General features: G+C 41.6%; 2 protein-coding genes across 4 annotated transcripts; one reads left to right on the top strand and one right to left on the bottom strand.

Annotated features, from left to right (window-relative positions):
* Nucleotides 1–15,425: 15,425 nt before the first annotated feature.
* LOC144499803 (NHL repeat-containing protein 3-like) lies at nucleotides 15,426–36,157 on the bottom strand. Its single transcript, XM_078222305.1, has 7 exons — nucleotides 35,817–36,157; nucleotides 26,167–26,319; nucleotides 25,244–25,394; nucleotides 23,415–23,615; nucleotides 21,663–21,754; nucleotides 19,655–19,767; nucleotides 15,426–17,804 (listed from the first exon to the last, which is right to left on the bottom strand). Exons 1-7 carry the CDS (start codon nucleotides 35,934–35,936, stop codon nucleotides 17,570–17,572), a joined length of 1,065 nt encoding a protein of 354 aa, XP_078078431.1. The 5' UTR covers nucleotides 35,937–36,157; the 3' UTR covers nucleotides 15,426–17,569.
* A 34-nt stretch (nucleotides 36,158–36,191) lies between these two features.
* Nucleotides 36,192–71,858, top strand: proser1 (proline and serine rich 1). 3 transcript variants are annotated; one of them, XM_078222301.1, is made up of 13 exons: nucleotides 36,192–36,927; nucleotides 39,342–39,407; nucleotides 39,698–39,766; nucleotides 39,942–40,036; nucleotides 40,391–40,484; nucleotides 42,688–42,798; nucleotides 42,900–42,956; nucleotides 43,820–43,903; nucleotides 47,377–47,455; nucleotides 50,471–50,554; nucleotides 52,302–52,740; nucleotides 54,864–56,091; nucleotides 65,222–71,858. In XM_078222301.1, exons 1-13 carry the CDS (start codon nucleotides 36,883–36,885, stop codon nucleotides 65,348–65,350), a joined length of 2,580 nt encoding a protein of 859 aa, XP_078078427.1. In that variant the 5' UTR covers nucleotides 36,192–36,882; the 3' UTR covers nucleotides 65,351–71,858. The 3 variants fall into 3 exon arrangements, with proteins under 3 accessions (XP_078078427.1, XP_078078428.1, XP_078078429.1); XM_078222302.1 differs by lacking the exon at nucleotides 42,900–42,956; XM_078222303.1 differs by lacking the exons at nucleotides 36,192–36,927; nucleotides 39,342–39,407; nucleotides 39,698–39,766; nucleotides 39,942–40,036; nucleotides 40,391–40,484 and having other exon boundaries at nucleotides 42,683–42,798; nucleotides 42,881–42,956.
* The last annotated feature ends 231 nt before the right edge of the window (nucleotides 71,859–72,089 follow it).

The following is a 72,089-nucleotide window of genomic DNA, read 5'->3' as shown; positions in this document are numbered from 1 at the left end:
CGCTGTGAAATTTTTTTTTTAATCTGCTGATTTGTTGCATGTTCTGTCAAAATTAATCCCGCTTCACATTATTCATCAGCACTAAGCATCTCCTGCCCTGATGCCTACAAGGAAGTGCTGTTATAGTTCAACCATCAATTCACTAATCAACATTTACCACGTGAGTTCGAAGCAAGGACGGCTCAATTATTAAACTATATTGATTCACTATAATTGAAGGATTGTGTGTTAATCTTTGTTCTCTAATAGAGCCTGTGCAAAAAAGACAAAACTAAACATATAGGTGGTTAAGGTTAAAAGAGAGGAAACAGAATTAATTAATAGAGTTTCCCCCTTTTATTATTTCCAGGAGAAATGTACTACGTTTCTGTCAATGCCTTTGTTAATTCCTGGAATTGATTCTGCTTCTGGTGGTCACCATGATAATGGACTTTGGAAGATCAATTAGGAAAGTAGGAGAGTAAAGCATTACAAAAGCTGCTTTCACACAGTCTGAATGACTGAATCAGGAGCACACTTTTTTGTATTTATCACTTAGATATTAAGCACAGACTGGAGGATACGGAAGAAATTGGGTAAGAATAACTGCACATCTCTAAGAGATTCTGCCTGTTTTTCCCTCCAATTAAATGAATGGATGGAAAATTAAAAGTCTTATAAGTTCATAGGTTCATAAGATATAGGAGCAGAATTAGGCCATTCAGAAAATCGCGTCTGCTCCACCATTCGATCATGGCTGATATGCTCCTCATTCCCATTTTCCTGCCTTCTCCCCATAACCCTTCAACCCATTACCAATCAAAAATCTGTCTAACTCCTCCTTAAATTTACTCACTGTCCCAGCATCCACCGCACTTTGGGATAGCGAATTCCACAGATTCACAACCCTTTGGGAGAAGTAGTTTCTCCTCAACTCTGTTTTAAATTTGCTACCCCTTATCCTAAGACTATGACCTCTCGTCCTTGAATGCCCTACAAGAGGAAGCATCCGTTCCAGGTCTACTTTATCCATACCTTTTATCATCTTGTATACCTCAATTTAATCTCCCTTCATTCTTCTAAATTCCAGAGAGTATAGGCCTAAACTGTTCAATCTCTCTTCATACAACAAGCCCCTCATCTCTGGAATCAATCTAGTGAATCTTCTGTAACAGTTATGCCACCTTCCCACTCAATTTTCCTCTGCTCCCCACCCAAGCAGTAAAGATAAAGATTCTTCTATTTTTTTCCCTAGGCAAAGGTCTCTAAAAGAATAATTAGTACAACTTCCTGCAGCACGTTGCTTAGGTTTGGCATTCTAGTCGACGGATCAGAAGGATAATACGGGGGATTTTAATTCTGACTTCATGTTACAAGCTTAGTCAGCTCCTATATTTTATTTTTTAAGAATAAAGAAATCCGATGGCGTATCTGTTGATAACCGTGCATTTGATATCACCAAATGAAGAGTACATTAAATGATCAGACATGTTAATATTGTGAAAGAGGACTGATGACGTCTTATGTGATGCTGTACTAAGGCATGCAATTGTTCAATCTCCCTGAAGCAAGGGACAGAATGTACTGTCAATATTTAAAGTTTATTTATTAGTCACAAGTAGGGTTACATTATCACTGCAATTAAGTTACTGTGAAAATCCCCTAGTCACCACACTCTGGCGCCTGTTTGGGTACACTGAGGGAGAATTTAGCATGGCCAATGCACCTAACCAGCACATCTTTCGGACTGTGGGAAGAAACCGGAGCACCCAGAGGAAACCCACGCAGACACAGGGAGAACGTGCAAACTCCACACAGACAGTGAGTCTCACTAGGATGTTATTAGCATGAGCTACATAAAGGTGATTATGAATTAGGAAGTCCATTCAGCTCATCTTAATTACTGTTCAGAATGACCCTAAAGTTGCCTTTTGTGTCATCCAATTAAATGATTCCAGGCTGTTCATCCTGACTACTCTTTCCTGGAACCCATTCCAAATGTTGGCATCAGTCCTAAATTGATAACAAGGAGAATTTATGACTCCTTGTTTTATTCGCAAAATTAACTTCAAGTAATTAATCCAGATTTATGTTTAGAATCAAATTTACCAACTTCCTTTTGGGGAGGGCACGGTGTCACAGTGGTTAGCACTGTTGCCTCACAGCGCCAGGGACCCGGGTTTGATTCTGGCCTTGGGTGACTATCTGTGCGGAGTTTGCACTTTTCTCCCCGTGTCTGCGTGGGTTTCCTTTGGGTGCTCCAATTTCCTCTCACACGCCAAAGATGTGCAGGTTAGGTGAATTGGCCACGCTAAATTATTGAGTCATAGAGTCATAGAGGTTTACAGCACGGAAACAGGCCCTTTGGCCCAACTTATCCATGCTGCCTTTTTTTTAAACCCCTAAGCTAATCCCAATTGCCCGCATTTGGCCCATATCCCTCTGTACCCATGTAACTATCTAAATGCTTTTTAAAAGACAAAATTGTTCCCGCCTCTACTACTACCTCTGGCAGCTTGTTCCAGACACTCACCACTCTCTGTGTGAAAAAATTGCCCCTCTGGACACTTTTGTATCTCTCCCCTCTCACCTTAAACCTATGCCCTCTAGTTTTAGACTCCCCTGCCTTTGGGAAAAGATATTGACTATCTAGCTGATCTATGCCCCTCATTATTTTATAAACCTCTATAAGATCACCCCTCAGCCTCCAGAGAAAAAAGTCCCAGTCTATCCAGCCTCTCCTTATAACTCAAACAATCAAGTCCCGGTAGCATACTAGTAAATCTTTTCTGCACTCTTTCTAGTTTAATAATATCCTTTCTATAATAGGGTGACCAGAACTGTACACAGTACTCTCAAGTACTCCCAAGTGTGGCCTTACCAATGTCTTGTACAACTTCAACAAGACGTCCCAACTCCTGTATTCAATGTTCTGACCAATGAAACCAAACGTGCTGAATGCCCTCTTCACCACTCTGTCCATCTGTGACTCGACTTTCAAGGTGCTATGAACATGTACCCCTAGATCTCTTTGTTCTGTAACTCTCCCCAATGCCCTACCATTAATTGAGTAAGTCCTGCCCTGGTTCAATCTACCAAAATGCACCACCTCGCATTTATTGCCTCTTAGTGTCCCAAAATATGTAGGTTAGGGGCATTAGTGGAGTAAATGTATGGGGTTATGGTGATAGGGCCTGGGTAAGATGCTCTGTCGGAGAGTCACTGTCGACTCGATGGGCCGAATGGCCTCCTTCTGCACTGTAGGAATTCTGTGGCTCTGTGATAAGTTTATCTCTCTGCTGCTTCCTTTCAAGCTTGATAGCTCATAGGCTGGATTTTATGGTCTTCTGCTGAGCGTTTTACTGTAAAATATGTCGGCTGCAATGTTCACCACCTTCCCACCCTGTTCCCCATAGTACAGGGAATGTGTAAGATGCTCACTTGGTTGTTGGGCTTCTTGAGTTTCTTAGCTGTCTGACTAATGGCAATTAAGAGGCCAAACCACTTCCACTTCCACTGTCATAAATCAGCTTCTTTGAAAAGGTGGGAAGGTAGGGGGCTCATTAATTGAAAAGTACCTGTTCACATTGGGCTGTTCACATTGGGCTGTTCGCATCACCCCATGGTTCTATGATACTCTATCTCTCCAAATAACTCTGGAAGTGTTAGACTTCTTCCCTCAATGCCTAAAGCCCATGAGTTGTGTTTTGGACATCTCAATGCAAAAGTCCCTTGTGTTGGAAGGTAGCTGCATTTTTACATGTGCAGCTGCCTCCGTGACCATGGATGTGCAAACTACAACCATCCCCATTCCCCCCCCACCCACTTAAAATGGTGAATACTAGGTTTGAGGGCAGGATGTCAGAAATCGGGTCTCCGACGTTTTTGTTAAGACATGGAGCCCTTCAAGCTTTGTGAAAGTTTTGACCAGAATGCCTTCTCCCAAATGCATTCTTGTGTCATTCCTGTCAACTCACAATGGGAAAATATATGACCCCTTCAGGGAGAAAAACGAGTCAAAGTGAAATCTGCCTATTACATCCATCTAAAACATTCACTCCCTCCACCACTGACACTCAGTGGCAGCAGGCATGCCATGCACAAGATACACTGTAGTAACTGGCTGAGTCTCCTGTGACATGATCTCTACCATCTAGAAGGACAAGGGCAACATCGGGTTCAACTTCCACTTCAAGCCACACACTATTTTAACTTGGAAACATATCACTGTCCCTTCACTGTCACTGAGTCAAAACTCTCTTCCTAACAGCATTGTGGGTGTACTTACACTGCATGGACTGCAACAGTTCAAGAAGACAGCTCACCACCACTTTCTCAAGGGCAATTAGGGATGGAGAACAATTGTTGGCATTGACAGCAATGCCCACATCCCGCAAAAGAATAAATAATTATAGAATCCCTACAGTGCAGAAGAAGGCTATTTGGCCCATTGAGCTTGCACCAACAACAATCCCACCCAGGCCCTATGCCCATAACCCCATGTATTTACCCTGCTAATCCCCCTGACACTAAGGGGCAATTTAGCATGGTGAATCAACCTAACCCGCACATCTTTGGAGTGTGGGGGGAAACCGGAGCACCCGGAGGAAACCCACGCAGACACGGGGAGAATGGGCAAACTCCGCACAGACCGTGACCCGAGATCGGAATTGAACCCGGGTCTCTGGCACTGTGAGGCAGCAGTGCTAACCACTGTGCCACCATGCCACCATTTTGTGATATATTGTTTATGGACTAACAAAACGGGTGAAAACATTAGGTGGTGGAGGTAACTAAGCTTCAATTAACATAACAGAATAAGTGACCTTATAGTTGATTATTCCATACGATAATGACAGATTGACTGTGAAATGAGTCAGGTATACTCGCAATAGATGACAATAGATCAGGGCTGGAATTCTCCAACCTCGCACACAAGCTGGGATCATCCAGCTCAGCTGCTGTGAATGGCGATTTGGCTAAGCGCCAAATTCCCCATTCTTGCTAGCAGCGGTGGCAAGTGTTTTGATTTGATTTGGTTTATTATTGCCACATGTATTTGTATACAGTGAAAAATATTGTTTCTTGTGCACTATACAGACAAAGCATACCACTCACTGGGGAGGAGAGGGTGCAGAATGTAGTGTTACAGTCATAGCTAGGGTGTAGAGAAAGATCAACTTAATATACGGTAGGTCCATTCAAAAGTCTGATGGCAGCAGGGAAGAAGCTGTTCTTGAATCGGATGGTATGTGACCTCAGATTTATGTATCTTTTTTCTGACGGAAGAAGGTGGAAAAGAGTATGTCTGGGGTCCGGGGGGTCCTTGAAAAAACTGGCTGCTTTTCTGAGGCAGCGGAAAATGTAGACAGAGTCAATGGATGGGAGACTGGTTTGCGTGATGGACTGGGCTTCGTTCACAAGTCTTTGTAGTTTCTTGCGATTGTGGTCAAAGCAGGGAGCCATATCAAGCTGTGATACATCCGGAAAGGATGCTTTCTATGGTACATAGAACAGGTTGTTGCTGATAGGACAGGTTGTTGGTGATCTGGACACCTAGAAACTTGAAGCTCTTGACCATTTCCACTTCATCCCCGTTGATGTGGACAGGGGCATATCCTCCACAGAATGCTTCCTGAAGTTGATGGCTGCCTCCTTCGTCTTACTGGCATTGAGTGAGAGATTGTTGTCATTGCACCAATTCACAAGAGACCGGAGAATTCCAGCCCACATGTTAGATGTGTATATAAAAAGATATTTACGATACCTATGCCATCATAGTTACTTTAGCTTGGTTTGATTTAAATATTTCTTGTCAAGACTGTCAGGTCAAAACCAATAAATTGATTACTTATTCAATCTTAATGAATTCCAAAGTAAGTTATGAAAGTCATTCAATAATGAATATTTTACACACGCATGTAAATTTGCTTTACTGCATACAATTCAGGATAGTAAAAGTCATAATCATGATGGATCACTATTCATTACTCTGTATGCTACATGTTGGTGATGTATGTTTATTGATGGCTGTTCTGACTCCATTTAATATATTTTATAATAAATATATGCATTTGGTTGATTTCTTTATATTCCAGTAACACCAATGTTATTTGTGCATAACATGGCCTACTGATATGTAGGAAATGAATTTTGATCATGCAACTAGATACTTAAACAATAATGCATTTATTTGTCTGTACAATTGGGCTTTGTGCCTTCGATGCAAGTAGTATTTCAGTCGGAGGCTGATGATGATTGGCTCAAATTTCTAATCATCACCATTATGCTCTAATAAAATTCCCATTCATAAAAAATGGACAGATACATAGTCCAAAGAAAACCCACAGTGTTTGCCACAACTGGAGCGGAATTTTCCCAAAACAATTCTAAGTGTTGAATTCACGTGAAAAGTGGAGTAAGTCACGCTGTTTTTTTCAGTGGGAGTTGGGAGAAGAATCTCCCACTCTCTGTGCACTGCAGAGGGCACTAGCGTGAATATCATTATAAGCCAGGGGCTGAAATCAGAACACTGAGCGGGCCACTGCACACGCACTGATATGGCAGTGGCCTGTTCAGCCCCAGACTGACAGCCTCTCGATTGCTGGCCAGCTCGACCGTGGCTAGCCCCTGCGACGCCCACAACACTGGCTCTCCGCGCCCCCACCCCCATGGCCTGATCGCTGGCCCCCGCCGACCATTCCCGGGCCCAGCCCCGACTCCCCACTTCCAGCCCACCCTGATCTCTAGCCCCCCCACCAATTTCACCCCCCGACAATTACCTGATCGCAGTCCCGACCCACCCCTCCTCTTCAATGCCAAACCTCCCAGTAGGCTGACCAAGGTGCCCCCTGGGCATTGACACTTTGCCCCTTGGGCAGTGCTGGGGGCACAGGCTGGCACTGCCAGGGTGCCAATGCCCAGGGGGCACCCCCCCGCCGCACGGCCCTCTGGGGAACCCTGATTACCCCCCCTCACTCGAGTGAGGTCGGGCTGCTAGCTCCTTGAAAGTGGGGAGCTACTGTAAACCCCGATGGAGTTAACCTCTTGGGGTGGTGCGGGGGGGTGCGAGCAGGCCTGGAGATTTCAGTTCCTGTCCCGCTAATCCCATTCAAATTGCATTAAAATGACCATGTTAATTGTCTTTGTGCCTCCCCGCTGATTTCGGAGCAGATACCGTGCAAAGGGACCTGGGGGTCCTTGTGCATGAGACGCAAAAGCCCAGTCTGCAGGTACAACAGGTGATCAAGAAGGCAAATGGGATGTTGGCCTATATCGCGAGGGGGATAGAATATAAAAGCAGGGATGTCTTGATGCACCTGTACAGGGCATTGGTGAGGCCGCAGCTGGAATACTGTGTGCAGTATTGGTCCCCTTATATGAGGAAGGATATATTGGCATTGGAGGGAGTGCAGAGAAGGTTCACCAGGTTGATACCGGAGATGAGGGGTTTGGATTATGAGGAGAGGCTGAGGAGATTGGGTTTGTACTCGTTGGAGTTTAGAAGGATGAGGGGGGATCTTATGGAGACTTATAAGATAATGCGGGGGCTGGATAGGGTGGAGGCGGAGAGATTCTTTCCACTTAGTAAGGAAGTTAAAACTAGAGGACACAGCCTCAAAATAAAGGGGGGTCGGTTTAAGACAGAGTTGAGGAGGAACTTCTTCTCCCAGAGGGTGGTGAATCTCTGGAATTCTCTGCCCACTGAGGTGGTGGAGGCTACCTCGCTGAATATGTTTAAGGCGCGGATGGATGGATTCCTGATCGGTAAGGGTATTAAGGGTTATGGGGATCAGGCGGGTAAGTGGTACTGATCCACGTCAGATCAGCCATGATCCTATTGAATGGCGGGGCAGGCTCGAGGGGCTAGATGGCCTACTCCTGCTCCTATTTCTTATGTTCTTATGTTCTTATGGAAATTCAGTGCTGGGAGATGCTAGCAAAGTGCAAACGCGCGTGCGAACCCCACAAATCAGCCGACGCAAGAATCTCCCAGCCCACTGTGCTAAAAAATTAGCGCAGCCGGATGGGAGAATCGCGGCACAACAACTTGTATTATTTCTCTGCTCCACCATTACAGCCCTCGGTTTACACTTTTCTCCCTTTGGACAGGTCCTGTTATTGATCTGGGTCTCTGGTCACACATCACATTTCATCCGAAGAGTCTTGCCCTGTGCAAACTGGCTGTTGGATTTGCCCACAAAAATAAGTGACGACTATTATTTGGCTACTAATTCAAACTCTTTGCAAGCATTCCAGTTTAATGTGACAAACAAGGACAGGAGTTAACTCTTAATTCTCTTAACAAACTTCCTTTATTTAGCACTTTAGGTACCACACTCTAACACACAACAGTTGCAACACTTTAACTCTTTACTGATCTTTAACTATTAACTGAACATTAGCTCCTTAACTGAACATTATCTCTAATACTTTAACAGAAAATAGATACTACCCTGTTTAGAACGGAATGGCCAGGTCCGCACTCGATGTAGAATCTGTTCTTGTGATCCTTCTCAGCAGATCTTTCTTCATGTCACGCTTCTTGCGACGATTGAGTTCTAGAGTTATCGCTAAAAACAAAGGACTGAAACAATTCTTTTATCCACAACTTGTTTCAACTGTCCAGAAGGTTCTCTGCCACACAGCCAATGGTGTAACCAGAAACCAATCACATTGCTCAAACAGCCAATGGAATTACTTGCAAGATTCCATGATGCTTTATTTAGATAACATGTAGCTCACATTGCCTTAACCCATTTATGGGTTCACCCAGTGCCATCGAGTCTAGCTCCAGCTAAACAACCCCCCAATTTTCATCAACACAGGAAGTTTCAGATCACAGTTCCCAGATCAGGTCATGGCTGACAGTAACTCTGCAGCCTGCATCTGTTTTTAATTACACCTTGACCAAAATTCCCAGCATGCTTAACTCTCAGTTACACCTTGCTTTTTAAAGCCAATATTGCCATTATTGTTGTTAAATCATTGTTGGAGTCGTTCTTTCTCCGTCTACACTACGCTTCAAAACTAATTCGCTGGCGGCAACTTTCTGTGGGATGCGCAGTAAACAAATGCAGATCTTCCTTCCTTTTGTGCTATTTTTGCATCACGTGCAATTAGGTGGAGACAGGCTACCTGCCAACGTAAAGCTGCTCCCCATGCTGGGAGGAAGAGCAACTTTGCAGGAACATGACAAAATCCACTCTCCACTGATAGTAACATTTTGATGTCTTCCTTCCGTTGTGTAGTACTTGTTCTAATTTCAGCTCTTTGTGTGTGAGCTCCTCTCAGTCGGTGATGCTCTTACCTTGAAGGCAGCAGATTCCAGGTTGAAGTCCCGGAACCTGAGCACAAAGAGTGAGGCTGACACCTCAGTACAGTACTGAGGGAGTGCTACACTGTTGGAGGTGCCATCTTTCAGATGACATGTTAAACTGACCTCTTCAGTGGATATAATGCATCCCACGGTACTATTTTGATGAAGAGCAGGGGGAGTTATCCCCATTGTCCTTATTCCCAGGTGGCAGTGCTGGAGCAAGCCCAATGGGAGTCTCATGTGTGGGAACCTATTTATTTGTGGTGGTTGTTGTGGGGGGTTGGGAGGGGGAGTGGATGTGGGAGCAGTGGGGAATCCAGTGATTACTGTATTGTGGGGAGAAGGGGTCCAATGCCGGCGATGACTGTTTGGGGACCGGTTTTCAGTCAGATCCTGACACTTTGCCATTTTTTGGTAAGGTTCCACCCTTTGTTTTCTTTCTTTCTCTGCTGGGGTTTGGATTTACCCTCCACTTCTGGATCCAGTCCAGTCTTCTTAAACTCCCAAAAACTCTCAAACCCAGGTTTCCTCAACCAGCTTTACGTTGGCAGGTAGCCTGTCTCCACCTAATCCCCTTTGCTCACATTTGACAATTACCAGTTTTGGCCACCATCTTAAATAAAGAACGATCAGTCAGGCATAAAGATACACAGAAAGGAAAATGCCAGAACTATATGCGGGCAGAAAGAATGGCAGACAAACTGAAAGAAATAGTGGAGAAACAGAAAGAAAAAGATTTGGAAATTAATCGGAAAACAGTTACAGCAATAGGAACAACTTTTAAGCTATGAGTAACCATATACAGTCAATTCACATCTCAGTCATGTCTCAGTTGCTATCGCTTTAATCTCTAAGAGAGAAGGTTGTAGATTCAATTCCCACTCCAGGAATTTAGCACAAAGGGTTGGGTTTTACCTTGGGCCTCGGGACTCTGACATTGGAACTAAATGGGGGTCCCAAGCCCACACTTGCTGGAAGCAAGTCTAGCTTAGCAGTCTTCTCAGAGGCCACCTTGATGCACCATCAATTTACGAGGACTCCAGCGAGTGAGTGAAAATAACAGGTGTTTAATCGCAAAGAACTGGAACACACCCTTGTAGCTAGCCTGGCCCAGACTGAGGCAGGGGGGAGGAACCGTCACCTTTATATCTCGTTCAGGTGGAAAGGGAGGAGTCTCGGGTCAGGTGCAGCAGGCGTGTGTCCAGGCATACAACATGTAATTACAGTGGGTCACCACACACCTTCTATTTGGTCCCCTCCAGGCTTGCTGTCCTATTATGAACCAAAGGCGGTCTTGATTCTACTGGTTCAGTCAGAGGATTGGAAGGTCTGAAGCCTCAGCAGTCTCACTGGGAGCGAGGCATGTCAGAGACTGTGAAATGGAGGTGCCTTCAGAGGGATCAATACAAATGAGGAATCCAAAGGTAGGAGGGCATTAGGATCTTTGGAACGGAGGGGAGTCCCTCTGGGTGAATCATTCAGGCCATAGCTGTGACCTTTCTTTCCCCTGACCCCTTCTTTGGGACATGGAGCATCTGCCTCTGATGACCTCACCACCCCCCTGTCCCCTTCCACAGGATGAGCTGCCCGCTTCTACAAGATCTCAAACAGAGATGATTTTGCCGTTATTTTTCTGCTGGCAGAGTGACGTCCCCACCTCCCCACTGTGAGTGGAGGCTGCCAGCTCCTTGAACATTTTCAATGCTGAGATCGATAGTTTTTTAAATCAGTAAGAGAATTAAGGGTCATGGAGAGAAGGCAGGAAAATGGACATAGCGAATGTTAGATCAGCCATGATCTTATTAAATGGCGGAGCAGGTTCAAAGGTCTGAATGGCCTATTCCTGTTCCTATTTACAAAAAACAAAGAAATTCACAGCACAGGAACAGGCCCTTCGGCCCTCCACACCTGCACCGACCATGTTGCCCGACTGAATAAAACCCCCTACCCTTCCGGGGACCATATCCCTCTATTCCCAACCTATTCACGTATTAGTCAAGATGCCCTTAAAAGTCACTTTCTTTTGGTCTTTTCAAGCACAATTAGAGATGGGCAATAAATATAGGCCCAACCAGTGTTGCCCACATCCTTTGAATTAATAAAAAAGAATTCTGACATTATACATTAATTTATGGACAAGTTTAGTTAGTATTTAGATCGTAACTCTTGGTGAAGAATTCCATGTAACTTTGTTTGCAATAGAACATTGATTGGAAGCATTTTAGCGCTCTCTGGTGGATGAGCTTGGAAATTATTTCCCTTGGAAAAGCAGCCAGCATAATCAAGGACCCCACGCACCCAGGACATTCTCTCTTCCACCTTCTTCCGTCGAGAAAAAGATACAAAAGTCTGAGAACATGTACCAGCCGACTCAAAAACAGCTTCTTCCCTGCTGCCATCAGACTTTTGATTGGACCGATCATATAATAAGCTGATCCTTTTCTTCACCCTATCTATAACGGCAACACCACATTCTGCACTCTTTCCTTTCCTTCTCCCCTATGTACTCGATGAACGGAATGTTTTGTCTGTATAGTGCGCAAGAAACAATACTTTTCACTGTATCCCAATACGTGTGACAAAAATAAATTAAATCAAATCAAATCAAAAAACTATGTACAACTTACACAGAGATATTGAGCTTGAAAGGCTTACTAGGGAAACACTGAAGTAAACTTTGGTTATCACCTGATTTTTCAATAGAGTCATTTTGATCCAAATAATACACAATTTATTAATCAGCATTTACATTTTATTACCGATCCAGAGTATTCTTTGCAATTTGAAGTGTTGTGAACTACAAGATTAAAATCAACCTTTCCATTAATTTGCAGATGTCTGAGATATTAACGTTCTGATTCAGGAAATATCCAGCATTCAGGCGAGTGTTCAGAACGGGAGAATGCAAACCTCGAGGCATACAAAACTAAATGAGAAGCTAAAAGCACAGATTGGACTGGCTGAGCAATGTAGGCCAGATTGTCAGGGTACGAGCATCATAAATAATCATGGGTTTGGATTCCCTTAACATGTTGAAGTAGTTTTTAAATTTAAAAACAAAATAAAAGCAAATCACGAGAAAACTTAAATAAAAACAGAAAATCCTTGGTAAACCAAACAGGTCTGGCAGCATCTATGGAGAGAGAGAGACAATATTAACATTTCGAGTCTGTATCAGTCAGAAGGATTATACCATGGGCGGCATGGTGGTAAGCACTGCTGCCTCACAGTGCCAGGGACCCGGGTTCAATTCTGGTCTCCGGTCACTGTCTGTGAGGACTTTGCACGTTCTCCCCGTGTCTGCGTTGGTTTCCTCCAGGTGCTCCGATTTCCTCCCACAGTCCAAAGATGTGCGGGTTAGGTTGATTGGCTATGCTAAATTGACCCTGGTGTCAGGGGGATTAGCGGGGTAAATGTGTGCTGTTACGGGAATAGGGCTTGGGTGGGATTGTGGTCTGTGCAGACCCCTTGGGCTAAATGGCCTCCTTCTGGGATTCTATGATTCTATGAAGGTGGAGCAATGTAGAAGGTCACAGGTAGGAGGAAGCTGAGGAGGGATTGATAAAAATATCATGGACACAAAACAAAGGTCCTTCTTTCCAGTTCCATTTCATCCTTCATCTCACCCGACGCCCCAACAAGTAAGAAGCTTTTTAATCTTCCTTTCAAGTGTTAAGGAATGCAATCTCCGCAATTTATAGATACTACCACCCATCTGGAATCCTTCAACACCTTTCCACCCCTCTGATCCCATTCCTTCTTCTAATCCCAGCCCTTGCCATGCATTCACCATACCCTCTGACCTTCCCCTCTCTGATGTTGAACATTCAATGATCAAAGGGGATCTGATCGAGGTATATAAAATACCTAAAGGGATTGTTTGGGTAAATGTAGACCAAATGTTTCCACTAGTGGGACAATCTGGAACAAGAGGTCACAGGTATAAGTTGAGAGGCAGTAGATTTAAAACTGAGATGAGGAGGAACTACTTCTTGCACAGGGTGGTGAATTGGTTGCACTCGCTGCCTCATAGTGCAGTGGAGCCTGAATTGTTGAATGATTTCAAGGAAATAGATATGTTTCTGAAAAAAAAAACTGGTTAAAGGGATATGGGCAACAGGTAGGAAGGTGGAGACCAGGAAGAGATCAGCCATGATCTGATTGAATGGTGGAGCAGGCTCCAAGGGCTGAACTGCCTACTTCTGCTGCAAATTCCTACGTTCTATGCTTAAAAAAGTCTCAACTTCATCCTCTTACATCTACAACTCAATGAATTTTGGGCTCAGCACAATGCTGAACTCTTCTTTCATTGTCTTTGTCTCTGAGTTTCCTTCTTTGGGCAGAAGTCCTCTCCCCATTCAATGGACCCTTTCACCTATTTCCAGTCTTCTCCCTCTATCGTGATCCCTCCCTCTGACCTCCTACCTGCTCTTGACCTTTTTATTGAGAACTGTCTCATGACCTGGATTGAGCTAATTTCTCTGTTCCCCTCACCCAGTCCGACCTGTCTCCTTCCGAATTTGCTGTACTCTGTTCTGTCAAGTTCAACCCTGGCCTTGTTATCAAACCTGCCGACAAGGGTGGTGCTGTTGTTGTCTGGTATACTGACATCTACCTCACAGAGGCTCAGCGCCAACAGATGCTGCCAGACCTGCTGAATTTATCCAACATTTTCTGTAGTTGCCCAGGCAAAACAATGGCATTGTAGATTGGTCAACATGACAGAATCCTCCAGATTTCATCTCCATTGTAATCACCGAGGATGAAAATCAGGATGTCTCCACGTGATCAATTCAGCTGCCAGTTTTACTCTCAGCCGGGACACTGGAAATCTACTGGGGGTTATGACAGTCGCCAACAATTCCTGATTTTACTTCTTGGAATTGGTGCATTGATAATGGCAATCAACATTTTAGATTCATCTGACAGGATCCCTTCTGTTCTGTCTTAATTCAGATACGATTCTCCCCAATAGGAAAGCCACTGTCTTCTCCAATTAGACCATCGTTAAAATTGCATTGGATTGTAAAATGATCCCGATTGCCAAAGGTTTCCAAGCCTCCTATCTGCTTTGTGTGGGAAACCCAAACACATGTAAAATCTGAGATGGGTTGGATCTGTGTAGGTAGGATCTGTGTAGGTAGCAACATGCTCACTTGAACTATTTCCACCACACAACAGGGTTAAAAACAGACCTGGTAGTTTATATAATTGAACAATATTTATTTGCTTTACTGGTTCCAAAGCATTACTTTTTGCCCACATGATCTGTTATTTAAGAACTTTATCAACTGTGTAAATTTACCTTGCTATTTTAAATGTAACACAATTAAGAACATGTACTTGGATTTGCACATTTCCCTTTGCAGACAACTGCAAACTGTTTCACCATTAATGAATTAGTTACAAAGTGGAGTTATTGTTATATTGCAGGCAAGCACGTTCAACAAAGACCTACTAACTGAAGATTGTATTTTTTATATTAATTCATAGGATGCAGGTAATATAGGCAAGACTAAGTTATTCTCCCTCTTTAATTGCCCCTTGAGAAGATGGTGATAAGCTACCTTCTTGAACCAGAGAAGTCCATGGAGGGTGGGTACACCCACAGTGCTTCTGGAGAGGGCGTTCTAGGATTTTGGCCCAGCAGCAGTGAATTAATAGCAATATATTTCCAAGCCAAGATGTTCCGTGACTAGGAGGGCAACTTGCAGCTGATGATGTTCCCATGTGTCTGCTACCATTGTCCTAGACAGTAGAGTTCCTGGGTTTGGAGGCTGCTGCCAAAGAAGCCTTGGTGAGTTGCGGCAAGAAATCTTGCAGATGGTACACAATGTTGGTAGTGTGTGCACTGATGAAAGGAATGAATGTTTCAATTTGCAGATGGGATACTGAGTAAGCAGGCTCCTGATTGACGTCAAGCTTCTTGAATGTTGCTAGAACTGCACTCATCCAGTCAGGTGGAGAATATTTCATCACACTCCAGACTTGTGCCAGGTAGGTACTCAGGAGTCAGGAGGTGAGTTACACATTACAGAATTCCCTGCCTTGGACCTGCTCCTAGCCATAGTGTTTATATGGCTGGTCCAGTTAAATTTCCGATCAAAATTTTGAGAATTCAGCAATTGCAATTATCATTGATTTGATTTATTATTGTCACATGTATTAACATACAGTGAAAAGTATTGTTTCTTGCGCGCTATACAGACAAAAGATACCGTTCATAGAGAAGGAAACGAGAGAGTGCTGAATGTAGCGTTACAGTCATAGCTAGGGTGTAGAGAAAGATCAACTTAATGCAAGGTAAATCCGTTCAAAAATCTGACAGCAGCAGGGAAGAAGCTGTTCTTGAGTCGGTTGGTACGTGACCTCGGACTTTTGTATCTTTTTCCCGACGGAAGAAGGTGGAAAAGAGAATGTCCAGGGTACGTGGGGTCCTGGCTGCTTTGCCAAGGCAGCAGGAAGTGTAGACAGAGTCAATGGATGGGAGGCTGGTTTGCGTGATGGATTGGGCTACATTCATATTTTGTAGTTCCTTGCAGTCTTGGGCAGAGCAGGAGCCATATCAAGCTGTGATACAACCAGAAAGAATGCTTTCTATGGTTCATCTGTAAAAGTTGGTGAGAGTCATTGAATGCCAAGGGGAGACGGCTAGATTCTCTCTTGTTGTAGCTTGTCATTGTTTGGCATTTGTGTGGCACAGATGTTAGTTGCCTCTTATAGCCCAAGGCTGGATGTGGCCTAGTCTTACTGCTAATAAACACCTAATAATACTGGATGTGGCCTAGCATGGACTGCTTCGTTATTGGAGCAGTTGCAAATGGAACTGAACACTTTGTTCGTCAGTGAACATCTCCACTTCTGACCATATGATGAAGAGAAGGTCATTGGTAAAGCAGCTGAAGACGGTTGGGCCCGGGACACAAATGCCGTCCAATTGTGGAATCACATTGAATGTTGGACACCGTGTTTTGCATACAGACTAGTTGGATATGGTCTGTACTTTGCCCACTGCAAACAACAGAAGGGACATGCTGATTGATACAGTTCGCCAGTCTTTGAGATGAATGGATTGCATACCTAGCATCACACTGACACCACATACTCATGTGCATGATAAGCAGAACATCTTTTTGACATCATTCCACTGCGAGAGGCTGGGAAGATTGAAACTCGGAAATTCGCCAGCATGAATCGTGCTTTGCGGAGCTTGAGTGCATGCTGTCATTTCCCAGACGGAGAGTGCAGGCTCAAATTCACCCCTACAAGTGCAAAATGTGAAAAAAGACTAAAGGTAATACCAAGGAGAAGAGAGAAAAGAGGAAAGCACAATAAATCAATTCAAGTATCAAAAGCACTTGTCCATTTGCAATAATGCTCAGAATTCCAAATAGTTACCAAACATTTATTATTTTCTGGTGTTTATTACATTTCACTCACTTTAAGAGAAATTTTAGCATTGTAAATAGTATTTGGAAAGGTTGAACAAATCCACGATACTTTGGGGTAAATCTTTGGGTCCTGCCCATCAAGGGAATTATCATGGGGGTACAGGAAATTTGGTGAATGATTTAAAGCTCCATTGACCTTGGGTGGGAATTTTCAGTCTTGGGGCGATGAGTCTGGAAAATCCCTCCTTTTGATTTATTTTTCTCTTTGTTAATGTTTAAGCTTCCTTGGTGTCACTTCATCAACTCCTTTCTGCGAGCATTGCTCCATGAGAAGTGACCAGTTCCAGTTCATCACTCAGGTGGTTATCATCCATGTGTGAGTCTTCCTAATGAGTATTAATTGATTATTTGATTGAAGGGGTTATTCACAGCCAAAACCGTTCCTTTTCTCAATCAAAATCTATGCATTTGCTTCCAGCAAGGGTCACTGGATAGCATTCAGGAATAGAACCCAATATTATTTGCACCCCCTCCTCCCCCCCAAATCTGGGACCCCAAGGTCGGGTGATACAATTTTTTTCCTCCCCCTAATCTCGCCCATGCTGAGATGAACAAACTCAGTACAAACTGGAATAAAACGTGGAATCTTCCTGGTTCAGTTTTCCGCCTAGGAATTTAAAATGTCTGACTTTACATTGGACTGGAGTCATGCCATTGCCAATGCAAATGCAGCACTGTTTGAGACAGCCTTTTAGAGGGCACCTTAAATTAGTATGTTGAATGTTCAAATCAGGACATAACACCTGCATTATACTGCCACCCTTATGTTAATGCACATTTAAGTCACTTTGCATCATTGTGAAAGTGGCAGTCTACAAAATTATTTCCTGTGATTCGGTATGAATTTCTGTGCTTGTCGTGCACCGATTTCTGCCACATAAATGGCACCAGTTTTGCGGTTAACATCCACTAAGTGCGGTTTCACATCATCAGCCAACTGAATTGTATCCACTATCTGGCAAGTTCCAATATTGCCTATTGGTGGGACAGATAAAAGAACGATTCTGTTGCTGTTCAGCTGGGCCACAACGAAGTACTTGTTGTCGTATGTAAGCCTATTAAAAAAAAATTTTAAAACACAATTTTTTGGTAAGATTGCTGCATGCAATATGGAAAATGAAAATTACCCAATATTATTGCATACGATGCCCTAAACACTTAAGGGCCATTGGTCCAGGCCAGGTAAGAGCCTCCAAATTCTACTGGCTCCAATCATAGTAGTTGTACCAGAATTGCACCTGGCTGGAAAAGCGGATAGCGAAGAGCATTGTCGGCCAATACAGCAGGATATAGATAGGCTGGAAAATTGGGCGGAGAGGTGGCAGATGGAGTTTAATCCGGATAAATGCGAAGTGATGCATTTTGGAAGAAATAATGTAGGGAGGAGTTATACAATAGATGGCAGAGTCATCAAGAGTATAGAAACACAGAGGGACCTAGGTGTGCAAGTCCACAAATCCTTGAAGGTGGCAACACAGGTGGAGAAGGTGGTGAAGAAGGCATATGGTATGCTTGCCTTTATAGGACGGGGTATAGAGTATAAAAGCTGGAGTCTGATGATGCAGCTGTATAGAACGCTGGTTAGGCCACATTTGGAGTACTGCGTCCAGTTCTGGTCGCCGCACTACCAGAAGGACGTGGAGGCATTGGAGAGAGTGCAGAGAAGGTTTACCAGGATGTTGCCTGGTATGGAGGGTCTTAGCTATGAGGAGAGATTGGGTAGACTGGGGTTGTTCTCCTTGGAAAGACGGAGAATGAGGGGAGATCTAATAGAGGTATACAAGATTATGAAGGGTATAGATAGGGTGAACAGTGGGAAGCTTTTTCCCAGGTCGGAGGTGACGATCACGAGGGGTCACGGGCTCAAGCTGAGAGGGGCGAAGTATAACTCAGACATCAGAGGGACTTTTTTACACAGAGGGTGGTGGGGGCCTGGAATGCGCTGCCAAGTAGGGTGGTGGAGGCAGGCACGCTGACATCGTTTAAGACTTACCTGGATAGTCACATGAGCAGCCTGGGAATGGAGGGATACAAACGATTGGTCTAGTTGAACCAAGGAGCGGCACAGGCTTGGAGGGCCGAAGGGCCTGTTTCCTGTGCTGTACTGTTCTTTGTTAGTCCCCTCCAACACTAACCCATCAAAATTTATGTGGTGACTGGGAAGCCACCTCATTTGCACATGGCAGGTCGACCAAAGTGCCACTTTGGGCACATCTTTGACATCCATTCTTTTGCTTGGAAATTTGGATCTCATAGCATTCATCTTCAGAGCATCAGCTGCTTATCAGATAGGCATTCCTAATCATGCTTCATATGCCAGCTTTTAGTACTATGCTGGGTACCTATTCATGGCCAGAATAGGGAACACCTTACTTAAGAATCCCCAATTCCGAGGTGCTATTTGCCTTGGAAAGATTAGACTTAAGTTTAACCCGTTACAAGCCAATACAGAAATGGCAGAGACCTGATTTAACTCTGCTCCATTTCTGTGGGGAGGGGGGTTCTGCTGAACCTCATTTGAGTAGAAGCCCTAAGTAACTTTGAGTTATTGAGCTTCTGTTCAATGAAGAGAATAGAAACATGTTTGACATTGTTGGTGCTGTGCAGGTGGAAGGAATGTGCTCATTGCCAAAGTTTCAATGTTGTAATTTATAAATTTCAGCCAAAAAAAGGAAGCTTGATGTTTCCCAACAAAAAAGGAAGAAAGAATAAAAATAACAAATAGACTAGTTGATTGAAACGCTTCTGTGTGCATCAAAGTCAAGAGGAAGGAATGGTACTGATATAGGCATCACAGAATTGGCAAAACTATTTTTAAAAAGTCAATTGCCATGGAGTCCTCAAGTTTTACCCTAAGTACGAAGATTCTCTATTATGAATGCTTTGGTGGATATCTAGAACTCACCTAACAGAGGCAGGGGCATCATCTGTGAAGCAGCTGGTCCACTCCCCAAGCCATTCTCCTGAAGCCTCATCAAATACTTGCAAACGCTTGTTGCCCCTGTCAGCTACCCAGATCTACAGTTGAAAAATAACTGAGTTACAGATAGAACCATTTACATACTTTTATTTTATACTCTTCCTCTCCTTTCGTTTCTACTTTTGTGCCCTCAATGGAATCATTTGCTTTAGTGAAACCTCTTTTAGTTACGAAATGCTGAAAATCCATAGGCATCTCCTAAACCATTATTGATATGGCCTCATAGTTTACTGACAACAGGTCCGCTGCAATGAGGCCTGTCAACATTTTCAAGTTTTTCCGTAATACTCATAAGCCGGAAGTTCCAGCCATTTACCCAGGTGGGATCTTCTTGTCCTGCCAATGTTGCAACCCCTGCCGTGGGTTTCCTAGCGACAGGAGGTGGCTTCAATGGGAATTCCCATTGACAGTGGCGGAACCAGCAGATCCCGCTGCTAGCAAATGTTTTACCACCTCCACCACAGAGAGACATGCCGCGGGGAGGCCAAAGAATTGTGCCCATGAAGAGGGAAGCACATCGTAATTTAATCTTGCTTTTATTGTTTTGTGAATTCATTTAAGGTGATTGATTTCAGAGAGTTATCATAAAATCCTACAGTGCAGAAGGAGGCCATTTGGCCCATCGAGTCTGCAATGACCATCCCACCCTGGCCCTATCCCCATAACCCCTTGTATTTACCCTAGCTAGTCCCTCTGACACTAAGGGGCAATTTAGCATGGCCAATCCACCTAACCTGCACATCTTTGAACTGTGGGGGGAAACCGGAGCACCCGGAGAAAACCCACGGAGAACGTGCAAACTCCACACAGACAGTGACCCAAGGTCGGAATTGAACCCGGGTCCCTGTCATGTGTGATGATTTTGTCAGCCATTATTGATATCCCAATGTGAAACAATGTCAAATCAGGAGCAGTTTTTCATGTAGATAAACTTTATTCAGAAATTAGGTTAAGATTACCATACTGACTTCACCTAGAAAGTGGAAGGAAGATGCAGACTGATATCCTACCACTTTGGGCTGGATTAAGCTGCAGGTAAAAAACACATTTGAGGTTTGCTACATTATCAATTTCTCTTAATTTTAGTGAAAAAAATTTACTCGCGTGTAAAACACATGTTTTGGATTTAACAAATTGTACACTATAAGGTTAGATTTGACAAATTCACCAGGAACTCATATTGAGAACTAAGATGCAGATTAATCCATTGACTCCTGTGCCCTGTTCTCAATAAGAATCTTCCTCTTCTTCATCTAGAGTTCACGGCTCGAAGGCAGGACTGACGGACAGCGCCACAACTTTCACCTGGGTAGGGTGGGTCACAGGGATTGGCCCCATGCTGTTGGCATCAATCTGATTCACATCAGCCATCCAGCCAGCAGAGCTAACCAGCCCTTCAGGAGTTAGAGTTGCTGCGGCAGTGTGCGTTTTTAACATGCGGGTTGTAGTCCAGAGCTATAAACAGTGATGGTAGAGGCTCTAATTTTCTTTCCATCACATGGCTGCCCAGGAATCTCTTCCACTCTCAACAACCGCCCTTGGCCTATGTTGGAAGAATTTGAAGATGTGTGCTCAATCTGTTTAGCTGAACACAACTTCCTTGGCCACCAAGTCCTGAAGTGGAACTTGAACCTGGAGCTCCCGGCTCAGAGCCAGGGAGCTTCCTTATGTGCCACAGGGCACATCCAATATGCAGAACTGGAGAATTTTCTGCACAATCGAACATAAGTATATGCACAAGCACTAAAATTTCAGTTTAATATTTGCAAACATTTTGCAAAAGACATTAAAAATGGAGTCTTATGGAGCAGTTAATTTTAATCTTTGGCACTGACACAAATGCATTCAACATAATGATAAAGTATCCATATTTTTGATTTTAAAACTGTAGCTACAGACAATTCATTTATCAATGATAGAGGCTGTGACTTACCCTCCCTACTGTATCCTCAGTTACACTGTGTGGAATGTAAAATTGAGAAGGCCCAGTCCCCTCTCCTCCTTTCACCCAAGCTATCCTAAGGTCTACAACAGATAAGAGCACCAATTAAAAGACCATTTAATTCCTTTATTTACTTATTTCTACTAGAGTACAATGCAACTGTTTGGGGGGGAAAAACTATGAATGAATGCAGCAGTAAATAGGCAGCATGTTAAGTTGATGTATTTTTTTTATAGATCCTATATATTAGGCAATTCCAATGCGAAACAGTTTCAGATCAGGAATACACATATTAATATACATAAAGTAGAATTTTAAAAAATGTTTGTGGATGCCAGGATTTTCTTTCGAAGTATCTTATTTTCAACAGACCATGCACCATCTGTGTCTTACAGAGGGTAGTAGTTTACATGTTTCTATGGCTGAGAATTTCCAGCCTAGCCGTGGTGGGACCTACTACGGAGAATATGGTGAGGCCAGCCAAAAGAGAACTGATTTTCAGCAGGGCTGGAAGATCCCAGCAACAGATGGGGCTGGAAAATCCTGTCTCTGCCAATTTTGCCCTTCAAGCAGAAACTAATGGGCGACAAGTGCCTTCTGATGTCTGTCATTTAGATTTTTCTTTTTGGGAGAGGTGCTTGACAACTCTACAAAATACCAACTTTGAATTTTGGGACTTCTTAGAAAGGGGTGAGGGAGAGCTGGAGGGAATGGTGGGGGATGGGAATTCTCAGGTTGCTGTAGGGAAGGAAAAACCTGTGCTGTCATCTCCAAGTATGAGGCTACAACACACTTTACTGCAGCAAAGTTTAAAATGAAAACTTCTACATACATTATCATTGATGTACATTATCATTGGCTGGGGTTTTCCTGCCCTGCTGTGATAGGAACCACCGTTGTTTAAAGAAATGTTCTTCCACGCAAAGTATTGACTGAAACTTTTATGGCAGCTGTTTTATAAGCAGCCTTCACAACGTCAGACATTTAAAACGGGGCACTGCAGTAAGTTTGGGAATCTCAAAAAAAACTGTCACCTAATGAAACATTTCTCATAGTCATAGCCTAACATTCTGAAAGCACTGTGTCCATTTTCCAAGTGCCAAAAGTTGCCTAAGCATTTGTGAAAGGGAAGGAATGCATGGCATATTAAATGCCATAACAGACAGTCTGCCATATTGGTAAAGGCCGGAAGAAACAGACGTTAGGCTCACTGTTTGCACATGTAAAGAACCTAACATTTGTTGAGGCTCCCTTTCCAAAATTGGACCATCCTGAACACAACCTGTGATGGCTGAACTTCATTCAGAAAAATGTGGTCTACATGTGGCCTGACCAGCAATCTTTAAAAGGAATCTGTAGGCCATCATCAAAAAAGCAACTTTGAATTTTGGGACTTCTTAGAAAGGGCTGAGGGAGAGCTGGAGGGAATGGTGGGGAATGGGAATTGCATTGAGTGTGGAGCCTAGGGCAAGTATCGCACATATTAAATACAGATTAGACTCCCTCTTTCTAAACTGTCCCATCCAGTTCTCCGAAGAAGGAACATGAGAAACCTTAACGCAGCTTACGTGCTTGAGGGACAGTTTCACAGTCTGACTTCTTACTGCTTTAGGTTGAAGAGGGAAAAAACTGGAACAAATTCATTTCGTCCCGCAAACCTTACAACAATCCCAAACCACAAAAATAATTGCTTTCAAAAACAGTAACCAAACACCAAATGAGGTTAACATCAATTTCAGTTACCTTGTGTCAGTTTGATTAACCTGTTATTTAAGCCTCCATCGCCATCCACAATGTACATATCCCCCTTGCTAGAAACAAATACTTCTGCTGGTTGATCAAATTGCAATGGAATTAACTCAGAGCCAGGAACTCCCGGTATCCCCAGAGTTTGAAGGAGTTTTCCCAATGGAGTGTACTGTTTGACTGTGTGCCCATATTTTCCTAGAGCAAAATGAGAGAAATTGAATTTATAAAGCTCCTTTCACATCCTCAGCATTGCTACTAAAGTATTTCATAGAGATATAATTACCTTTGAAATGCAAGCACAATTATTTTCCAGGTAAATGTGACAGATTCTGGCCTCGACACCCTGCTCTCCCCATTGCAATGTCATCTGCGGATGTGACCAATTTGTGCTGCATTTCGGAATCCAGGTCCTAATGTCGATTAAAAATGTACTGATTGGAGGAAAAATCCCTCTGCACAAGCTTTCCAGCTGGATTGCACTTCTCTAACTGCTGGCCATTTGTTATCTAGCTTTTCAGCTTTACCTCAGATATGTGTTGGTTTAAGACGGTATCATGTGGAATTTAATCAAAAACTTTACCAAAGTCCAGGAAGGCAACATCTTTGGACTTTACAAAAATTACTTATCTACTCCCTCAAAAACATCGAGGAGATTGGTCAGGCAGGACTAAGTTAAAACCATGGTAAAGTGAGGCAAACATTAAAAAATAATGTTTCAAGTAGTCAGATTCGATCAGCATTTCTGGTTCCACTGCATGTCAAAGTAACAACTGACAAAACTGTCACTGAAATAAAGCTATAGACTCTCCATGCCAAGCAATAATCCTTTTTCACCATCCTCCATTTTGGTTTCATTGAGGCGAGACAGATATAACAATAGAATTTACTTTTTTATTGTTTTATCAGACGTGAGCATCATTGGCAAGGCAACAAAGTGCTGGCCTATCTCTAATTGCCCTTGAACTGAGTAGCTTGCTAGGCCATTTCGGAGGGTAATTAAGAGTCAAACCACATTAGAATCGTAGAATCCCTACAGTACAGAAGGAGGTCATTAGGCCCATCCGGCCTGCAACAATCCCACCCAGGTTCTATCACCACATATGTAACCCCACATACTTACCCTGCTAATCCCCTGACACAAGGGGCAAATTAGCATGACAATCCACCTAACCTGCACATCTTTAGACTGTGGGAGGAAACCGGAGCACCCGGAGGAAACCCACGCAGACACGGGGAGAACGTGCAAACTCCACACAGACAGTCATCCAAGGCCGGAATTGAACCCGGGTCCCTGGCGCTGTGAGGCAGCAGTGCTAACCACAGTGCCATTGCTGTCAGCTTGGGAGTCTCATGTAGGCCAGGCAAGGTTAGGATGGCAGATTTCTTTCCTGAAAGAACATTAATGAACCAGGTGGGTTTTCACAACAATTGATGGTCGCCATCGTTGAAAATATTGTCCTATGCATACAATGAACCTGCTTCTCTCCCTTGAAAAAAAATAATTCAGTTGTTCTAGCATAGGGCCATTTATCGTTATTTGGCACAGTAGAAAAAAAGACTTGAAACCTGGTAGTTATGACACAGAAGTGACAACCTGAGAACCTGATGTTAAATCCCACCATGACAAGCTGAGAAATTGCATGAGTTGCCATTAGAAAATTAAACCACACCTTATAAATTATTCTACATAATGATGTGTGCCTACCCCCCAGAATGAACAAGTAAAATTATTTACACTCAAACAAAATGCAGGATAAAACATTTATCAAATCAATTTTATAAATACAGAAACTGAAGCTGTAAATTCACGATACCAATCATACCATTGCCAACATCTGTCACCCACACAGACGGTGAAGGAGATGCATAAGTTGCAAAGATCCCGTGTGGCATCTCGATTGTTGTGGTATTCCACTCTTGGAGGAAGTATCCATGATCTGTAAACATCAAAACTTTTGGTACCGATATTCCTCTCTGGAAGGTTTAAGAAAATAATGATCTTTATTGCAATTGAGAGAGCCTTTGAACCCTTAGTTTGAAAAACACTTTGAAATAAGATGCCAAATATTTTGAGCAGCTACATATGGTGCCAAAGAAAATTCTTCTGAATCTGCTCTTCTACTGTTTGGCAGTTGATGTAAGGTCCAATAATACCTGTATTAGTGAAGACTTGGCATATATTATTGAGAATGAAGAGATTGCGCAATTATATATGCAACAGAGTGTTTCCATTTTCCAGTATTATGGCACCAACCTCTTCAAACAAACTCAGAGCATAGGAACAGAAGAGGCCCCTCGGCCTATCTATGTTTATCTCTCCAGTGGACAGCTCCCACCATGACATCTCATTGTATGGTTAATAAACCCAATGTTTAACCTTCCATTACCATGCTCGGGTAACTGCTCCAAACATTTATTTCTCTTGAGTAAAAAAATTCTTAAAATTTGCTTTTCATTGACACATGCTTAAAAACACAACATGCATGCATTTGCTAAGTTCACACGGTTTAGTGGTACAATATTTGTATCATGTCATTGGAGGGGCAACACAACAGCTACATGCATACCCACAGCTAGAGGGGTCAGTTAGTGATCCTGACTGTTCCTGCTCATCTCTAGCAACTTAATCACAAGCGGCAGAGATCTAGGTTCAAGCAACCAGTCAGAAAGCAGCAAAGCAAGAAGAAAATTAATAAAACGAGAGGACAGTATTAAATCATCATTCAAATGAAAATGTATGTCTCACCTGTGCCACATAGACAATATCTGCCACTGGGTCAACTGCAACACCAAACACCTGACCTGTGAAAAGCTCTGGAAACTTAGGCCATCCTATATCCAGTTTGTAGAGATTTTTCTCAGCTGGTCTAGGTGATTCTACATAATTTCCAGCTGTTGCCTAATGGGTACAGACATGAAAAATAATTTTAAACATTTCCCTCAAATATCTGGATCATTATCTACCAATTTTGTCATATAGCTATGGTAACCAAGTAAAGATTAGAATGAAGGTAGACAGGAAGGTGGGTTGAAGTGTGTCAACTTCAATGCAAGGAGCATCCGGAACAAGGTAGATGAACTTGGGGCGTGGATTGGTACTTGGGACTACGATGTTGTGGCCATTACGGAGACGTGGGTAGAACAAGGACAGGAATGGTTGTTGGACGTTCCGGGGTATAGATGTTACAGTAAGTGTAGGGAAGCTGGTAAAAGAGGTGGGGGAGTGGCATTGTTAATCAAGGAGAGTTTAATGGCTACGGAAAGGCACTTCGAGGGGGATCTGCACACTGAGGTAATATGGGCTGAGGTTAGAAATAGGAAAGGAGCGGTCACGTTGCTAGGAGTTTACTATAGGCCCCAAAATAGTAATAGAGATGTGGAGGAAGAAATTGCTAAGCAGATTATGGATAGGTGTAGGGTCACAGGGTAGTTGTCATGGGGGACTTTAACTTTCCAAATATTGATTGGAACCTTTGTAGGTCAAATAGTTCGGATGGGGCAGTTTTTGTGCAGGAGGGTTTCCTGACACAATATGTGGATAGGCCGACAAGAGGTGAGGCCACATTGGATTTGGTACTGGGAAATGAACCGGGCCAAGTGTTAGATTTGGTTGTGGGAGAGCACTTTGGAGATAGTGACCACAATTCGGTGCCTTTTGTTATTGCAATGGAGAGGGATAGGGCCGTACGGCAGGGCAAGGTTTACAATTGGGGGAGAGGTAATTATGATGCGATTAGGCAAGAATTAGGGGGCATAAGATGGGAACAGAAACTGTCAGGGAAAGGCACTAATGAAAAGTGGAACTTTTTCAAGGAACAAATACTGGGTGTCCTTGATAGGTATGTCCCTGTCAGGCAGGGAGGAAATGGCCGAGTGAGGGAACCATGGTTCACGAAAGAGGTGGAATGTCTTGTGAAAAGGAAGAGGGAAGCTTATGTAGGGATGAGGAAACAAGGTTCAGATGGCTCGATTGAGGGTTACAAGTTAGCAAGGAATGAGCTGAAAAAGGGGCTTAGGAGAGCTAGGAGGGGACATGAGAAGTCCTTGGCGGGTCGGATCAAGGAAAACCCCAAGGCTTTTTACTCTTATGTGAGGAATAAAAGAATGACCAGGGTGTGGTTAGGGCCGGTCAAGGACAGTAGTGGGAACTTGTGTATGGAGTCAGTAGAGATAGGCGAGGTGATGAATGAATACTTTTCTTCAGTGTTGACCAAGGAGAGGGGCCATGTTTTTGAGGAAGAGAAGGTGTTACAGGCTAATAGGCTGGAGGAAATAGATGTTCGGAGGGAGGATGTCCTGGCAGTTTTGAATAAACTGAAGGTCGATAAGTCCCCTGGGCCTGATGAAATATATCCTAGGATTCTTTGGGAGGCAAGGGATGAGATTGCAGAGCCTTTGGCTTTGATCTTTGGGTCCTCACTGTCCACGGGGATGGTGCCAGAGGACTGGAGAATGGCGAATGTTGTTCCTCTGTTTAAGAAAGGGAATAGAAATGACCCTGGTAATTATAGACCGGTTAGTCTTACTTCGGTGGTTGGTAAATTGATGGAAAAGGTCCTTAGGGATGGGATTTACGACCATTTAGAAAGATGCGGATTAATCCGGGATAGTCAGCATGGATTCGTGAAGGGCAAGTCGTGCCTCACAAATTTGATTGAATTTTTTGAGGAGGTAACTAAGTGTGTTGATGAAGGTAGGGCAGTTGATGTCATATACATGGATTTTAGTAAGGCCTTTGATAAGGTCCCCCATGGTCGGCTTATGATGAAAGTGAGGAGGTGTGGGATAGAGGGAAAGTTGGCCGATTGGATAGGTAACTGGCTATCTGATCGAAGACAGAGGGTGGTGGTGGATGGAAAATTTTCGGACTGGAGGCAGGTTGCTAGCGGAGTGCCACAGGGATCAGTGCTTGGTCCTCTGCTCTTTGTGATTTTTATTAATGACTTAGAGGAGGGGGCTGAAGGGTGGATCAGTAAATTTTCTGATGACACCAAGATTGGTGGAGTAGTGGATAAGGTGGAGGACTGTTGTAGGCTGCAAAGAGACATAGATAGGATGCAAAGCTGGGCTGAAAAATGGCAAATGGAGTTTAACCCTGATAAATGTGAGGTGATTCATTTTGGGAGGACTAATTTAAATGTGGATTACAGGGTCAAAGGTAGGGTTCTGAAGACTGTGGAGGAACAGAGAGATCTTGGGGTCCATATCCACAGATCTCTAAAGGTTGCCACTCAAGTGGATAGAGCTGTGAAGAAGGCCTATAGTGTGTTAGCTTTTATTAACAGGGGGTTGGAGTTTAAGAGCCGTGGGGTTATGCTGCAACTGTACAGGAACTTGGTGAGACCACATTTGGAATATTGTGTGCAGTTCTGGTCACCTCACTATAAGAAGGATGTGGAAGTGCTGGAAAGAGTGCAGAGGAGATTTACCAGGATGCTGTCTGGTTTGGAGGGTAGGTCTTATGAGGAAAGGTTGAGGGAGCTAGGAATGTTCTCTCTGGAGCGGAGGAGGCTGAGGGGAGACTTAATAGAGGTTTATAAAATGATGAAGGGGATAGATAGAGTGAATGTTCAAAGACTATTTCCTCGGGTGGATGGAGCTATTACAAGGGGACATAACTATAGGGTTCGTGGTGGGAGATACAGGAAGGATATCAGAGGTAGGTTCTTTACGCAGAGAGTGGTTGGGGTGTGGAATGGACTGCCTGCAGTGATGGTGGAGTCAGACACTTTAGGAACATTTAAGCGGTTATTGGATAGGCACATGGAGCACACCAGGATGATAGGGAGTGGGATAGCTTGATCTTGGTTTCAGATAAAGCTCGGCACAACATCGTGGGCCGAAGGGCCTGTTCTGTGCTGTACTGTTCTATGTTCTATGAAACTCTCCTTTAGTTTTACATTTTCTATTTGGTGATCTGAAAACAACATCTTTTTCCATTTCATATTTGATTGAAGGAGAGAAAAGGCCTCCTCTCAATACCCTACTGTTACATGTATAACCCCTTGAATAGCCTTCAACAAGATAACCACGATACTGCTTTAAATCTTGCAGTTCAAAATGTAATTTTATGAAAAACACCGGTGAAGAAGAGGTAGGTGATAGTCAGTCTTTTCTGTATGGTCGTTAATAGCTCTTAATGCAGTTGGAATGTTAAAGGGAAGTGATTCGGACAATGTGTTGTAAATTTGTGCTAATGATCTAGTATTACTTTGCAGTTTGAAATTTGGCTTCTTTGACAAAAGGGCCAGACACAACCAGAAATCACTGAAGTTCTTCCCCTAACTTAGTGAGTCAAATAAAAAAAGGGAAAAGTCAGCCAGGATCACTGCCTCGTAGCACTTGCTTGAAAGTGTAAATGTGTGGTTGTTAGAATTCCAAAGCCTGTGGATGTTTGCTATCTAGGATCTCCTAAATTGCTGTTGGGGCGGGTTCAATCAGATCCTGCCCCACCAGCATGGTATTATGGAACCCGCCACTTAATCTTTTTAAAAAACAGATTTTTATTGAAGGTTTTTCACTTTTAACAAACAACACAACAAATGCTCAGGATTGGTACAGTACAGCAAAATCATTTTCAAATAAATACAAGTAAGAAGAAACAGAAAAAAAATACCAACACAGTCGGTTTAGATTATGCACTAAACAAACAATTGGGAATATCAGGATAACAGGAAAAAGCCATGAGCACATGGCACAGTGGTACACACTTTCGCCCACAGGATAACAAAGACAAGAGCTACACAACATAGAAGATCTCTTGTAAGGTCAGATACAAGCAAACAAGACCTATGTCAGTACCCTAAGACATTTGATTAAGGAAGGGTGCCTCTCAAGTCCCACCATCAAGAAATCAACCATTTCCCCTCATCAAACACTAACAACAGCATACTGTACTCACTGTACATTCCAAAAGCCAAATTATCAAGTGACCACTGTAACTATTCTCACAGCCAAGAAAATATAGGAAAGCGACCCAAGAAAGCAGGATAACCAAGAATTCACTGACCATGCATGGCGTGCACCACAATATATTTCCCCAGGTCCAGCTATCCTGGAAGCGCCAGTAGCAATAAAACCCAGTCTTTTCCAGAACACATAATCAGTACTTTAACAGGTTACCATCAAGGATTCTTTAACCCCAAAATAACAAAAGTACAAAAGAAATATGTGACACCGTAAGTTCTAACAGGGGGTTTTCCTCAACTTATAAGGCCATACCTACCATCTCTATACCATATCACCTGCCCACCAACTTGCTGTGGTGCTACTCATAAACAAAGTAAAGGGTACCAAAAGATATACTCCTTTACTGTAAATGCAATAATTACAGCACAACAATAAAAGGATTGAATATTACACGACCCTAATGTCATGCAACCAACCCAGAAGGTTCCCCAGTAGAACAAAGGATACCCATTATCAGTCCACGAACAAGAAAATATGTCCATATTGCAAAAACCAAATCCCAAGATTTGAATTTGACACAGGGCCAGAGGCAATGTGAGCAGATCTCATTACCCATCCTGCTCACCTGGTACCACACATGCAGACCAAAATTGAGTGCAAACAGTATCATACTCTGAACTAAGGTCTCCCTTGCCCCCGTTCTCGTGGATAAATTCCATCATAAATAAATGAAGATCCCTGATTTTCAAATGATAACAGAATAACAGGAGACAAACGTCTCAGTGCTTATATTCCATACACCCTTGTGAGGATAAAAAACATCATTAAATTAGGAGTACAATTACAAGGGATAAAACTCCAGGATTAATGATGAACTGCGGGATAAAATAGCCATCCAAAGAGCTTAAAAAAGCCATGAGAGGATTGTTGAGCATCAAGTATCCATCCAGAAATTCCATCAAACTTGAAAGGCCCAGCCTTCAAATCGAGACTGTGAAAGCATGGCAGCCAGTTCTCAAATTCAGCCAGAAATTCAGCTCGTCTTGGGGGACCAGGCACACGGACACTACTTCTCTGGCCCCATCTCCTCGACTTAACCAGGATGTCCAACATACCATGCTGTAGGATTTTCAAGGACTGGAGGTGAGCCTTCACCAAGGGAACTGCACTCACGACTCTCCGCTTCATCCATTTCTTCTCAGATATTTTGCAGTTCATCAATGTGGGCACCGATGATCTGTACCAGCAATCCGAGGCTGTTGTCCAAAATTTTAGTCACAAAGTCACCCATCATCTCAATGTCTATGACACTGCCAAAGTGAGAGCCCATTCACCAGCAAAACAGCCACTGCAAAAAAGCCCCCACACCAGCTGTCTCCAACCGCCCTGATCAAACGAGGGTTTTCTCGACTTTGCTTGGTTCCCCGTCACCAAATATTTAACCAGGATATTCCAGGAACATAGCACAGAGTATACTTTACAAAACTAAATAATTATGGGTTGTGCATCAAAATAAAAAAAGGGTTAAAATATGTGTAGCATCAGAGCGCACAAAAACACAATCGTTCCCACGCTTCCATCACGTCAATTTTTTAAAAATTAAGTTTCCTTGTGTGCTGAGGATGCCCCCCGCCCTGTCAGGGGATGATCACCATGTCCATGGTGGGAAGGGAGGGGGGGGCCTATCTCTGAACGCTGATATTGGGGTGCCCTTTAAAAATGGTGCCCCAATCTCTGTGAATGTTTTGCGCTATGCATATTTTTACATATTAAAGGTGGGTGACTCCCATCTGACAGACGCTGCTAAGACCAGCAGGAAACACTCCGTTTTTTTCTGCTGGTGGCAGCACTTTGTTTTTTCAGGGAGAATTATGGCCAATATTTTCATGTGTGGATGACCCAAAGCTAGGCCGGTATGTGTTTTGTGAGAAAGACGTAAAGTGGCTACAGGTGGAGTTGGACAGACTTAGCAAGAACATGGCAGATGGAATATAATACGGAAAGAAGTGGAAGAAAATGTAGATGTACAAAGGGACCTGAGTGACCTTGTCCATAAGTCATTGAAAGCTAACATGCAAGTGCAGCAAGCAATTAGGAAGGCTAATGGAATGTTGGCCTTTATCGTAGGAGAATTTGAGTAAGCTCTTGCTTGAATTGTATAGAAGCTTGGTTAGGCCGCACCTGGAGTAGTGTGTGCAGTTTTGGCCCTCTTACCACAGAAAGGATATTACTGTTAAAGAGAGAGTGCCACAAAGGTTCACCAGATTTGTTCTGGGGATGGCAGGGCTGTCTTGTGAAGAGAGATTGAGAAAACTTGCCTGTATTCTCTCGAGTTTTGAAGAATGAGATGTAATCTTATTGAAACCTATGAAACACTTAAAGGAATAGATAGGGTAGACGCAGGTGAGATGTTTCCCTTCGTTGGGGAGTCTAGAACCGGGGGCACAATTTCAAAATAAGGGGGAAGCCACTTAGGACCAAGGAGAGGAGAAATTTCTTTACACAGAGAGTTGTGAACCATTGGAATTCTCTACCCCAGAGGGTAGTGGAAGCTCAGTCATTGAGTGTGTTTAAGTTGGAGATTGATAAAAAGCATTGAAGTGTCCGATTGGCCATGGTCGTATTGAATGGTGGAGCAGGCTTACCCCTGTTCCTATGTTGAGGGGAAGAGGGAAAAGACAGAGGGAATTGAGGAATTTTACAATTTTTAAATCCTGTTATAGAACCTCTGCAAGAAATGAATCATTTGCAGGAGAATTTGTAGGGTGACTTGGATAACTCTTTCAAACAGCAAGGGGTCAAATAGCCTCTTTTCAATGTTGTATCATTTGATGATCTTGGTCATGCCAAGGCTAATTTGAGCCAAGGTGAAATAACAATGCTGGCTCATTGTCAGTCGCAAAGGCATCTCTTAAAAAGAAAACCTCATATATAAATACTGTTTTGCATTTTCAGGATGCTTAAATCTTCTAAACTATCCAGCCTTAAAAAAAGCAACAGCAGTGGTAAAGTGGCCTGTGTGGAGTTTGCACATTCTCCCCATCCTCCGGTTTCCTCCCACAGTCCAAAGATATGCAGGTTAGGTTGATTGGTGAAGGCAAAATGCCCCTTGGTATCCAAAAATGTGTAGGTTAGGGGGATTAGTGGGGTTACGGGGATAGGGCCTGGATGTGATGCTCTTTGGAGAGTTGGTGCAGGTTTTATGGGCCGAATGATCTACTTCTGCCTCACTAACATGACTGATTTTTTTCAAGGAGGTGACGAAGGTGATCAGTGGATATTGTCTACAAGGATTTTAGTAAGGCTATCGACAAAGTCCCTCATGGTAGGGATCATCTAGAAGATTAAGATGCATGGGATCCAGACTTGGCCGCTTGGACTCAGAATTGGTTTGCCCACAGAAGTCAGAGAATAGCAGTGGATGGGTGCTTTTCTGGCTGGAGGTCCGTGACTCGTAGGGATCCGTACTGGGACCTCTGCTGTTTGTGATAAATATAAATGATTCAGATGAAAATGTAGATGGGTGGGTTAGTAAGTTTGCCAATGACATAAAGATAGATCGAGTTGTGGATAGTGTAGAAGGTTGTCAAAGGATACAGCAGGACATAGATCAGTTGCAGATATGGGCAGAGAAATGGCAGATGGAGTTTAATCCAGGCAAATGTGAGGTGCTGCACTTTGGGAGATCAAATGTTAAGGGTAAGTAAGTTAATGGCAGGAACCTGAAAAGCATTGATGTACAGAGGGATCTTAAAGATCAAGTCCATAGCTCCCTGAAAGTGGTCACACAAGTATATAAGATGATAAAGAAGGCAGATGGCATGCTTGTCTTTATTGGTCAGGGCATTCAGTACAAGAGTCAGGATGTCACATTGCAGCTTTATAAAACTTTGGTTAGGCCGCACTTAGAGTATGGTGTTCAATTCTGGTCGCCACATTACTGGAAGGATGTGGAGGCTTTGGAAAGGGTGCAGAAGAGTTTTACCAGGATGCTGCCTGGATTAGAGGGTATGAGCTTTAAGAAGTTGGACAAACTAGGGTTGTTTTTTCTAGAGCGTCGGAGGCTCAGGGGAGACCTGAAAGAAGTCTGTAAAATTATCAGAGGCATAGATAGGATTGACAGTCAGAATCTTTTTCCCAGAATTGAAATGTCTAATACTAGGAGGCATGCACTTAAGGGGAGGGATGAGGGACTTCAAGAGAGATGTGAGGGGCAAGTTTTTTTTACACAGAGAGTGGTAGGTGTCTGGAATGCAATGTCAGGGGTGGTGAAGCAGGCAGATATAAGGGTGTTTAAGGGGCTTTTAGATAAGCATATGAATATGCAAGGAATAGAGGGATATCGACCAAGGGCAGGCAGAAGGGGTTAGTTTAATTTGGAGTCATGTTCGGGACAACATTGGCCAAAGAACCTGTTCCTGTCCTGTACTGTTCAATGTTCTACTGCACTATAGGGATTCAATCACAATCACCTTTAGCTTATTGCCTGATCACGTAACTCGTAAGAAGTCTCACAACACCAGGTTAAAGTCCAACAGGTTTATTTGGTAGCAAAAGCCGCTAGCTTTCGGAGCGCTGCTCCTTCATCAGGTAAGTGGGAGTTGCGTTCACAAACAGGGCATATAAAGACACAAACTCAATTTACAAAATAATGATTTGGAATGCGAGTCTTTACAGGTAATCCAGTCTTAAAGGTACAGACAATGTGAGTGGAAAGAGTGTTAAGTACAGGTTAAAGTGATGTGTATTGTCTCCAGACAGGACAGTTAGTGAGATTTTGCAAGCCCAGGCAAGTCGTGGGGGTTACAGATAGTGTGACATGAACCCAAGATCCCGGTTGAAGCCGTCCTCATGTGTGCGGAACTTGGCTATCAGTTTCTGGTAGTGACTCTGCGTTGTCGTGTATCATGAAGGCTGGTATCTTGGGTTCATGTCACACTATCTGTAACCCCCACGACTTGCCTGGGCTTGCAAAATCTCACTAACTGTCCTGTCTGGAGATAATACCCATCTCTTTAACCTGTGCTTAACGCTCTCTCCACTCACATTGTCTGTACCTTTAAGACTTGATTACCTGTAAAGACTCGCATTCCAATCATTATTTTGTAAATTGAGTTTGTGTCTTTATATGCCCTGTTTGTGAGCACAACTCCCACTTACCTGATGAAGGAGCAGCAAGCGCTCCGAAAGCTAGTGGCCTTTGCTACCAAATAAACCTGTTGGACTTTAAACCTGGTGTTGTGAGACTTCTTACTGGTGTTTGCCCCAGTCCGACGCCGGCATCTCCACACATAACTAGTCCCAGTTGACAACCTGGCAAATTTCTTAACAGTAATCCCTCACAGCTCTGAAAACATACATACGCAAACCCATTGTGTGGTTTATCCCTCACAAATATCCACCCCCACCCTTCATTATGTGGCTTAATCTTACTTCCTCAAAAATATCTCCCCTGCAGGTTTCAGAATACAGACTTCTGAGGCTTACCGGGTTGGCAAACCGTGCAGGTAACAATATCCAGAGAGATAAGACTGAGACGATCATGATTAAGGCTACCAGGGGTTTGGTTTGTCTGACAGACACAAATATCCAGCTCGCCCTCCACATGACTGTTTACATCCGACAGTTAGACATGCTAAAGGCGGCTACTTCAGCTGCCGGACAAACCCTCACCAAAAATGGTGCCTTGAGGTATTAAGCCCCGGTGATTAAAAACACAGGGGTGAAAAATAAAGCGTGGGTTCAGGGGGGGAATAAAACTAAACAAAAGTCAGCCAGACGTTGCGAAAAGGGGGATGCTGAAGGTCCGGACGTCATCACCCTGCGCCGCGGTGGTATGCCAGGCCCCCGCCGGGACAGCGCGACGGGAGGCGGGTCCGGCTCGAGCGGAAGGTTCGAAGCGGCGGCCGTTAGTCGGAGGCACAGAGTGTGTGAGGGAGAGAGAGAGAGAGAGAGAGGCGACCCTCAATCCCTCTCCTAATCCTCTTTACTGGGATATTGTGAGGGGAGGAATTCAGCCCCCACTCCGGTTAACGTCGTCGGTAATGGAGCGGGTGGCAAAGATCGGGAGGAGGAGGGAAGGGGCAGCCCGGGGAGCCCAGTGTGTTTGGTAGCGGCCTTCCCCTCCCCTCACTCACTCACTCTGCCATTGTTCCCACTCACTACTCACTCAGTCCTATTGTTCCACTTCGGGCCTCCTCATTCACTCAGTCCCACTGTCCTCACACTCACTCACTCCCCATTGTTTCCCCCTCGGGCCTCCTCACTCAGTCCCATTGTTTTCCCCCTCACTCTCACTCAGTCCCATTGTTTTCCCCCTCACTCTCACTCAGTCCCATTGTTTTCCCCCCCCACGCCCCTCCTCACTCAGTCAGTCCCTTCGGGCTCACTCTTCACTCACCGTTCTCTCAGGCATCATCCTCAAGTCACCCAGAGGGAGGGAGCGGAAGCTGGCCTCTCACTCAACAAACGCCTCTCTTTAATCTTAAAGGGAGAAACTGAACACCTCTTTCACCCTCATCCCCATCCCCCCTCCCCTGACACATTTTCCAAAATGGACAACAAATCTTTTGCAATAGTCCTGGATGAAATAAGGAAGGTAAAGTCGCCATTGCTGGTTCTTCCTTCCCGCGGATTACTTTGTGTACTGTAATTACAATTAGGAATCTCAGTGCAATCTGTGCCCAAACATTTTTGCTTGCTTGCTTTCCTGTGCCGAGCTCCAGCATGTGAATAGTGTGTAAGTGATGAAGACACCCCGGATACTGAATAGACTTGATGCTAAACTTGTCCAACCAATGCAGAGCAGCAATCAACAAACCTAACTTGCGATGAATACAATGCTGGAAAACACCCAGCTGAGCAGGCAGCAGCTATGGAGAGAGGAACAGAGTTAATGTTCGATGATCTCTCGTCAATTGGGTGTTAACCTCCATAGCTAAACCAGTAGAATACAAGTCCGGAAGTCTTTATAACAGTGTTGTTCTCAGATTGCATCTAATGTACTTTAGCTCCATTGCTAATTGCTGAGATACAAGGGAGATGTTCTGGAACTGAGGGCAGTGTAGAAAGCATTGGGGTTCACATCTAGTGTCATTGGTCTGAGTTATAAGGAAAGACTGGAGAATCGTGGGCCTTTACTGCCTGAAAAGAAGGTACTTGAAAGGTGACCTCCAAGAAATACATAATCAAGGGAATGGAGAGGATAAACCTGAAATAAAACTTTAAATTATTGGAGTAGGACTAGATGGTATGGGCCTGGCTGCAAGGATCAACGCACAGATTAGGCTCACAGATAGAGTAGTTCAAATCTTGGAATAATTTAAGAAATAGTTAATATGCTGAAATATGTGATCACTAAATTGTTCTGAATGGGGATGAATGAATGTTTTTGTGTTATATTGTGATATATATAATTGATATGTCACATTGTGATTTTTGTTGAAAGATATCTCCCTGTATCTTGTGTTCTTAAAAAGTTACAAAATTACATTTGACACATTGCAGCTCGGACTAAGTGGCTATACCAAGTTCTAAACTTAACTTATCAAGAAAAAAAATAAGAGATGAGGAAAAACCTTTAACCTATTTTACCTTGTTGAAAATAAGAAGCAAACAATAGTTCTTCCCTTCACTATATTCAAATATGTCTCCAAACCTTTTGCCTGCACTAACCTCCCAGAAGACTCTAAGCTTTTTGTGAAGGACCAACCCTTGATATTACCATTTATGGCCCTTGTTCTAATTTTGACGTGTTTTGAAATAGTACTCAATATTTGCAATTTAATATTTTGTATATCTGCATTAGGTCTTAGACATATTTCAAAACTGAAGAGATCAAATTTCTCTAATTTTATCTTTTAATTAGATTCTCTAATACTAAGCCAACTTATCAAGCTACTGATATTAATTTTAAAACTTCTGTTGATTATCAACTTGCATTGACTCTGTGTTTCCCAGATACTTGATGCTTCCTCCAGTAATTCTAAAGTCATGATCTAAAATTTGGGCACATGTCAAAAATTAATACCTATAAGTTTCTAATGACCGCTATCTATAATAGGAGCCAATATATTTATCTAGTTTTAATGTTATGATTACAGATGGTGGCACAGTGGTTAGCAGTGCTGCCTCTCAGTGCCAGGGACCTGGGTTCGATTCCCGGGTTGGGTCACTGTCTGTGTGGAGTTTACATATTTTCCCTGTGCCTGTGTGAGTTTCCTCCAGGAGCTCCAGTTTTTTCCCACAGTTCAAAGATAAGCGGGTTAGGTGGATTGGCCATGCTAATTTGCCCCTTAGTGTCAAGGGCACTAGCTAGGGTAAATGTAAGAGGTTATGGGCATAGAGCCCGGGTGGGATTGCAGTCGGTGTAGACTCAATGGGCCACTTGGCCTCCTTCTACAATGTAGGATTCTATAATTCCATAAATGTTGAATAAAAATGGCTATCATGACAATACCACGAGTTCTACATGTCCAAGTATTTGAATTTACAAACAACAATGTTTGCACCTGTGGCTCATAAGGGGATTCATAAATATTCTGTTTAAAGTTTATTTATTAGTCACAAGTAGGCTTACACTGCAATGAAGTTACTGTGAAAATCCCCTAGTCGCCACACTCTGGATGCCTGTTTGGGTACACTGAGGGAAATTTAGCATGGCCATTTCACCTAACCTGTACATCTTTGGTCTGAGAGAGGAAACCGGAGCACCCAGAGGAAACCCACGCAGACACAGGGAGAATGTGCAAACTCCACACATACAGTGACCCAAGCTGGGAATCGAACCCAGATCCCTGGCGCTCTTGTCATGATTTATGATGATAAAGGAGACTGAAGTAATATTAGTTTTACACCAGTTTCATTTTTAGTTGCAGGATATTAACAAAGTTCAAAACAGATGTTAAAAGATAACTGCATTGCAACCCTTACACATATTTGTTGTAAATATTTTCTGGCAACCATTTTACTTATTCAATCTTCACTTTATTGAAATATTCACTTTCTTTATAGGGGGTTTTGACTGATCATAAATTAAAGGCAATTGAATATGTTCATGGATATTTTTCAAGCGAACAGGTATCGTCAACTTATGTTCATGCTAATACGTATTCATGATTTTTGTGTGATTGCAATTAACATTTCATTTTATAATCCTTTTATGGTTGATTATTGATGTAAATATTTTAGTATACTCTAAAAGACTAATGGAAAAAGTTAATTTTGCGAGACAGTAATGTTAATGTTGCTAGATAGTAATTTTGCTGCAGATATATTTAGTAAAAGCATTAAATTCTTGCAGGAAAAAGTCAGCCATAATTTTGTTCTTCAATTTATCTTTTTAAAATGTATCCACATCCTACTTGCAGGTGGTTGAATTACTGAAGTATTTTTCTTGGGCAGAACCTCAACTTAAAGCTCTTAAAGCTTTACAGCATGTAAGTGATAAAAATTGCAGACTGTTAAATATCTGCTTATCCTGATTTTTCAGCTTTCTGTAATGTATGATGGTTTGTTTTAAAGAAATTTCTTATATTGTAGAACTAATTATCAATTATAGAAATTTGACAAAATAGGTTAAAGCCACTTTTTTATTTTCATTTTGTTTTTCAGAAAATGGTAGCCATCCATGTATCTAAAGTAATAAATATTCTTCATTGCCTCACTTTCACTAAAGATAAACTTGTCGCCTTAGACCTAATAGCTTTGTAAGTATGTTGTTGGGTTTGGTATGGTATCACATCTACCTTGTGCTACATTTGCTGCAAAATATATTGTTCTAACAAAAATGTTGCATTTTGGAGCCTGACAATCTTTTAAACACCATTGTAACAATTCACGATGTTACAGAAAACCAGTAATGTGAATGAGAAATTCAGGTTATCTTTGATTGGACACTTGATGTACATGTGCATAGTATTTTTTGGAGTTTGCGAAGATAATATCAGGAGTACATTGTTGTTCACTAAGCTATTAAAAGAATGAAATAAGTTTTTTTTTGTTAGGTATCAGCTTTTTGATAGGTACCGTAAACATGATCAATAAGTGTTTTTCTTTGGTAGAAATATCATCGATCCTCATAACTATCGACTTATCGAAGATATTTTTCGGGTACACCTGCCAGAAAAAAAACGCTGCAAAAGAATTCTCGATCAGGTGATGTATCTTAATGAGACCACTTCTTTGACTTTTGGTTTCTACAGGTCTATTGTCAGTGTTGTTTGGTGGGGTGATAATTGAATTTTAAATTTATAAGGGAATGGTTTCAAAGATGCTAGAACAGGAAGTGTGCAGGTGAGAAATAACATCTGAAAGTTTGGAATTGTAGTATAGAAAGATTGATGCGCCCCCCCCCCCCCCCAAAAAAAAATATCCCTTGCCCCAAGAGCTATATTTATTTAAGAATTTAACTGGAGATGCCGGCGTTGGACTGGGGTGGGCACAGTAAGAAATCTCACAACACCAGGTTAAAGTCCAACAGGTTTATTTGGAATCATGAGCTTTCAGAGTGCTGCTCCTTCAGGTGAGTGGGGGTTGATATGCGTGATGTTCTTGGAGATCCTCTCCACTTTGAGCTGGCGGTTTGCGGTGTTGATGGTAGCCATGATGTGGCGGTGCCGGCGTTGGACTGGAGCTTACCTGATGAAGGAGCAGTGCTCCGAAAGCTTGTGATTCCAAGTAAACCTGTTGGATTTTAACCTGGTGTTGTGAGACTTCTTACTTTATTTAAGAAGACACTTGTACAGAGGTATTGTGAAGAAACTGCTGAGGATAGGTTCGCGTTACAATTGGGTGAGAAATAGGAGACCAGTTGGACAGCTTTTGTCACAATCAACAGCCAAGGTGAGGGATACAAAATGAGTTTGGTTTGGATAAGGAGAGAAGGTGGCAGAGTGAAGCCTAAGTGGTGGGCTCTTGTTTAAAAAGAGGTAAATACTAGCTGAAAAGTGCTGTTTAGTGGCAGATTGGCCAAGCACTTCTGTGGAAGTTGGCAGCAGAGGGGTGACCAACAGTAAAAATATGCCCAGAGTTATAGAAATGGGATCTTGGTAGGAGAGGGGGGCAGAAAAAGAATGAGAGGCAGGAACAGAGCATCAGTTTAGAACAGTGCACCCAAACCTCAAGATGTGACTTTATTTTATTGCCTCTAACTTCATACAACTGCAGAATGAAAATCTAGGATGGTGGGGTACAAGAGCCATTCAAGTGGGATGAGGCTTCAGTTCTTCAATTGTTGAGTGGGGAGGGTGGAGAAGCAGGAGTTGAGTGTGGGCATAGTTGATTTTTTTTTAAAAAGGGTATCTCAAAAAAAAACATCTACCTATTTACAGGCTTTCTTTGCAGTAACAGTTGAACCTCAGAGAGCGATTGATTAGACCACGGCCACCAAAAAAAATTCAGGCATTTATAAGGGCTTTGCAGCTGTCATAAATCAGTATGGGGTCCAAGGCAGCCATTGTTCCTAGGATCACAGCCCACAATTTGGGAAGCCCTGGTTTAGAAACAATGTCAGCGTGAAGTTTCATAGAGGATTTAGTACTAAATGTTTCTGGGTGTCCCTAGATAACTGAAGTGTTGAGAGCTGCTTTATTTTTGGGTGAGTTGACATCTCAGGGTTTGAGAAGGAGACAGACCATCATAATGGGAAGGTTGAATGCAGCATCGAGTTGGAGTCTGAAGATGGGGGTTAAATCTCAAGGCTGTGGGAGAAAAAAAAAAGAATTAAAAGCACAAAATGTTAATATTTAAAGTAAAATGTCAATTTAAAATTGCTTAAGAAAAATAAATCCTATGTATGGAGGCTGAGCAGCACTTGGTGGCCAGATTGTGGAACTGCAAGCGGACTAAAAATATTAAAGATATTCCAGCATCAGGTCATCCCATTAAGTGGCAAGTCATATTTTTTAAAATGTGAGAGTCTGATGTTAACAGATTTAAAGGTGAGGACATAATTAACACTGTAAAGTTTACAGGATGTGCTTGCAGCTGATTAAGCAAATTGATTTTTATTAACATCTAGATAATAAAGTCCATACATTAATATGTAGATGGATCTCTGAATCCTGTGCATTGAATACACTTTCTGTAAGCATTGCACGCTTTAGCCAGTGCACTTTAATGTATTCTGTAACTCAGAGAGCACCATTCAGGTTGTTGTTTATATCATTTATAATAAGATTAAGCAACACAATAACAACTAATCTGATTTAAAATGCATTTGGATTTCTACGCCACAGCTAACAACTCCACTAAATTAAAGATGGTGCAATTTACAGATATTGTAATGGCAGTAGTAATCCAAGATAGATTGAGTGTCGTTCCTTATGTTGATGTCCTCATATTTGTTGTTATATATAAGGCTTCTAAGGCTGGCTGTAAGGCTCCCCTTGCCATGAGATCTTCATGTGGAATGATTCCAGGAAACCCCTATCCTAAAGGAAAACCCAGTGCGTTGAATGGATTATTAGCAGTAAGTATGGAAGCTTTGCTTTGGACGTATTGATCAAGATTTCTCTTGGTTGTGAAAGGTTACGTTACTACTTTCAGTTTAGAATGTTTCCCTCTTTTCAGGGCAGTTGGAAGCTACCGCTTGGGCACAGTGGAAAGGGAAGGCTGGTAAACTTGGGTGTGAGTGACAGATCCAGCAACTTATACATTTATCCATTAACACGCAGGCTTTTCTTGTATTTCTGTCTCATTTAATGTTAAGACTTTCAAGACAATTGGAGACGGAATATTTTGCAGCAGAATAGTAAGACATGAATTTGTGTCCTATAATTATTCACGTTTGAGGTTTTCCAATATGTGAGAATTGGCTGTAGGCTAGTTGTTTCCCTGCAGAGGGGACTGGAAAAAAAACGCAGGTTTACTGAGTAGCTCTTGCTTAATGTTTTAAGTACCAAGTTAACAATAGCTTTGGCACAGGTCTGGGGCAGGTTTGCACTTTTCAATATTTATCAGTTTATTCATAAAATTAAAATTTGACAAGACCTCCCAACAGTTACAAAGCAAATTTGTTTATGATTACATCAAAGCAGGTCACCGTAACCGTTTATAAGACATAAGGCCACATCCTGATTTTGGGGAGCTTAGCTATGCAAGGACATCAGCATGCTGGAAAAGGAAAAATCCTGAGACTCAACAGTAAAGCTTAGTAAAAGATAGTAATCATGTGCCTTTCAATCATCTTTTCACTCATGGAAGTGTACGCTAATGAGGGTAAAGAAAGTTGAGAAGTAAAATGATTTTGGACATCTGTCTGCTGTAAAATTATGTTTCTAGATTACTGAAATAGAGTGGATAATGTATTTAAGTAGGTTACATATATTGTCATTTATAGGATCAAAACAAGCATCTATTGTTGAGCCTCAAGCTCTGAAGATTATATAGAATAATACCTATATGAATAATAAAACACACAAAATAGAATTCCATATTAGCCTAATACAAAACTGATATGCAAAGAATCGATTGAGATTTTCTTTTGCCAGGCTCTTGCTGTTAAGAAAGAAAATGACGATGGTTACAATGTTGGCCGAGGGATAGCGACCTGTATTCTAGGACCTTCTAAACCAGTAAGTACGATGGCTAAAATACTGCAATTATTGGTTTATACGGTCAATAATTCTACTACTTAAACCATGACACTATCCACTGTGTATGTTTGTCTGCCTGCCAATCAAAATACTATGATAAAAGGATCAAAGGATATGTATCTGTACTGGTAAGCTTCAAGCAAGTGTGCCTGTCCGATCATATCATGTGCTTCATTTCCTGTCAATTTAAATTTCAAACTTTCCTTCCCAAAGCAAAAACAAAGGCAGTGATTTTAAATGTGTGGAGAAACTGCAAAACAGAAGCTTTGAGTCCAGAATGTCTGCAATGCCTCAATTCCACTTTACGCACTTAAAAGATAAAGCCAGAGTTTTGTCCTGCAATTGAAATAACTCTCAGCTCATTCAATGTTTACTCAATATCATTCACACTTTGTTACAAATATGATATATTGTCCAATAAATTTCATATTGCTTCAGCCTTGTAAATCAGAGTATACTCTGAGTAAATCGGTATACTCTGATTTACATTGAGAGTGGAGTGTGGAGATCAGTGAATTTCTTTTTTACTACTACAGAAATTCTAGTGGTTAAGTTTAAAATTGACCTGATACGAATATCGGAGTAAAGGATTATAGAATTGTTTTATCATTTGGTAGATGATATATAACTGAGTTAACATTGTGCTCATCAAAACAGTGGGGTGGGGTTTTGTGGGAAATGTGGCCTGCAGGGTGATAGGATTAAGCGGGATGCAAAAATTTCAATTTTCCAGCAGTGGGTTAAGATGCAGAGTAAGTCAGTGGGGTGTTTGTGTTGGACCTCACACTGGCTTGTGGCAGGTTCATACTTGTAATACAAGTATCTGGAATTAAGAATCTACTGATGACCATGAAACCATTGTCGATTGTCAGAAAAACCCATCTGATTCACTGATGTCCTTTAGGGAAGGAAATCTGATGTCCTTACCTGGTCTGGTGTACATGTGACTCCAGAGCCACAGCAACGTGGTTGACTCTCAACTGCTCTTGGGCAACTGGGGATGGGCAATAAATGCTGGCCAGCCAGAGATACCCATGTCTTGTGAATGAATTTTAAAAAAAAATTCCAATCCATGAATACTCAACAGTGTAAAAACTTTTTATTAATTATCTCCTACCTTCAAGATAAAGTCAGAAGTGAATGAGAAGTTTGTGGCATCCAGATCACGTTTGCTTAAAGGTAGCATACACCAGTTGCTTTGTGCAGTTCTGTCTGAGGTCAGCAGTTTTTCTTGTTTAACTCTAGGGACAAAGGAGAGGAATAGGAGAATGGACTCTCGCATTGTGTTACACTGCAGCTTTTCTAAAGTTAAAATATTGCTGTTCCTTATTATGAAGTAATTGAATAAAACTCTTGCCTGTTTGTTTTGATGAATTGAACGTTGATCTTTAATTTGATTTATTATTGTCATGTGTATTAACATACAGTGAAAAGTATTGTTTCTTGCGCGCTATACAGACGAAGCATACCGTTCATTGAGAAGGAAATGAGAGAGTGCAGAGTGTAGTGTTACAGTCATAGCTAGGGTGTAGAGAAAGATCAACTTAATGCAATGTAAGTACATTCAAAAGCCTGACAGCAGACGGGAAGAAGCTGTTCTTGAATCGGTTGGTACGTGACCTCAGACTTTTGTATCTTTTTCCCGGTGGAAGAGAGTATGTCCGGGGTGCGTGGGATCCTTAATTATGCTGGTTGCTTTGCCGAGGAAGTGGGAAGTGTAGACGGAGTCAATGGATGGGAGTCTGGTTTCCGTGAAGGATTGGGCTACATTCAAGACCGTTTGTAGTTCCTTGCGGTCTTGGGCAGAGCAGGAGCCATACCAAGCTATGATACAAACAGAAAGAATGCTTTCTATGGTGCATCTGTAAAAGTTGGTGAGAGTCGTAGCTGACATGCCAAATTTCCTTAGTCTTCTGAGAAAGTAGGTGTTCTTTGTTACATTATTGTATACAAGTATTGTAGAAATACTTGCATGCAATAATTCAAAAAAGTCAGAACAGGCAAGATCAGTCTGCAGTTGGAATTTAGCACAGGTCATGTAAAGTCATAAGGTGAAGTAGAAGAACCCATAAATTAAATGGCAATGTGTTTAAATGAACAGAGCTAGAAAGGGATCTGGGAGCCTTGTGAATTAGAGCATGTGATGTGGAAAACAAAGTGCTTTTATATTAAAAGGCTGGTGTGTGTAGCTAACTCAAGTGTAAAGAGGTGATTTTAAATTGTATTTGATTTGTGTTTGGTTTGGATCTCGTTTAAATTGAGAACAGCATTGGCCCCATGTGTGCTCTGGCAGTTAGCTCTTTGGATCAGTTGGAAGTTGATTATGGAAAAAGAAAGTAAACTCTAGGTAAAGTGAGTTGATATGCTAACACATTCAACCTTTGAATTGTTTTTATTCCTAATGTCTAAATTATTTATTTTCCTGTTTAGTGCCACACATTTCTTGACCAATAGATGTACTTGTTACATGGCCACAACTGAACCTTTTTTCTGCAGTTGGCTCAAAGGAGATTTCTGAGTAACTGATATGATCCATTCAAATTAGAAAGCTTGAATCTTTATCACATCCATAGAACATCTCAAATTGCATCACAGCAAATGAATTATTTCTGAATTATAGTAATGGTTAACATCGGCAAATTTGGCAGTCAGTTTGCATCAAGCAAAATTGCATAAAAAAGCAAATTAATCACAATGATTTTATTGGTGGTATCAAGGGACGATATTGATCAAGATACAAGGTGCACCCCCTTGTGTAAAGTCTCTCTTTTTTCACATTTTTAATTCAACTGAAACCAACAGTAGACTAAACCACACGTTAATATCACCATCTGAAAGATGCTAACTCTAATAGGTGTCAACAGAGATTGTGTTAATGACCATAGTAGGGTTTAAAACTACAGTTCCATGACTCAAAAGGCAAGAATGCTGCCAACTAATTCAAACTGACACAATTCCTTAGTTTTTGTTTTTTTTCCTTGTTTCCCTGTCTCTCTTCTCAAGTCCTCCTTTGCATCTTAGGTTTTCCAGTCTAAACCTATGGGGTGAGTTTCATGTTTGTGTTGTAAAGACATAGAAATGCTAGAAAAGTAGTATGAACATAGTTGATGCTGTTCTTTATTGGAGTTATGGCAGAACTCTCAATGTTTTTAGATTGCTGCAGAAAACTGCATCAGATCAGGAAGCTGTCAGCCAGCCATTCGCACCCCCTTTATTCAAACTGCATATGTTAACTTGCCAGTACAGCCTTTATATTTATATTGTTGTGTATACTTAAACTTTCTTTTGAGTGATTCATTGAAATTATGTATTTATTTTATATTCTGCACTGTGTAATTTTGTATCCAAATAAATTATACTTGTGAATGAATTCACTGAATTTTTTAAATGTTTATTCAAATAAAGTAATTATGATTTCTACATACTTAAACCGGAATTTTCCTTTCATCTAGGCTCCAGCAACATACAATCCTCATAAGCCTGTTCCTTACCCTATCCCTCCCTGCCAACCACATGCGACTATTGCACCAAGTAAGATTTTTTGATTTGATTTATTATTGTCACATGTATTGGTATACAATGAAAAGTATTGTTTTTTGCGCGCTACACAGACAAAGCATACTGTACACAGAAGGAAAGGAGAGGGTGCAGAATGTAGTGTTACATTGATGTTTTTCTTCAGTTGTTTTCAGTGGCGACAATATTTATGCTGTAAAGCAGTCATAACACAGAATTAACCGTAATGATATTGCTTGCAAGTATCATACAGGCAGTAATATTGTGATGCATGATTTGCCAACAGAAATTGTCAAGATATTGATATTACAAATATAAGCTCATCAGTACATAACATGCGTTCTTTTTCTTGGGGGAGGGTGGAGTATAGCCAAGATATTTATGGTTGCCCATTTTAATAGAAAGCTTGTTTGAATTTTGTATAAGGTGAAGAATGTTAAGCTGCAAATTGAACATGTTTTACTGTCAGCTGGAGAAGACAAAGATCTTTTCTGCCTCAGTATGATATTTTTACTTCCCATTTTAGCTGAACATGCACCATTTAAGAGGAAAACAGATGATTGCTGAGTTTGTCAGTAAATATTTGTCTGCTGAGAAGTGAGGTTGGAAATTCTGCACTGAGGGAAATTACTTTCACTTCATCTGTTTGAGTTAAATTCAGGGAAAGTCCTAAAGGCAGTAAGACATGCAATCCATTGCACAGTCTTGTGTAATAGTATCTCAAACTGATTTTTTTGTGCAGTTGACTAGTAATGTAGCAGTCAATATACTTGTTTCACTCTAATGGTTCCAAGTTGAATTGCTGGTTCAGATAGATTGAATCTAATCCTCACTTGTTGCTTAACAGTGGAATTGCCTCTTGGAGCATCATTTGGAAATTATACCCAATATTGTGCCATCTGTGCCCATTTTTGGGACTTGAGTGTTTGAGCCTCCTGGTTGCAGTTCAGTAAAGGAGACAGGAGCTCTGTTTCTTCATAAACTACCTTTATTTCTTTGATCCAACTCCACATACAATTCTCCAACACCCAGTGCCACCTGTAGCCCCTTTATATATCTGTTATTTCTGTTGAACAATTGACATCAAGTTAGGACTTAATTGGAAGGTCTGCTCACCGATTCCTAACATTGAGGATGGTGTAGAACTTGCCATATATCCCTTCATTAAATATGAAAGCTAAGTTTCAAGCCAGTTAATCATAGAAATCATAGAATGATAGTTAACTATAGTTAACTACATTCACGGCCATTCGACATGTTAAAGAACATACAAGCGTGGGAGCTTTTCTATGTGACCCATACTATTACCATAAAAAATACATTCAAAGAAACAATATTGTGCATGGCTTGAGATAAATCTTTTTATTAAAGAGCATCCCCAGAAAATCGCAGTAAAGCACCAAAAAAAGCATTGTTTCCTATTGTGCTTAAAATATTGGGTTTGGTTTGCACCAATAAAATGGCACAAACATTTTGCATATGGTTCTTCATTTTGTGCCAGAGCCATTATAATGAGCATTTAGAATAAATGGACTATAGAAAATATTAATTAATTTAGGCATAGTTGCTTGTCTTGGGTCCAAGTTTACCCAATCTGTTAGAATGGTTATTTGTTTAATGCCCCAATTATACTCGTCTCTTGCTGCAAATGCATAGGAAATTGCATCCCATAGTTTCAGCTGGATGAGCTGACTCCATCAAACTTGGTTCATACTGCTGGCACTTGGGTGGGAATAGGCAAAAGATTGATGATTTTTGTCCCCAAAATCGAAGTGAAATACTAATATTAGAAGTTCTAAGTTCATCAGTATTCTATGAATGTGTAGTCAATAAAAAGAAATGAAGGGGGTGTGATTCTCCAAGCCCGCTGTGCTGCTCGAGTCACGCAGCAAGTCGGGAGACCTCAACGGTGGCCGTTTCGCAGGCTCCCACTGGGTGCCACAGTTTCCGCATGTCTCCAGGACGAAGTGTTTTTTGCGTAATCACCACCACGCCAGAAGTTGGCGCCGAGCTGATTAACATATTGAAATTGCAGTAATCACGGGGACACGAGCTGGCCTGGGGAGGTCTGGGAGGCCAGCGATCCGGGGGGTTGGAAGGCCAGCGATGAGGGATTGTGGGCTAGCTGGCAATCTGGAGGCCATATTGTGGAGATGCCGGCGTTGGACTGGGGTGAACACAGTAAGAAGTCTCACAACACCAGGTTAAAGTCCAACAGGTTTATTTGGTAGCAAATACCATAAGCTTTCGGAGCGCTGCTCCTTCGTCAGATGGAGTGGAAATGTGCTCTCAAACGGTGCACAGCGACACAACATCAAGTTACAGAATATTGATTAGAATGCGAATCCCTAAAGCCAGCCAGGTCTTAAAGGTACAGACAATGTGGGTGGAGGGAACATTAAACACAGGTTAAAGAGATGTGTATTGTCTCCAGAGACAAGAGATGTGTATTGTCTCCATCTGACGAAGGAGCAGCGCTCCAAAAGCATATGGTATTTGCTACCAAATAAACCTGTTTGGACTTTAACCTGGTGTTGTGAGACTTCTTAATCTGGAGGCCAGCATTGGTGGGGGGGGAAGCCACTGTGCATGCACCAATCTCTGCTCTGACAGATCGGCACATGCGCAGTGGCCCGCTCAGTACTATACTGCCGGCACTTGGGTGGGAATAGGCTCCACCCACAGATTTCCAGAGGAAATCATGCTCGGGCACTCTGTACATCAGAGTGTCGGAGATTCATTCTAGAAATCACGCTAAAACAAATAGCGGGATTTACTCGCATTTTCTTGCAGGTTGGGAACTTGGGTTTTTTGGGGGGGAGAATTCCAGCCGAGGTGTTTGGCAAATACAATAACTTTGTGCTTATAGGACTTTGAAGATCAAGAAATACTGTCAAACAAATGCATTGATAAAAAATGTTAACATTTTTTGTTACATTTTATTCTGTAATGGAGTAAATTAAGGGGAAAAAACATGATTTCACACTGACATGATGCAGAAAATTAGATATTTTTGTCTATTTCTTGTAGGTGCATATAACACAGCTGGCCTCGTCCCAATGGGCAGTTTTTTAACTCCTGTGGTAACACCAGCTACCTATGCTCCTCAACAAGGTCAGAACAGAATTAATTTATTTTACATCTTTAAGATGCTTATACTTGTGTTGTTAACTAAAAGTTGATTATTTGGACTGTAAGGTGTAAAGGCATTTTATATCATTCTACAGTGTTGACAATAAATGTTTATCTTTGAGTCAGTGCATGCTGAATACTCCAATCTACTGTTCCGTACTTCAGCATGCACTGTCAGTAAACCGATCCACTAATGCCAAAGCTGAAATTCCATGAACTTAATTTTCCAACAAGTAGGTTGACATATGCCATGAATGTGACTTATATAGCTGTTTTATAACACTAAGGGTAAAACAAAGAAGATGAGTGTTAGATACGCAATGGAGAAATGAATAAAGCTTGAGGAAATGTACAAACCATGTACTATCTGGTGTATTTCAAACTCTACTGAATTCATTTAAGTTCTTGAGGAAGGATTCTGCAAAATACTTTGATTTGTAGAGGTGATTTTTGATATGGGCAAGGTATTGGGTACATATTTGGATGTCTTGTGATTTAGCTGTTTTATTCAATTAACTGACAGTTTTCCCCATTAGTTTCTGCCTTAGCTGGTTGTGCGGACTATCTTCTCTAGCCTATTCCATGGTATGTCTGTTCCACCTATAGACTGGCACCAGTGGGAATTCACTACATTGCTCCTCAGCTTCTCAATGGAATAAACAGCTATGGTTATACTAAATAAGCTTGTCCCTCTGAGCATATATCTAATTTTCTTGGCCTTTCAATTATGGTGGCATTGATGGATTGGTGTAAAAAGACTGTGGTCGGAACTTTCCGGCTGTTTGCGCTGGTGGAATCTTCTGGTCTTGTCAGTGGCACACCCTTGCCTCGGGTCAATGAGCAATCCCATTCCCATTTAATGAGAAACATATCACGGAGAGGGCAGGAAATCCTGCCCAGAATCATGGGCAGCATGGTGGCACAATGGTTAGCACTACTGCCTCACAGCGCCAGCGACCTGGGTTTAATTCTGGCCTCGGGTGACTATCTGTCTGTGTGGAGTTTGCATGTTCTCCCTGTGTCTTTGTGGATTTCCTCCGGGTGTTCCGCTTTCCTCCCCACAGTCCAAAGATGCAGCTTAGGTTGATTAGCCATGCCAAATTGTGTCTGTGTCAGGGGGATTAGCAAGGTAAATATGTGCGGTTACAGGGATAGGGCCTTGGTGGGATTGTTGTCAAGCAGGCTTGAAAGTGTTATAATTCAGGTCAGAAACTCCAAAGTGTTTCATGAAGCCTACCTGGATCATAAGTTTTGCACCTTGAATTTGGCTCAGATAAGCGTGGTACGTTTCACTTATTAGAAAATTAGCAATAACTTTTATCAATTACAGACAAAACAACCAAGATAATATATAACCCTTAACAAATATATCTAAAATGTTCCAATCAAACAAAACCTTCCCATAGACAAAAACCCTTTTGCAGGAGACATTCAATTAATTTGAGAGGCATTTATATAAAATGGCAATGTCTAGGTAAGTTATGACAAACTGCAGGTTGGGAGATGGGACAAATCACCTCCTGTTGCTTTGAGGTATGCAGAGATGAAAAAAGTTGAACAGAATAGCTTGACAGCCATTTGTCACAAGTAATTTGTAGGTTGGAGAAGTGTACCAGAATTCAAATTTGAAATGGTGGCTGAGCAACATTAAATGAGAATATCTAACTTTCCGTAACCATTTATCGAATGTTATGCAATACATTTTTAATGGAAGAAATTTTTATTTCAGCTTTTCCCAGACCCGCCAGCCAATTGAGTTACAATGCATCAGCTGCCAACTTACATACGACTGCATTCTCACCACATGGTTCTTACCCATCCGCTCCTGCAACACCTGTTGCAGCACCTACACTTGTACAATCACCCGCGAATCAACTAGCTTTTGCTTCAGCACCAGTAACTCCAGTCTTCCCAAGACTTGGTGCTTCCACCCCAATACCTCCTGTTTTTTCAGGCGTTCCTCTGTCAGCTGTCTCGTCTGCCCCACCTCCATATCCTGAGTGTCAGAATACTACAACTGTGATATCAGCAGCACCACAGATGTCTCAGGCACACGGTGAAATAATGTCAGGAAATTCTGGCATACCCACTCATGGATCAGCCACCGCAGTGTTAACATCCAGCTATAGTAACACAAACTGCAATCCTGGTATGATGCTGCAAACTGGGTGAGTATATTGTTTCTGTCAGTGCATTGTGAAATGTGTAAAACAAAAGCACCATTGTGCATTTTCAATTAAATTGCCAAACTTGACAATATGGGATTTATTTCTTTCACAAATAATGCAGTTAATGAGTTTGCTGAAAATAGCAAAACTTCTATGAACTTTGTTAACATCTTAACTAAGCATCTTTACTTTTTATCAAAATCCCCTACAATTTGCAGAAAAGAAATAACAAAATTTTATGCCACAAAATTAAATGTGACTTGGCTCAGAAGATGTGAATTTTAGCTCTCACTGAAACTTAAGAGCCCAATCTAATGTAATACTGAGCATGCTGAATATCAGTGGTGCTAGCCAATGGATCAGATGTTAAATTAATGTTACATCTGTCTGTTCAGGTGAATATTAAGTATATAATATTCAGGTGTTTATTAAACACCAACATTGGAAATTCAGAGGGTGCCAAAAACTCTGTTCATTCTATTTTTTTTTAATCATTAAAGTAGGAGGCACTTTAGATTGAGAGTACTTTATATTTGAAATTCTTCACTTTATATTTATTCCATTGTTTATAATGGATAATATTCCTGAGATTATTTTTTTCCTTTTCAAATTTTATCTGATTCCCTTTTGAAAGTTTTATTAATGAATCATATTGTAGAATCCCTACAGTGTAAAATAGGAGGTCATCCAGTCCATTGAGTCTGCACCGACCCCTGACAGAGCATCCCACCTAGACCCTATCCCCTGTAACCCTGCAAATTTACCTGCTAATGCCCCTAACCTACACACCTTGTGATACTGAAGGGCAATTTAGTCTGGCCAATCAACATAACCTGCACATCTTTGGAGTGTAGGAGGAAATTGGAGCACCCGGAGGAAACCCATGCAGACACGGGGAGAATGTGCAAACTCCACACAATTTCCCCAGGCTGGAATTGAACCCAGGTCCCTGCAGTTGTGAGGCAGCAATGCCAATCACTTTGCCATCATGCCACCCTAATGAACCTGCATTCTTTCAGGCAGTATATTCCAAATCATAACAGTTTACTGCATTTTTTCTTCCATTTCCTTCTTGGTCCTTAACTTAAATCCATATCTTCTGATTACTAACCCTCCTGCCAGTGAAAACACTCTATCCCTGTCACCTCTCCATAACACATATTACAGTAATAAGAAGAAAATAATGTTAAACTGCGGCAAATATGTTCTTTACCTCAAAATGAAATCTCAAATTTTTCAGTCTCAAAACACCAGGTTTGATTGCTTGTTACTGATTTCAATTACCCAGAAAATGTCCTGTCCGGGAGCGGCACTATTTTTGCATTCCTTAGTGCCCGTTAAATTGTCAAAATATTGTTAGTGCGATGGTGTTTGTTTCTGTACTTAATGACTTGTCCTAAGTTGGTCGATGCTGTTGTAACTTTGATGTCTCAACATTTTTGTAATAATTCCAGGGTCTGAATTCCACCCCCATCCCCTGCCACTGTCAGTGGGTTTGCGGGCAGGGGTAAAATTCTTCGGCTGGGCTTCCTGCTGGGTTCCCGTCCATCCCAGCCCCTCTAGTTTTACGCTAGGGCAGGTGAGGCTGCATGTTCTTGCTCTAATTGAGATCCATAGGCCAATTTATTAAGGGCCGTTCCCCACCCAACCTCAAATTTTAGGCTGGCGGGAAGGAAATAATCGAGTTTCAGGCCTTGGGTAAGAGGTTGGAGGATCAAAGCCCTTTTTTAACATTGGGCCGGCAATCGCAGAACCCCTGTGCCTTCCCTGAGACCCCAAAACATACCTCATCCTGGGATATAGGCTTTGGGAACTGCTTGCAGTCCCAGTCCTGTCCACTGCAGCTTCTGGTGGTACAGGGACTAAAGAGCTGCTTGCCAATCAGATTTGTCAGCAGCTCCTGAGGGGTGGAAGTCCTACCTGCAGCCAATTAACGCTTGTTGGAGTGTGAAAAGGCTGCAGGGCACACATATATCCCTGCAGACTCTTCAGATGGTGGGATGAGAAACCCTGTCATCCCAAAAATCCTAGCCTTGATTAGTTTAAAAGTGTATCACTGTTGCTTTTGTGATTCTAATTGTTGAAACTTTTTAAGTTTTTAATTTTGTACTATCATTTTTCAGTTCATCCTCAGGGATTCAGACAAGTGACAGTGCTAACACATCTCCATCTATGAACAACTTTCCAGGTCTTGTGTCCTTCCCAGGAATGTCTATGTTTTTCCAAAATCAGACTCTATCACCTGCATCTCTGTCAGCACTCCAAGCAGGCATGACTGTTGCAAATCTGTCTGGACTTCAGTCTATTGCAGCTGCAGCAACTTTGGCGGGAATGCATTCTTCTGGAGCTGCTCCATCTCTATCTGCACTTCAGAATGGTGCGATGTCAGCTACAATGCCTGGACTTCAGTCTGCTGTCCCTATTGCTGGACTTCAGTCTAGTGCTGATGTTGCCTCTCTTCATGGACTCCAGACTACGGCATCTCTGGGTGGACTTCAACCTAATGGAAATTCAACATCTCTTGCTGGACTGCAGCCTACAATATCTCTTGCTGGGTTACGTTCTGCTGCAGCGTCACCAGCTGGAATGCGATCTACTGCAGCATCGCCGGCTGGAATGCGATCTACTGCAGCATCTCCAGCTGCACTGCAAGCCGCTGCCTCTCTCGCTGGTCTACATGCTGTTGCTGCCTCTCTTGCTGGATTGCAGTCTGCTGCTGTTGCCCCTTCACACCCTGGACTCCACCCTGCTTCTACATCTATTTCTGAACTCCAGTCTGTTCCTGCCTCCCCCTCTGGACTCCAACATTCAGTTTCCTCTCTCCCTGGGCTCCAGCCTGCTGCTGTTGCTCTCCCCAGATTGCAGTCATCTACAGCCTTTTCCGGACTTGATTCTATTGTGGTGGCGGCCTCTTTACCTGGATTGCAACCTACAACAAGTTCAGTATCCCTTCCCAGCCTCCAATCTGCTGTGAGTGCCTCCTCTCTGCCTGGTCTTGAGTCTGCAATGGCTGCTGCTTCTTCTCTGCCTGTTCTCCAGTCTGCTTTAGGTGCTGCTTCTTTGCCTGGGATTCAGTCTCTAAGTGCTGGGTCTCTACCAGGAATCCAATCTGTAGTGGGTACTCCTGCACTCTCTGGCATCCAATCCACTATGGGCACTACCTCATTCTCTGATCTCCAGTCCACTGTAGGCACCACTTCTATCCCCAGTGTACAGTCTGGTGTGAGTATGGTGTCACCAACGGGTCTACCATCTAATGTGGATACGACATCTTTACCAGGATTCCAAACTACTATGGGGGCTGTATCACTTCCTGGATTACAATCTGCTGCACCGTCAGCTTTACTGCAGGTAAGATGTGTGAGCACTCATTGGGAAGAAACAGAACAATTTTCTCAGCTTTTATATCTGTGCAGAATTGGCGTGCACAGTTTCATAAATACAAGGCTGGGGCAATGAATATGTTGATTGCAGAAGATAATAGTTAATTTCAGCTGTTCAACTTCTTGACTAATTTCTATCTTTATAGGAGTTGGAAACAAGAGAGTAGATCTTTGACCCTTCAAGCCTGCTCCACCATTCACTAAACTATGGCTGCTCTGATTGTAATCTCAACTCTACTCTTCTGTTTAACGTCCATAACTGCTAACTCCCTTTGTCTATCAAAACTCTATGTCAGCCTTGAATTTATTCAATGATCCAGCCTCCACTGCTCTCTTGAAAAGAGAATTCCAAAGAGTAATGACCCCAAAGTTCCTCTACTGTTTACTCAGTACAAATATGGAAAAGTCCCATTTTTTAGTTGTCTTTTTAAATTCTGTACAAGTAAGTAATGAACATAGAACATAGAACATAGAAAGCCACTGCACAAACAGGCCCTTCGGCCCACAAGTTGCGCCGTTCACATCCCCACCTCTAGGCCTATCTATAGCCCTCAATCCCATTAAATCCCATGTACTCATCCAGAAGTCTCTTAAAAGACCCCAACGAGTTTGCCTCCACCACCACCGACGTCAGCCGATTCCACTCACCCACCACCCTCTGAGTGAAAAACTTACCCCTGACATCTCCTCTGTATCTACCCCCCAGCACCTTAAACCTGTGTCCTCTCGTAGCAACCATTTCAGCCCTTGGAAATAGCCTCTGAGAGTCTACCCTATCCAGACCTCTCAACATCTTGTAAACCTCTATCAGGTCACCTCTCATCCTTCGTCTCTCCAGGGAGAAGAGACTAAGCTCCCTCAACCTATCCTCATAAGGCATGCCCCCCAATCCAGGCAACATCCTTGTAAATCTCCTCTGCACCCTTTCAATGGCTTCAACATCTTTCCTGTAATGAGGTGACCAGAACTGCGCGCAGTACTCCAAGTGGGGTCTAACCAGGGTCCTATAAAGCTGCAGCATTATCTCCCGACTCCTAAACTCAATCCCTCGATTAATGAAGGCCAGTACGCCGTACGCCTTCTTGACCGCATCCTCCACCTGCGAGGCCGATTTAAGAGTCCTATGGACCCGGACCCCAAGGTCCTTCTGATCCTCTACACTGCTAAGAATGGTACCCTTCATATTATACTGCTGCTTCATCCCATTGGATCTGCCAAAATGGATCACCACACACTTATCCGGGTTGAAGTCCATCTGCCACTTCTCCGCCCAGTCTTGCATTCTATCTATGTCTCGCTGCAACTTCTGACATCCCTCCAAACTATCCACAACACCACCTACCTTGGTGTCGTCAGCAAACTTACCAACCCATCCCTCCACTTCCTCATCCAGGTCATTTATGAAAATGACAAACAGCAAGGGTCCCAGAACAGATCCCTGGGGCACTCCACTGGTCACTGACCTCCATGCAGAGAAAGACCCCTCCACAGCCACTCTCTGCCTTCTGCAGGCAAGCCAGTTCTGGATCCACAAGGCAACAGCCCCTTGGATCCCATGCCCTCTCACTTTCTCAAGAAGTCTTGCATGGGGGACCTTATCGAACGCCTTGCTGAAGTCCATATAGACCACATCCACTGCTCTTCCTTCGTCAATGTGTTTGGTCACATTTTCAAAGAACTCAACCAGGCTCGTAAGGCACGACCTGCCCTTGACAAAGCCGTGCTGACTACTTTTGATCATACTAAACTTCTCTAGATGATCATAAATCCTGTCTCTCAGGATCCTCTCCATCAACTTACCAACCACTGAGGTTAGACTCACCGGTCGGTAATTTCCCGGGCTGTCCCTGTTCCCTTTCTTGAATATAGGGACCACATCTGCAATCCTCCAATCCTCCGGAACCTCTCCCGTCTCCATCGACGATGCAAAGATCATCGCCAAAGGCTCCGCAATCTCCTCCCTCGTCTCCCACAGTAACCTGGGGTACATCCCATCCGGTCCCGGCGACTTACCAACCTTGATGCCATTCAATAGTTCCAACACATCCTCTTTCTTTATGTCCACATGCTCGATCCTTTCTGTCCACCGCAAACCAGCAGTACAACCACCCAGATCCCTTTCCACCGTGAATACCGAGGTAAAGTATTCATTAAGCAGCTCCGCCATTTCTAACGGTTCCACACAAACTTTTCCCCCTTCACCTTTTAAGGGTCCTATGCCTTCACATCTCATCCTTAATGAAACACAGCGAGTTTAATTATATTAAACTTACTGATTGACTATTGGTATCAAATATTGCCTGTGATTTGCTGAACTTTTTAAACTGGTAGCAGTGTTGAGTCTTATTAATTAGAGTTGAAAGGACTGGGAATCCTATAAAAGCAGGTTGAGACTCATTGGATTGAGTGATCAAAAGTACTTTTTCATGTATAGTGAAAGACCATATAAGTTATTTTATAGAATATGTTAATTATAGTGGATCAGAAAATGGGAAGAGTTTAATTAATTCTGTTCTTTGGAATTGTTCACCCCAGAGGGTTGTGGATATGCCATTATTGCATATATTTAAGACTGAGATTTTTGATGTCACGGGTAATCAAGGGGATATGGAAAATGGGTGAAAGTGAAGTTGTTAGAAAATCGGCTATGATCACAGTGAATGGAGAAATGGGGCCACAAGGTCTACTCTTCCTGTTATGTTTTCCCATTCTGAATCTTCTCAAAATGAATCTGAGATCTGTAACGTATGTGTATTAAAAACAGTACCAAATGTTAGTACAAGATGTGGACCAGACCCTAGAATTTTGAAAGGTATGACTGAAGAAATAATGGAGGTGATTCTCATCCTGCTGTGCTGCTTTTTTAGCACAGCGAGCCAGGAGGCTCAAGTGGAGGCCGTTTCACTGGCTTCCCGTGAGGCACTATGGCCTCCATGCGTCTCCCAGTGCCAGACTTCCGGTGTCATCAGCTCTGAGCCAGAAATTGGCGTGGAACATAATGTATTTAAATGCACATTTTAATACCAGTTTTCATGCAAATTCAAAGCTTAGAATTTTTTGGGGAGAATCACTGCCGATATGGTTAACATTTCTGTAACGTAGTGTTATGTAGCTTGTATTGTTAAGTAGAAAAGCTCCACCTTGTGGTGAAGATGGTTAGAAGTTCTGCAGTGTCAATTCTAGGTGATCTGTTGACTGTTCATAACGATGTAATGAAGAACAAAGTAAGTCACATCAGCTATTTGTGATCAGGTGAATAATATAGAAGAGATTGAAAGCATTCAATCTTTTAATTATGTCTTCATTGGGAGGATACAAGCAGAGTAGGAAGATTCCAGAATGAAATCAGCTTATGAGGAAAAGCTAAGAAAACTAAACTTGTTCTTGTTAAAGAAAGATTTAAAAAGGACAAGATCTTGATCTATGAAAACAATAGATCTTATTCAGTAAGTTGCAAGTGCAAGCCTGAAAGATGCGAATACAATGCAATATGAATAGTTGCTTGATGGTATAGAACTTGAATATTGCTGAAAGGGGAGACATGTTTCTGTAGCTTTTCGTTTTGCACTCATCAAGAATGTTAATTTTCAAATGACCATGACAATTTATACAATAGGAGAAAAGGGTGAAGATTGGTTGGCAAGTAGACCAGCCCCCGCTTGCAAAACCCTAAACAAAACACCTACTGTCAGGTGTGATTCTGCAATTCGGTGTCACTTGTTGAACAATCCTGAATGCGCTAATTGTTGCACAAACAACCAATTCAAGATAATCAGTTGAGCTCGTAATGTGGCTCATTTACGCTTGCTAGAAGTGACATACATTCATTTGCAAGAACCTTTGCTAACAAAATGAATATGTTCAAACCTTGCACCTTTTTTGAATTCTTCAGGAGCTTGGTGAGCCTACAGTTCTTCACTGTGGGTACACCTTGGTAAGTCATTGCTAACCAGTCAGCACCCTTTTCTCCTGTAGTATAAATTGTTGTGATTGTTTGATATTTGGCATTCTTGTGTTTGCCCTGATGAGTGCAAGATGAAAAGCTTCCGCAACATGTCTCTCAAAAATATTCAGATGCGATATTGGAAAGTGTCCAGCAAAATTATATTTAGGAGGAAATTTATTTTCCGCTGAATTGTGTAGAATTTGAATAGATGTGCATCACAAATACTTAAAGAATAACTGATCAAATCCTTTAAAAAGATTAATAACTATCTAGGTATTAAAGGGAATAAAAGTCAAATAAAATATTAATTGAACAAAATGCCAGCAATATTTGTCAAGCCCAGCAGATGCAGACTGAATTGCAGAATGATTATAGTGCCAAAGGAGGCCCTGTGGCCTGTTATGTCTTTGCTGGCTCTCCAAAGGAACAGTTCACCTAGTGCCACACACGCTCCACCTCCCCATAACACTCCACGTTCTTCCTTTCCAGATAATTTAATTCCCCCTCAAATGGCTAAATTGAACCTACTTCCACCAAAGTCTCACTCCCAGGCAATGCATTCCACATCCTAACCATGCCTTGTGTGACATTTCCTCATGTCACCATTGCTTCTTTTGCCAATTACCTAAAATGTATCCTCTGCCTCTCGATCCTTCCACCAATAGGAACAATTTTTCCCTATCTATTCAGTCCAGATCCCTCATGATTTTGAATATCTCTATCAAATTGCTTCCTCTTATGTATTTGTATTTATGCCTATTGGCTGAATGGAAATGATGTAAAAACCTGGCTTGGGAAACGTAGAGAAGAAGCAGCCATGGAAGAGATCACGCGCCGTTAATAAATCTCTAGTTGTTTTTTTACCCAAAGTCGGACTCGTGTATTACATCTCCAATACCGAGCAAAACCTGGCGATGAGGACTGTGTGCTTGCGAGCCACCCAGAAAAAAGAAATTAACTGAGGAACAGTTGGAATAAAAAGAAAATTTTCACACATGCCAAGGAGACCGACGGGATAGGTAGACATGCGTAAACGATACACTGCAAGGAGATTATAGAGCTGACTGTGATAAATGAGAGTCTGAAGCTTAATTGGGTATCTTGTATAAGAAAATTTGGGGTAGCTGCTGGATGTGCAGGTGTGAAGCGAACATATGAAAACCTGCTGTGAATAATGGCAGGAGATTTCGGCATCATGCGACCCTTTGACAAAAATGGGGAGCAATGGAGCTTTTGTACCAAATACTTTGACTATCTTGTTCAGGCAAACAAAGTAGCTGAAGATATTATGGTGTCTTCTTTCCTGAGCGTGAATGGGTGAAAAACCTTTAATCTCCTCCACAGTTTAGAGCAACCTTACAAACCTGACACTAAAATGTACAAACAGATTATGGACATTCTGTAAGCATTTTTCATCAAAACCCTTGGTGATTGCAGAACACTTTAGATTCCACAAAAGAAGTCAGGAGGAGGGGGAGTCAATCGCACCGTTCGTCGCAGTGCTTAAAAGACTTGCAAGATATTGAGTTTGGAGATGTGCTGAATGACTCCATGCAGTCCAGATTTGTTTGTGGTCTACGCATGAAAGCAACACAAAAAAAGTCTGTTAACTGAGAATAATTTTACTCTGCAGAAGGCCATTGAAATCGCTGTTTCTATGGAATTGGCTGCAAAGGAAGCTCCGTAATTGAGTTTGTGTATTCAAATACATAGAATGTCTGCTGAAAGCCGTCGGGTGATTGGCATCATGGACCTTCACAGATCTCCTAAAGTTAAGGCCATTACAGAGGCGCCTGCACCTCAGAATACTAACCAGTTACATTCCTTCCTGGGATTGTTGAACTATTATGGAAGATTTGTCCCAAACGTGGCACAAGTCTGAAACCATTATATAACCTCTTGTGCCAGAACAAGACATGGAAGTGGTCAGATCAATGCAATAATGCCTTCAGACATGCCAAAAAACATCACTCAAGTCTGAAGCTCTCATGCACTTTAATCCTACTTTACCCATACAGTTAGTTTGTGATGCATCACTTCAGGTGTAGGAATGTTGCTCTCCCATATCATGCCATCGGGTGAAGAAAGACCTATTGTTTTTGCTTCTCATACCTTGAGCAAAGCTGAAAGTAACTATGCTCAGATTGAACAGGAAGCATTAGGCATCATTTTTGGAGTAAAGACACTCCATCAGTTCCTGTAAACTCTCTCCCACACATTGCTGACAGATCATTGTCCACTTGCTACCATTTTTTGGACTACACCACAGGAATTCGGTCATTTGCAGCAAGTAGAATGCAAAGATGAGCATTGCTCTTGTCTGCACATACTTGCACAGATAGAGAATCTGGTGAACGGGTGCGGCAACAATAATTTCTCCCTCAATGTCAACAAAACGGAGATTGTCATCCATTTCAGAAAACGTAAAGGAGAACATGCCCCTGTCTACTTCAATGGGGACGAAGTAGAAAGGGTCGAGAGCTTCAAGTTTTTAGGTGTCCAGATCACCAACAACCTGTCCTGGTCCCCCCCATGTCGACACTATAGTTAAGAAAGCCCACCAACGCCTCTACTTTCTCAGAAGACTCAGGAAATTTGGCATGTTAGCTACAACTCTCTCCAACTTTTACAGTTGCACCATAGAAAGCATTCTTTCTGGTTGTATCACAGCTTGGTATGGCTCTTGCTCTGCCCGAGACCGCAAGAAACTACAAAACGTCGTGAATGTAGCCCAATCCATCACGCAGACCAGGCTCCCATCCATTGACTCTGTCTACACTTCCTGCTGCCTCGGTAAAGCAGCCAGCATAATTAAGGACCCTACACACCCGGACATTCTCTCTTCCACCTTCTTCCGTCGGGAAAAAGATACAGAAGTCTGAGGTCACGTACCAACCGACTCAAGAACAGCTTCTTCTCTGCTGCTGTCAGACTTTTGAATGGACTTGCCTTGCATTAAGTTGATCTTTCTCTGCACCCTAGCTATGACTGTAACACTACTTCTGCACTCTCTCATTTCCTTCTCTATGAACGGTATGCTTTGTCTGTAGAGTGCGCAAGAAACAATACTTTTCACCAGGTTAATACATGTGACAATAATAAATCAAATCACTAAGTATTGACACTCAAGTCTATATTGTAACGTGGATGGACTTTCAAGTTTGCCACTGTCTGGCAGTTTGTCAGACTGCTTGAATATCTTCCACTTTGCACAAGTAGACAACACACCCATCACTTCTAAGCAAGTGAGAAAACACACTCTGAGTCATCCTGTGCTTTCAGAAGTGATAAATATGATTTTACGAGAAAATACTTTGGAACTAACACCTAACCTGAAATCCTACTACTCCGGGAGATTGGAGCTGTCACTACAGTTAGGATGTCCCCCCGTGGAGGCTGCGAGATGACTCTGCCACTATTGGGGAAACGGGTGTTAAAGAAGCTACAAGAGGGCTATTGTGGAGTCCTATGCATGAAGGCAAAACAAGAAGTTAATTCTGGTGGCCTGGACCTGATGTGCAAATTGCGGAGAAAGCTAGAACATGCTGTTCTTGTGCTATGGTAAGAAATTTGCCACCCCTAGCACCACTGCACCCATGAGAATGGCCTGAAGAAGCTTGGCAACATGCACATGTGGATTTTGCAGGATCTTTTGAAGGACATGTGTTCTTAGTAATGGTTGACACTTGCACCAAATGACCAGAGATCACTGTGATGATGTCTACCTCATCTGAGAAGACTAATAAGAAACTAGGAGAAGTATTTAGCCACTTTGGATTTCCTGAATAGCTGGTAAATGATGCCAGTCCTCAATTTGTCTCGCAGGAATTTGAGAATTTCCTGCAAAAGAATGTTATTCAACACATTACTTCCAAACCATGTCACCCTGCTACTAATGGACTAGCAAAACATTTTGTTCAAATCCTGAAACACCCTTTGAAAGCAACTAAGGAACAAGATTCGCTTATCAAATACCTTAAATTCCTACTGGTCTACCAGAATACCACATATTCCACAACCAAGACCCCTCCTGCCTTACTCATGATAAAAAGGCAGTTACATTTCCTATTCGATATCTTGAAACCTCCAAAAACTAAGGAAATTGGGAGACAGCAATTCTATTGTATCCTCCTCCATTCAAATACTTCCAAGTTGAATCATCCACAGATTTTTGCAATTGTGTCCTTATACCAAGGTCTAGACTCTAGACCATTAATCAGGAAGGGAAGGAGTCTCAACACTGAACTCTGGACACCTTCAATATAATTAAAATAAAAAGCAATATACCACATCTGAATCATATGGTAGATCAATCAGCACATGACAACAATAGACTACTGAGGTTTTGAGAATTATAAAATAAGGGATGGACAAGCATAAAAAAGGGGGAGGGAGGATAAACTCTACAAAGACAGAGGACCTAACTGCAACATGTTTACAGGATAGTGTAACCCCTCGCCTCAGTCAAGTAATAGAAGCATTGAAGAATTAGTGTACTTTAAAGAAACAAAGGAACTTAAGTAGGCAAGGCAGCAGGAAACAAAGAAATGATTGATAGAAAATAAATATGGAAAATGTTTTTTTTAAAAAAACAGATCCTGGAGATTAGGGTTGAAAGAAACTAGTTTAATGTTTAAACAGAAGGTGCTGGCAAAATACAACGTGCAAAATCAGGGTTCAGAAAGAGAAAAGTCAAAATAAATAGTGCTAGATCCTCTTTCCGAGGAACATCAACCCAAATTCTCTCTCTCTCTCTTCTCTCTCTCTCTTCCCCCCCCCCCCCCCCCCCCCCCATTGATAGACACCACTCCTCCACATTCAGAGGAGACGTGACTAATAGCAATCAATTAAATAGATTAAAAAGAAGTTCTAGAGGAGCTAGAGAAATTGGAGGCTACACATGAGAGAGGGGAGCGCTGCATGACAGAGAGGTTTTTGTTGCTCAAATCTAGGCATAAAATAAAATGTATTCTCTAGGTACAGTCTGATTAACTGTCCATTGCATGAGGAATAGTGATTGGTCACAGCACAGTGCAACCAATACTAAAGTGGAAATTGAGTAGCGAATGAGAAAGCACAGTTGCCACATCAATCTGAGCACCCTGTGTTACAATTACTAGCGCAATCACTGTTCATTGTTTTTTTTTTCCAGACGCATTCAGCTGCAACTCTGGAGAATTTTTCAACTCAGGGCAACAATGGTTTTGCATGCTACTCATCTGCACCAGGAACTCCATACTCCCTGCAACCTGGCTTGCCTTCTCAACTAGGATGGCAGTAAATAATGGACTTGCTCTTGAGTATCTTCTAAGCTTCAGATATAAAACTGATGCTTGTTGAATTTATCCAGCTCTTTGATTAGACATACAGTAGATTTAGCAATGTATGTAGGTGAAACTTGATGGTAATTTTTCTAATAGAAGATATCTAAAGATATAAAATTAAGAGATGAAATAGAAACAACATTTTAATGTTGAAATGCTCCTCATTTGTCTCACTATCAGTAAACTAGCAAGACTTGCTAACTGCTATTTTTCATTCAAGTGTTAACTGTGGGATATCACTTAGAGACGTATTACATTAAGAAGTGTTAATACAAAGGGACAGACGTTACTGAACTAGTAATCCAGAGGACTGGGCTAATGAACTGAAGCCATGAGTTGAAATCCCAACACAGAAGCTGGGGAATTTAATTTCATATAATTAAATCTGGAATAAAAATCAGTAATGATGACCATGTAACTACTGGATTGTAATTTAAAGCCCATCTGATCCACTGATTTACTATTGTCCTTTGGGGAAATAAATCTGCTGTCCTTGGTTGGGACTATATATGACTGTAGACCCACAGAAATGTGGTTAACTCTTTAACTATCCTCTGAAATGGCTGGCAAGCTACTCAGTTGTCAAGGAAGTGGCTCACCATTTGAAGTAATTAATAAATTATGAATGAATAAGAAACATATTTGTATAGTCTTCCAAGTGTATTGCAAAAGGCTATCAGTCATATGTTGTAGAAGATGAACTGTTAATTATGAATTTTCTGAAGATTAATTAGTGTATTTGTTCTGGCCTTGTTCCATTCATACTAACTTGTGGAAAGGCATAAAACTAGGGTTTGATAAGTTTTATATTATTCCCTTAGTGCCTGACCAAATACATGTTAAATTAGAATTAGCTAATGGGATAGGCCATCTCTCAGCTCAATTATTGGGCAAAGTTGCATTTGGAGAGGGGGATGGAATACTCGCTTAGTAACCTAAAGACATTTGGATCAATGGATTATACATGCCTTTGCTCACTATCAACCAGATATTGTTATTCTTGTTGACACTTATGGAATAAACCCAGATCTCCTCTACCCCATGACTAACCAAGTGGCATATTACAGTTTGTGGCATTGTTTTGGTGAAGATGTTATAGTCTTCTCATTCACTGAAAAAGGACAAGACCCTCCTGTGTGACTCCCTGCCACAATAATAGATTTACAGCTCCTTCCCCTCCCCTCCTCTCTGTCCGCCCCCCCCCCCCCCCCCCCCCCCCCAACAGCAAACGCACAATGAGGGGCTGTGCTATTGATTCAAATCTTCCATTTCTCTCTGTTGACTAATTTACTAACTTTTTGCTAAAGTTTACGTCGTAACCATGATAAATTTCAAACAGCTACTGTAAAGATTGAAAGTTGTGCTTTTAATACATTATATTGTTTGCATATATTATTTGGGATTTTGGTTGCTACTGAACTGTAATTTGTAAAAATGTCCATGTACTAACCTTCATGCTACCAGAAAAGCCATGTAGACTTCATTTTAAAAAGTCCTTTGTAAATTAAAAAACACAGTTTAAATAAGTATAGTTCTGGTTTAAAGAAAAAACTTGCAGTGCGATCCCAAGGTGCAGTTATCAGCTGAATGTCATCTGCATGCATTGAATAAGACTCAAAAGATGCAATTTGGCTCACCAAGGTTCCTTAGACAGTATCTTCCAAGCCCATGACCATTACCATTTAGAAGGACAAGGCCAGCAGATGCATGGGGCACCACCACCTGCAAGTTCTTTCCAAGCCACTCATCATTCTGACTTGGCAATAAATCGCCGTTCCTTCACTATCACTAGGTCAAAATTTTGGATCTTCTTCCCAAACAGCACTGAGAGTTTACCTACTCCACTATCTTCTCGGAGGCAATTTGGGATTGTCAATACATGTTGGCTTGCTCTTAAATGTTTATTCTTAAAATCAGGTCAGGATCCCAATGCAACCTTGTCCCTTCCAGTGTTCCCAGAGAAAAGTTGGAAGTGTAGCAGGGAAACCCTGAGGTTGAGGTGGGAAGCCAATTTGAGTAATTAATGAGGCAATTGGGGCACTTTTGCACATAAATTCCCTCTTGTCCAACAGCTCAGGAATTCCACCCTGCATCTGCAACCCATCAGTTTGAAGCAAACAAGTGAATAGTGGAAACAGCTCCCACTAAAATTGGTGAGCTGTAAAGACTTTGATCAGTTATACTGAGGATCTCCAGCAATGGCCAGATGAGAGGTTGATGGTCAAAGCACTCCTTTTATTAGAGACTGCTTGGCAGGTAATTACCAGTTTCTTGGATGGCACTTCACCTGTCTGCTGCTTCATCCACCTTTTAGGTGCATCTCCCTGCTGCCAGTCTTCCTTGGCCACGTACATCATCTGTGCCTGCTTGCTCATTGTTGTCCCTCTGCTGATTCTCCAGGTAAAAGTAAGATGCCCAGAGTACAACATTACTAGGCTTCCTCTCCATTCCTGTGGCAGTTGGAGCTTGAAAAATCTCATGTGCTGTTCAGCTTTTATGCCCCAAGTTTCTCAAACCAAATGCTTTCTTGCGCCAAAAACAATTACTGACCAATACCTCTCTTAATACCTCGTATCAAGGATGATTCTTTCTTGTAGTTGACTGGGTGGAATATATCTATTCCATGACCCTATTAATCCTTTAACTACTTGGTTCCGCTTCCAACATTTAGCTGAGTTAAACTACGTTTATTAACAGCAGCGTAAATCCAAACTTTGAAACCAGAACAGAAATGATTAACCAACTTGAACTATCTTTATTCAAAGCAAAATATTTAAAAATTTAAATGACGCACAAACCCTTTCCCTCCAGCACTTAGGTTTGATTCCAACACAGATTACAGGAATAACTTGCCCCTCTTTGATAACATATATAACAATTAGGAAAATAACAATGAAAAAATAAAATTACAGGGTTTAACTCCTGAATGGGTCAGTCAAGTTCATGCATTTTGTTTTTTTTAAAGTGTACAGCCCAGGCACAATCAAAAATAATACATTGCAATGCAGCAGAACCTCAAAAAGTGAGTACATTGGATCCAGGAAATGAGCATATGACCATCTTTTTTTATAATGGAAGCTGGCAGTTTTCCAGTGATTGAATAATAAGTTTATCTTTAATTTTTTGCATATTATGGAAACATTTACCCACTCCACACACTAGTTTGTGGGTCCTCAAAACACTTTAGGGTTTTGCTTTAATTCTTGCCTATACTAGTAGTATAGAATAGTATCTAGAATAATTAGACATGGAAAAGATATTTCTATTTATGAGGGAGTCTGAAACAAAAGGGTCATAAATATAAGCTGGTGACTAATGAATCCAATTTAGGAGAAAGTTCTTTACCCAGGAAATGATTAGAATTTGAAACTTGATCATCCATTGAGTTGGAAACTAGTTAAGCACGTGAAGAAGAAATGGAAGGATATTCTGATACAGTTAGATTAAGTAGGGAAGTGGTTCTTATGGAGCATAAACACCACAGGTCAGTTAGGCCGAATGACCTGTTTCTCTCTCGTAAATGCTGTATAATTCTAAGTAGTTTGAAAGCAGGCTTTAACTGGTATTCAACCAATGAATAGTCCTTTTCTTTAAGAGAAAAGTTTTCTCCATTCATTATCTGTTTTGCACAGAAAGATATGTGAATGTTTTAAACATTAAGGAAAAAAGTTAATAAGCAGAAAATAATTGATTTGGATAAAACGGTTATGGAAAAATAGTAAGGAAGAAAATTGACATAACCAACACAAATGTACATTTTTTTCAAATGTTTGGTATAAACTTGTGTTTTCATTCTTTTGATTAGTTGTTTAGGAGTAATGCAGCTATTAAAACTCTTCCTTGTGTTTAAGTACTGAGCTGGAAACAAATAAAACCAGCTGGTCAAGTGAAGCAAGACTTTTCCTGACTTACTTCAATTTTAAAGATTCAAATTGTTATGCTGTAAAATATGGAAAATTGTAATTTACAGTTCACACAAATACAGTAAAATGTTCAATAAATGAATGCAGTAATATGTCAATATTTTAGTTTTAGTTTCTACTTGGTGTTTATAACTTTGAGGTTCTACTGTGTGAATTTAGTGTCCTGCAAATAATTTTTGATCATTTACATTCTTTAGAGATAAATTTGTAGATGAAAACATGAGCATTTTTTCAAAGAAACAGAAAGCTAGAATTCATTGCTGTGAGAAATTAGTAAACGTTTTACTATTAATTTGATTTTAAAGGATTTTTATTAACATACATACTCTAGAATACATCCTTACAATGGTGTTGATCCTTTATTTTTTTTAAAAGACAAAACATTTCCGTCTCAAGGCTTTGGGTTGAATACTGAGGGTTGAGGTTATTTGAGGACAGTACTGTCAAGCATTATGTGAATTTGCTGGCATCCTAATCAAAGAGTTGGTACAACACATCCTATCAATGGGGATGTTCTTGGTTCACCTACTGATTCTCTGCATTTCCTGTGTGTGTTTAACAGAATTGTACAAATGGAACATTTTGTTTATTATTTAGGTGTGCCTATTGAAAGGCTTCAGCTCTAACACATTTGAAAGTTGTACATGTTCTCTAGTAGTCGTGTTGAGTACTGTGTAAGCAGTTTAAAATCTATTCTCCGAATCAAACTGTATTGAATTTAATTTAACAATATTGGATTTTGACACTTGTTGGTATGATGGAGTATCAACTTTAAAAATATTTTTTAAAACTTAAAGCTGTAAAGCTTATAAAAATGTGCATCCTTGACATTCTTTTTTAAATGGTATCGAGGATGCTAATACACAAGAATGGTCAAACTGGCACTTTCAGAAAACTAGTTCTATTTCATTGTTAATACATTTATAACTGTGTCATCAACGTAAAGTTCATTGTTCTAAATATAGTGTATAGACTTGCAAGATAAAATGAACTTGTTCCTGAGTATAGTGTAAAAAAGGTTACTTGATCTTTGTTTTGAGCTTTTTTGGCTTGATGCACTGTTTTGGTACACCATCAGAACTTGCTTTTTTCCTACTTGTACACCTTCAAGCCCCTGAATATTCTTTTGTACTTGTGAAGTCACTTACATGTTCTTCATTACAGATATATTTTTGCAATCACCTAAGCCTAATATGTCACTGGCCATTTCTTGGAAATAGAAATAAGTATGTGAGGAAAGTCAAGCGTGAGAAAGGACCCATGTCCAATGAAAGATCCCGTTAGTGTCCAGATGCACTTGGAATGCACCTAAAGTGGTTTTCAAACTGTCCAATCTAGTAGGTGGTTCTAAATATTTACGTTTTCTGTAAGATCTTCACAATAGCAGTTTTAAATTTACTTCCAAACAATTTAATATCAACAGGTTCTACTTTGCTGACGGAGTGAAATGATATTTTGGAATTAACTTATCTAAATCATTAAATAACATTCAATGTTTTATATAGATTACCCCCCAACCAAACATACGCACACTTTTATTTCCTTCAAACCAAAAGGCTTGAACTTCTCTAATATTCCATCTTCTTTAAACTTGATGAGTTTTTGCTCTAAACTGCACCTTCTCCAAAGTGTTTTTGGTGACGTCCAGAATTAAATATGGTATTCTGAGATTACAGAACTTTAGCATACCCTCAGAGGCTTGTACTTCACTGTTCTAATTAAAAGTAAAGGGGGAGGAAACTCATGTGAGGCAAGGACCAATTGGATTGAATTACCGGTTTGTGCTGTAGATACTCTGTTTACAGATTGAATTTTTAAAATATTATATTCAGTTTATGATATAAAGTAACATGCTCAAGACAACATGTATGAGATTCCAAAGTTTTTTGTAAATATGCCAACCATCAACAAGAAGCCCTTGTTCAACAGTAATTCATTTTGCCATCTGTTACTTATGCACTGCCCATTTTATTATTGATGGACTGCATTTTTAATGCAATAAGAAAAATGCCTTAAAATAACTCTTGGTTGGATTCTATATTGCTACATCATAGACATTTTTAATTATTAAAATTAGTTACAATCGTATAGACTTTAGTGTCCTAAACGGGGAACCACTTACTAGCCTGTCTGCTTGATCTCCTGCATTGAATAGGGTTTTGTTTGACACAGGACAAAAGAAAGGGAGAGAGGAAATGGCAGCTATAATGACATTATGTGCTTGTATTATTGATAATTAAAACAAATTGGATGCAGTGGAATTTCAGCTCTTTCAAGCATTGAGCTTGATCATGTGACTTGCTATTTGTGATGTGTGGGGTTTTCTTCATTTTAGAATCTGTATTTGACTTCTCATTGTGTATTGTTCATGTGTTCATAGCAGTTTTACTTTAGCATATAAGAGATTGTATTTTGTTCAGTAACCTACTAAAATGTATGTATGTAAGTAGGCTAGAACATTGCTTTTATTGTGATATGACCTACTGGACAATTATTGGTTCAAAAAAATGCTTATGCAATAAAACATTTTTGGTATACAGTATGTGACCTGTAGCATTGAAAAATCATTACTTAATTTCACTTGGATGCATTTGCAGAGCTGACATGTGATTTCTATCCAAGGGTATTCAGATTTCCAAGTCATTGGCAGAGTTTTACACTATAGTAATTTTTCAGAGAAATCCACACCCATGTTTGCAAGTAATAACTTGGGACCCGTTTTCACCTTTTCACTAAAATAATTTCCTCAGTGACCGCTGAGCTAATAAGGCGT

This window comes from Mustelus asterias, chromosome 10 (assembly GCF_964213995.1).
Source record: "Mustelus asterias chromosome 10, sMusAst1.hap1.1, whole genome shotgun sequence".
Lineage (NCBI taxonomy): Eukaryota > Metazoa > Chordata > Chondrichthyes > Carcharhiniformes > Triakidae > Mustelus > Mustelus asterias.
This window is presented reverse-complemented; position numbering and strand designations above follow the sequence as displayed.

Excerpts from the sequence above, each read along its gene's own strand:
- proser1 (XM_078222301.1), top strand. The coding sequence starts at position 36,883 with ATGGACAACAAATCTTTTGCAATAGTCCTGGATGAAATAAGGAAG. Across the intron at positions 36,928-39,341 it reads TCCTGGATGAAATAAGGAAG|GGGGTTTTGACTGATCATAA; the intron begins GTAAAGTCGCCA and ends CTTTCTTTATAG. Across the intron at positions 42,957-43,819 it reads GAAGGCTGGTAAACTTGGGT|GCTCTTGCTGTTAAGAAAGA; the intron begins GTGAGTGACAGA and ends TTCTTTTGCCAG.
- LOC144499803 (XM_078222305.1), bottom strand. The coding sequence starts at position 35,936 with ATGTGGAGGGCGAGCTGGATATTTGTGTCTGTCAGACAAACCAAACCC. Across the intron at positions 25,395-26,166 it reads ATATTGTCTATGTGGCACAG|AGAGGAATATCGGTACCAAA; the intron begins GTGAGACATACA and ends TAAACCTTCCAG. Across the intron at positions 19,768-21,662 it reads CTGAGGATACAGTAGGGAGG|ATCTGGGTAGCTGACAGGGG; the intron begins GTAAGTCACAGC and ends TTTCAACTGTAG.